General features: G+C 39.3%; 3 pseudogenes; 2 read left to right on the forward strand and 1 right to left on the reverse strand.

Annotated features, from left to right (window-relative positions):
- Positions 1-13,277: 13,277 nt before the first annotated feature.
- LOC125754395 (olfactory receptor 2W1-like) lies at positions 13,278-21,324 on the reverse strand (annotated as a pseudogene).
- An 18,013-nt stretch (positions 21,325-39,337) lies between these two features.
- On the forward strand, positions 39,338-40,566 carry LOC112674471 (olfactory receptor 2J3-like; annotated as a pseudogene).
- Positions 40,567-47,983: 7,417 nt separating this feature from the next.
- Positions 47,984-72,089, forward strand: part of LOC112674444 (sal-like protein 4) — a 26,915-nt pseudogene continuing 2,809 nt past the window's right edge.

Raw genomic sequence — 72,089 nt, forward strand, 5'->3', positions numbered from 1 at the left:
TTTTTTTCTTTCTTTTTTTTTTTTTTTGTTTTGCTTTTTGATTTGTTTCCTTCCCCCACCCCCCCTTTTTTCTCCTTTCTTTTCTTTCTCTTTTTCTTCTTTTTTTTGGTTTTTTCTTCCTTTTTTCTCTTTCTCTTTTCTTTCCTTCTTTCTCTCTCCTCTCTTTTTCTCCTTTTCCCAATATAACTTGCTTTTGGCCACTCTGCACTGAGCAAACTGACTAGAAGGAAAACCTCACCTCAAAAGAAAGAATCAGAAACAGTCCTCTCTCCCACAGAGTTACAAAATCTGGATTACAATTCAATGTCAGAAAGCCAATTCAGAAGCACTATTATACAGCTACTGGTGGCTCTAGAAAAAAGCATAAAGGACTCAAGAGACTTCATGACTGCAGAATTTAGAGCTAATCAGGCAGAAATTAAAAATCAATTGAATGAGATGCAATCCAAACTAGAAGTCCTAACGACGAGGGTTAACGAGGTGGAAGAACCAGTGAGTGACATAGAAGACAAGTTGATGCCAAAGAGGGAAACTGAGGAAAAAAGAGACAAACAATTAAAAGACCATGAAGATAGATTAAGGGAAATAAACAACAGCCTGAGGAAGAAAACGTACGTTTAATTGGTGTTCCCGAGGGCGCCGAAAGGGACAGAGGGCCAGAATATGTATTTGAACAAATTCTAGCTGAAAACTTTCCTAATCTGGGAAGGGAAACAGGCATTCAGATCCAGGAAATAGAGACATCCCCCCCCTAAAATCAATAAAAACCGTTCAACACCTCGACATTTAATAGTGAAGCTTGCAAATTCCAAAGATAAAGAGAAGATCCTTAAAGCAGCAAGAGACAAGAAATCCCTGACCTTTATGGGGAGGAGGATTAGGGTAACAGCAGACCTCTCCACAGAGACCTGGCAGGCCAGAAAGGGCTGGCAGGATATATTCAGGGTCATAAATGAGAAGAACATGCAACCAAGAATACTTTATCCAGCAAGGCTCTCATTCAAAATGGAAGGAGAAATAAAGAGCTTCCAAGACAGGCAGCAACTAAAATAATATGTGACCTCCAATCCAGCTCTGCAAGAAATTTTAAGGGGGACTCTTAAAATTCCCCTTTAAGAAGAAGTTCAGTGGAACATTCCACAAAAACAAGGACTGAATAGTTATCATGATGACACTAAATTCATATCTCTCAATAGTAACTCTGAATGTGAATGGGCTTAATGACCCCATCAAAAGGTGCAGGGTTTCAGACTGGATAAAAAAGCAGGACCCATCTATTTTCTGTCTACAAGAGACTCATTTTAGACAGAAGGACACCTACAGCCTGAAAATAAAAGGTTGGAGAACCATTTACCATTCGAATGGTCCTCAAAAGAAAGCAGGGGTAGCCATCCTTATATCAGATAAACTAAAATTTACCCCAAAGACTTAGTGAGAGATGAAGAGGGACACTATATCATACTTAAAGGATCTATCCAACAAGAGGACTTAACAATCCTCAATATATATGCCCCGAATGTGGGAGCTGCCAAATATATAAATCAATTATTAACCAAAGTGAAGAAATACTTAGATAATAATACACTTATACTTGGTGACTTCAATCTAGCTCTTTCTATACTCAATAGGTCTTCTAAGCACATCTCCAAAGAAACGAGAGCTTTAAATGATACACTGGACCAGATGGATTTCACAGATATCTACAGAACTTTACATCCAAACTCAACTGAATACACATTCTTCTCAAGTGCACATGGAACTTTCTCCAGAATAGACCACATATTGGGTCACAAATCGGGTTTGAACCGATACCAAAAGATTGGGATCGTCCCCTGCATATTCTCAGACCATAATGCCTTGAAATTAGAACTAAATCACAACAAGAAGTTTGGAAGGACCTCAAACACGTGGAGGTTAAGGACCATCCTGCTAAAAGATGAAAGGGTCAACGAGGAAATTAAGGAAGAATTAAAACAATTCATGGAAACTAATGAGAATGAAGATACAACCATCTAAAATCTTTGGGATGCAGCAAAAGCAGTCCTAAGGGGGAAATACATCGCAATACAAGCATCCATTCAAAAACTGGAAAGAACTCAAATACAAAAGCTAACCTTACACATAAAGGAGCTAGAGAAAAAACAGCAAATAGATCCTACACCCAAGAGAAGAAGGGAGTTAATAAAGATTCGAGCAGAACTCAACTAAATCGAGACCAGAAGAACTGTGGAACAGTTCAACAGAACCAGGAGTTTGTTCTTTGAAAGAATTAATAAGATAGATAAACCATTAGCCAGCCTTATAAAAAAGAAGAGAGAGAAGACTCAAATTAATAAAATCATGAATGAGAAAGGAGAGATCACTACCAACACCAAGGAAATACAAACGATTTTAAAAACATATTATGAACAGCTATACGCCAATAAATTAGGCAATCTAGAAGAAATGGACGCATTCCTGGAAAGCCACAAACTACCAAAACTGGAACAGGAAGAAATAGAAAACCTGAACAGGCCAATAACCAGGGAGGAAATTGAAGCAGTCATCAAAAACATCCCAAGACACAAGAGTCCAGGGCCAGATGGCTTCCCAGGGGAATTCTATCAAACGTTTAAAGAAGAAACCATACCTATCCTACTAAAGCTGTTTGGAAAGATAGAAAGAGATGGAGTACTTCCAAATTCGTTCTATGAGGCCAGCATCACCTTAATTCCAAAACCAGACAAAGACCCCATCAAAAAGGAGAATTACAGACCAATATCCCTGATGAACATGGATGCAAAAATTCTCAACAAGATACTGGCCAATAGGATCCAACAGTACATTAAGAAAATTATTCACCATGACCAAGTAGGATTTATCCCTGGGACACAAGGCTGGTTCAACACTCGTAAAACAATCAATGTGATGCATCATATCAGCAAGAGAAAAACCAGGAACCATATGATCCTCTCATTAGATGCAGAGAAAGCATTTGACAAAATACAGCATCCATTCCTGATCAAAACTCTTCAGAGTGTAGGGATAGAGGGAACATTCCTCGACATCTTAAAAGCCATCTATGAAAAGCCCACAGCAAATCTCATTCTCAATGGGGAAGCACTGGGAGCCTTTCCCCTAAGATCAGGAACAAGACAGGGATGTCCACTCTCACCCACTGCTGTTCAACATAGTACTGGAAGTCCTAGCCTCAGCAATCAGACAACAAAAAGACATTAAAAGGCATTCAAATTGGCAAAGAAGAAGTCAAACTCTCCTCTTCGCCGATGACATGATACTCTACATAGAAAACCCAAAAGTCCTCCACCCCAAGATTGCTAGAGCTCATACAGCAATTCGGTAGCGTGGCAGGATACAAAATCAATGCCCAGAAGTCAGTGGCATTTCTATACACCTAACAATGAGACTGAATAAAGAGAAATTAAGGAGTCAATCCCATTTACAATTGCACCCAAAAGCATAAGATACCTAGGAATAAACCTCACCAAAGATGTAAAGGATCTATACCCTCAAAACTATAGAACACTTCTGAAAGAAATTGAGGAAGACACAAAGAGATGGAAAAATATTCCATGCTCATGGATTGGCAGAATTAATATTGTGAAAATGTCAATGTTAGCCAGGGCAATATACACGTTTAATGCAATCCCTATCAAAATACCATGGACTTCTTCAGAGAGTTAGAACAAATTATTTTAAGATTTGTGTGGAATCAGAAAAGACCCCGAATAGCCAGGGGAATTTTAAAAAGAAAACATATCTGGGGGCATCACAATGCCAGATTTCAGGTTGTAACTACAAAGCTGTGGTCATCAAGACAGTGTGGTACTGGCACAAAACAGACACATAGATCAGTGGAACAGAATAGAGAATCCAGAAGTGGACCCTGAACTTTATGGTCAACTAATATTCGATAAATGAGGAAAGACTATCCATTGGAAGAAAGTACAGTCTCTTCAATAAATGGTGCTGGGAAAATTGGACATCCACATGCAGAAGAATGAAACTAGACCACTCTCTTTCACCATACACAAATGATAAACTCAAAATGGATGAAAGATCTAATGTGAGACAAGATTCCATCAAAATCCTAGAGAAGAATACAGGCAACACCCTTTTTGAACTCGGCCATAGTAACTTCTTGCAAGATACATCCACGAAGGCAAAAGAAACAAAAGCAAAATGAACTATTGGGACTTCATCAAGATAAGAAGCTTTTGCACAGCAAAGGATACAGTCAACAAAACTCAAAGACAACCTACAGAATGGGAGAAGATATTTGCAAATGACATATCAGATAAAGGGCTAGTTTCCAAGATCTATAAAGAACTTCTTAAACTCAACACAAAGAAACAAACAATCCAATCATGAAATGGGGCAAAAGACATGAACAGAAATCTCACAGAGGAAGACAAGACATGGCCAACATACATATGAGAAAATGCTCTGCATCACTTGCCATCAGGGAAATACAAATCAAAACCACAATGAGATACCACACTCAACCCCGGTGAGAATGGGGCAAATTAACAAGGCAGGAAACAACAAATGTTGGAAGGGATGTGGAGAAAAAGGGAACCCTCTTACACTGTTGGTGGGAATGTGAACTGGTGCAGCCACTCTGGAAAACTGTGTGGATGTTCCTCAAACAGTTAAAAATATACCTGCCCTACGACCCAGCAATTGCACTGTTGGGGATTTACCCCAAAGATACCAATGCAATGAAACGCCGGACACCTGCATCCCGATGTTTATAGCAGCAATGGCCATGATAGCCAAACTGTGGAAGGAGCCTCGGTGTCCAACGAAAGATGAATGGATAAAGAAGATGTGGTTATGTATACAATGGAATATTACTCAGCTATTAGAAATGACAGATACCCACCATTTGCTTCAACGTGGATGGAACTGGAGGGTATTATGCTGAGTGAAGTAAGTCAGTCGGAGAAGGACAACATTATATGTTCTCATTCATTTGGGGAATATAAATAATAGTGAAAGGGAATATAAGGGAAGGGAGAAGAAATTTGTGGGAAATATCAGAAAGGGAGACAGAAGGTAAAGACTAGCTAACTCTGGGAAATGAACTAGGGTGGTAGAAGGGGAGGAGGGCGGGGGTGGGAGTGAATGGGTGACGGGCACTGGGTATTATTCTGTATGTTAGGCAATTGAACACCAATTAAAAATAAATCAAAAAAAAGAAAAGAAAAAAAGAAATCTCACAGAGGAAGACATAGACATGGCCAACACGCACATGAGGAAATGCTCTGCATCACTTGCCATCAGGGAAATACAAATCAAACCACAATGAGATACCACCTCACACCAGTGAGAATGGGGAAAATTAACAAGGCAGGAAACAACAAATGTTGGAGAGGATGCGGAGAAAAGGGAACCCTCTTACACTGTTGGTGGGAATGTGAACTGGTGCAGCCACTCTGGAAAACTGTGTGGAGGTTCCTCAAACAGTTAAAAATAGACCTGCCCTACGACCCAGCAATTGCACTGTTGGGGATTTACCCCAAAGATACAAATGCAATGAAACGCCGGGACACCTGCAACCCGATGTTTATAGCAGCAATGGCCACGATAGCCAAACTGTGGAAGGAGCCTCGGTGTCCAACGAAAGATGAATGGATAAAGAAGATGTGGTTTATGTATACAATGGAATATTACTCAGCTATTAGAAATGACAAATACCCACCATTTGCTTCAACGTGGATGGAACTGGAGGGTATTATGCTGAGTGAAGTAAGTCAGTCGGAGAAGGACAAACATTATATGTTCTCATTCATTTGGGGAATATAAATAATAGTGAAAGGGAATATAAGGGAAGGGAGAAGAAATGTGGGAAATATCAGAAAGGGAGACAGAACGTAAAGACTGCTAACTCTGGGAAATGAACTAGGGGTGGTAGAAGGGGAGAAGGGCGGGTGGTGGGAGTGAATGGGTGACGGGCACTGGGTGTTATTCTGTATGTTAGTAAATTGAACACCAATAAAAAATAAATTAAAAAAAAGAAAACCAAGAACCATAAGAACCTCTCATTAGATTCAGAGAAAGCATTTCACAAAATACAGCATCCATTCCTGATCAAAACTCTTCAGAGTGTAGGGATAGAGGAACATTCCTAAACATCTTAAAAGCCATCTACGAAAAGCCCACAGCAAATATCATTCTCAATGGGGAAGCACTGGGAGCCTTTCCCTAAAATCAAGAACAAGACAGGGATGTTCACTCTCACCACTGCTATTCAACATAATACTAGAAGTACTAGCCTCAGCAAACAGACAAGAAAAAGACATTAAAGGCATTCAAATTGGCAAAGAAGAAGTCAAACTCTCCCTCTTTGCCGATAAATGATACTACAGAAAACCCAAAAGCCTCCACCCCAAGATTGCTAGAACTCATTCAGCAGTTCGGCAGTGTGGCAGGATACAAGATCAATGCCCAGAAATCAGTGGCATTTCTATACACTAACAATGAGGCTGAAGAAAGAGAAATTAAGGAGTCAATCCCATTTACAATTGCACCCAAAAGCGTAAGATACCTAGGAATAAACCTAACCAAAGAGGTAAAGGATCTATACCCTCAAAACTATAGAACACTTCTGAAAGAAATTGAGGAAGACACAAAGAGATGGAAAAATATTCCATGCTCATGGATTGGCAGAATTAATATTGTGAAAATGTCAATGTTACCCAGGGCAATTTACACGTTTAATGCAATCCCTATCAAAATACCATGGACTTTCTTCAGAGAGATAGAACAAATTATTTTAAGATTTGTATGGAATCAGAATAGACCCTGAATAGCCAGCGGAATTTTAAAAATAAAACCCTACCTGGGGGCATCACAATGCCAGATTTCAGGTTGTACTACAAAGCTGTGGTCATCAAGACAGTGTGGTACTGGCACAAAAACAGACACATAGATCAATGGAACAGAATACACAACCAGAAGTGGACTCTGAACTTTATGGTCAACTAATATTCAATAAAGGAGGAAAGACTATCCATTGGAAGAAAGACAGTCTCTTCAATAAATGGTGCTGGGAAAATTGGACATCCACATGCAGAAGAATGAAACTAGACCACTCTCTTTCACCATACACAAAGATAAACTCAAAATGGATGAAAGATCTAAATGTGAGACAAGAGTCCATCAAAATCCTAGAGGAGAACACAGGCAACACCCTTTTGAACTCGGCCACAGTAACTTCTTGCAAGATACATCTACAAAGGCAAAAGAAACAAAAGCAAAAATGAACTATTGGGACTTCATCAAGATAAGCTTTTGCACAGCAAAGGATACAGTCAACAAAACTAAAAGACAACCTACAGAATGGGAGAAGATATTTGCAAATGACGTATCAGATAAAGGGCTAGTTTCCAAGATCTATAAAGAATTATTAAGCACTGGGTGTTATTCCGTATGTTGGCAAATTGTTATTTCTTAAAATCGCCTGTAATTGAAATCATATGGCATTTGTTTTCTATCTAACTTGAACACTTGCTTGGATAATACTCTCTAGCTCCATCCATGTCATTTCAAATATATACACCACATCTTTATCCATTCATCAGTCAATGGACATTTGGGCTGTTTCCATAATTTAGCTATCATTGATAATGCTGCTATAAACATTGAGGTGCATGTATTCCTTCAAATTAGTATTTTTGTATCCTTCACATAAATACAATGTTAAAATAAGAAGAAACAACTCACAACTATAGTGTCAATTAATCTCAACAAAACAGAAGAGAATATACAATGGGAACAAGAGAGTGTCTTCAACAATTGGTTTGGGAAACTGGACAGCATCATGCAAAGAATGAAACTGGATCACTTTCTTACACAGACACAAAGTAAATTCAATATGGATCAAAGACCTAAATGTGAGTTAGGAAACCACTAAAATCTTGGAGGAGAACACAGCCATTTACCTCTTGACATCAGCCATAGCATCTTAGTAGATATATCTCCTGTGGCAAGGGAACAAAAGTAAAAATTATTATTATGATTCCATCAAAATAAAAAGCTTTTGCATGGTGCAGGAAATGATAATTAAATTAAAAGGCAACCTATGACACGAGAGAAGATATTTGCAAACGACATATCTGATAGGGTAATATCCAAAATACATAGAGAACTTATAAAACTCAATACCTAAACACAAATAATCCAGTAAAAAAGTGGAGAAAACCATGCATAGACATTTTGCCCTAGCGACATCCAGATGGCTATCAGACACAGGAAAAGATTCTCATCATCACTTATCATTAGAAAACCAAAATTACAATTAGATACCTCACAGTGGTCAGTATTTCTAAAATTAACATACAGAAACAGCAGAGTTGGCAGGATTTGGAGAATGGAAAAGCCTCTGACACTGTTGGTGGGAATGCAAACTACAGCCACTCTGGAAAACAGTGTGGAGGCTCCTGAAAAAGTTAAAAATGGAACTACCATATGATTCAGCAATTACGCTAGGCAGTGTTTACCCAAAGGATACAGAAACACTAACTTGAAGAGATACATATCCTGATATTTATAGCAGGATTATCAACAATACCTTATCATTAAAAGAGCCAAATGTCCATCAGTTGATGAATGGATATGGAAAATATGTTTTGTGTGTGTGTTTTGTGTGTGTGTCATATAATGGAATATATATAATGGAATATTATAAATATATAATGCACATTATATGTGTTGGAATATTACTCAGCCATAAAAAGGATTAAGTTTTGCCATTTGCAACAACATGGATGGAGCTAGAGAGTATTATGCTAAGCAAAATAAGTCAGCCAGAGAAAGAGAATACTATATGATTTCACTCATATATGGAATTTAGAAAACAAAACAAATGAATTCAACAGGGGTGAAGAGGTGGGGTAAAGAGAGGAAAACCAGGAAACTGACTCTCTATAAAGAGCAAATTGTTAGTTACTACAGAGGAGGTGGGTGGGATGTGAGAAATGAGTAAAGGGATTTAGAGTGAACTTGTGAGAACCAAGTGGTGTATGGAAGTTTTGAATATTTAAGTTGAAACTAATATTGCACTATATTTGTACAACTAAATTTAAATAAAAACTTGAACAATGAAAAAGAACCAATTATAATCATGTACTCTTTCTAAAGTTTTTTTTAACAGCCCCTTATGGCAGTCTGTAAACTTTAAAGAAAGTGGGTCTGGTATCCATTTCTGCACTCGATCCATGACACCTAAAGCATTTCCCCCAATACCTATCTTTCCATGTATCTGTGTATCTATGTATCCATCTAGCTGTGTACTTGCCTATCATCTCATCTATCCTCTACCTTATCCTCTCTATTTATACGTAATTTTGAATAAAAGAAAAAGTCATAGTATGAATAATGGTGAAAAATCACTTAGGGTTTTAGGAATTTTAAAATAATCTTTTACATTGAAGCTTACGCTAGTGTTTTTGAAGTTCGCGGATGGGATGATAAAAGGTTCAGACCAATGGAAAATATCTGTGATTAAATCTATATAGTAACAAGATTTATTAAGTTTGATGAAAAGTAATTTAAGACATTGGTTTCTATTCTAAGGAATAATTATTTTAGCCTTATTAGTAGGTGATACACATAGAGTTCCTACAGACATGCATAAGAACATCAGAACTGCCCAAATTTTTAACGATTGAACAGATTGTCAGTAGTCCTCTATAGTTTCCTCTCACTAAGTATAAAATGACAACTTTTACCACCTGAAGCCAAAGTAACATCCAGAAAGCTCCTATTAAAAATAACTAAGAGAAAATACATGATTGAAAAATGACAGTTAATATCATGTCGGTGAATCTCTCTCTAGTTCTCTCTCTCTGTGTAGATATAGTACAAAATGTTATGCTTTTTGATGTTATGCCATTTCAATTATGTTTCTTGGACATTATGAGAAATTACTTCAAACTGGCTGTGATTCAAAAGTAGCTTGTGAAGACCAACTACATATACTGGTTAAAATAGTTGTTTTGAGAGAGTCATTTGTTGATTTCCTCAGAGCTACTTTTAAAGATTTACAATTTGAGCCTAGATTCTGCCGTTGACCAATATGCATAAAGAAAAGTAAACACTCTGACTATCGTTACACATGTCACACACCAGTAGAGGTATGTAATATTTGGGCAGGGGGCTGAATACATACTTAATATTTATTTATTGACAGACAAATTGATGTGTATAATAAATAGTACCTTCTCATTAAGTCAAATTTCAGTTAAAATTATATGAAAACAAAAATGAAATTCCTTTAAAATTAAAGTCAGTGTCATGTTGTTAATTACTTAACTATTCCATCATCATTACACCTTCAAAAGATTAATTCAGGAAGGAAAAATAATCCTTTATGGCTATTAAAAGCCTGACATGGGAAGTCTACAAATAATTTTTCATGCACATTATGAGATGTAGAGACAGACCAAAATATCTGATTCCTTCCCAGCTCCAGTCTCATGAATAAAATATTGTATTTTAGTTCTTCGTTTCAATTTAATCTACATTTACCTCTCATATTTCTGCTGGATCAAAATGGAATAACAAATCAAGAAACGAGTTCATGTTCTCCTCTCATAATGAAAAGTATATTTAATCTTTCACATTAAAGATAAAAATACTTTCTCTGCAGAGATTTACAATATATCTTTATACCAAGTATTCTAGAAGAAAGCCAGAAGAATCAGTCTATAAAGTCTAAGTTTTTTCTTTCTTTCTACAAGAATTTTCACCAACCCAGGCACACTTTTTCCAAGAGATTTAAAGATTAACATTACTGTAATCCAGAAGTTTCCTCATATATCCTTGAGTAGTGAGGAGCCCACAACGTGTGGAAAAGTCAAGTATTTGCATTCAGAATATAGCTACTTTTCATCTTCCCAGCAATGCACCAGGGACTTTTCTGTTCCCAAGGAGCTCAAGGAACTGATTCTGGACAGGAATCCTCATTGTGACCGTTTGACTTCACATAAGTGGATGGAACCTGTCACAGATTCTTACGGTGTTCTGACTTTTTTGTTTATTTTTGCATATTTTTAATTCGAGTTCGATTTGCCAACATATAGTTTAACACCCAGTGCTCATCCCGATCAAGTGCCCCCTAAGTGCCCATCACCCAGTCACCCCAGCCACCAGCACACCTCCCCTTCCACCACCCCTTGTTCATTTCCAGAGTTACTAGTCTTTCATGTTCTGTCACCCTCACTGATTTTCCCACTCATATTCTTTCCTTCCCCTATAATCCCTTTCACTATTTTATATTCCCTGTATGAGTGAAATCATATACGTCCTTCTCTGATTGACTTACTTCACTCAGCATAATACCCTCCACTTCAATCCATGTCGAAGCAAATGGTGGGTATTCATCCTTTCTAATGGCTGAGTAATATTCCATTGTATACATAAACCACATCTTCTTTATCCATTCATCTTTTGATGGACACCGAGGCTCCTTCCACAGTTTGGCTATTGTGGACATTGCTGCTATGAACAGTGGGTGCAGCTGTCGACTTTCACTACATCTCTATCTTTGGGGTAAATACACAGTAGTACAGTTGCTGGGTTGTAGGGTAGCTCTTAACTCTTTGAGAGAAACTCCACACAGTTTTCAGAGTGGCTGCACCAGTTCACATTCCCACCAACAGTTTAGAAGGTTCCTTTTCTCCACATCCTTTCCAACATTTGGGTTTCCTGCCTTGTTAATTTTCCCATTCACTGGTGTGAGGTGGTATCACATTGTGGTTTTGATTTGTATTTCCCTGATGGCAAGTGATGCAGAGCATTTTCTCATGTGCATGTTGGCCATGTCTATGTCTTCCTTTGTGAGATTTCTCTTCATGTCTTTTGCCCATTTCATGATTGGATTGTTTGTTTCAATCCAATTGAATTTAAGTTGAGTTTAAGAAGTTCTTTATAGATCTTGGAAACTAGCCTTTATCTGATACGTCATTTGCAAATATTTTTCTCCCATTCTGTAGGTTGTCTTTTAGTTTTGTTGACTGTATCCTTTGCTGTGCAAAAGCTTCTTATCTTGATGAAGTCCCAATAGTTCATTTTTGCTTTTGTTTCTTTTGCTTTCGTGGATGTATCTTGCAAGAGTTACTGTGCCCAAGTTCAAAAGGGTGTTGCCTGTGTTCTCCTCTGAGATTTTGATGGAATCTTGTCTCACATTAAGATCTTTCATCCATTTTGAGTTTATCTTTGGTGTATGATGTAAGAGAATGGTCTATTTTATTCTTCTGCATGTGGATGTCCAATTTTCCCAGCACCATTTACTGAAGAGCTGTCTTTCTTCCAGTGGATAGTCTCTCCTTTGTCAAATATTAGTTGATATAAGTTGAGGGTCCGCTTCTGGGTTCTCTATTCTGTTCCATTGATCTATGTGTCTGTTTTGTGCCAGTACCACACCGTCTTGATGAACAGCTTTGTAGTACAACCTGAAATCTGGCATTGTGATGCCCCCAGCTAGGGTTTCTTTTTAAAATTCCCCTGGCTATTCGGGGTCTTTTCTGATTCCACACAAATCTTAAAATAATTTGTTCCGACTCTCTGAAGAAAGTCCATGGTATTTTGATAGGGATTGCATTAAACGTGTAAATTTCCCTGGGTAACATTGACATTTTCACAATATTAATTCTCTCAATCCTGAGCATGGAATATTTTTCCATCTCTTTGTGTCTTCCTCAATTTCTTTCAGAAGTGTTCTATAGGTTTTAGGGTATAGATCCTTCACCTCTTTAGTCAGGTTATTCCTAGGTATCTTATGCTTTTGGGTGCAGTTGTAAATGGGATTGACTCCTTAATTTCTCTTTCTTCAGTCTCATTGTTAGTGTATATACATGCCACTGATTTCTGGGCATTGATTTTGTATCCTGCCACACTGCCGAACTGATGAATGAGTTCTAGCAATCTCAGTGTGGTCTTTGGGTTTTTTATGTAGAGTATCATGTCATCAGCGAAGAGGGAGAGTTTGACTTCTTCTTTGCCAATTTAAATGCCTTTAATGTCTTTTTCTTGTCTGTTTGCTGAGGCTAGGACTTCTAGTACTTGGAATACCAGTATGAGTAGACATCCCTGTCTTGTTCCGATCTTGGGAAAGGCTCCCAGTGCTTCCCATTGAGAATGATATTTGTGGCCTTAGATGGCTTTTAAGATCTAAACCACATGAAATTTTGTGAAAACTGTTCTTCTATGCTATTGTTCGGCTTCATACCCTGGGTTCCTGAGCATCGCCATTGTTTCCTCCTCTTCCTGCTCTAAACACCCTTCTTCTTTCCTCTTGTTCCCTCTGTAGTTTTCTTTAACTCTGTAATTTCACTTTGGTCATGAAACTTAGTTCTAGTCTCACATATTGTTGGTAGCATGCCATCACTGGAGGATCCTATTTCACTTCTCAGTCAGGATTAAGACCTTTAGCTTAGCTCACAGTGTGAATACTCATTTTTGGGTGTATGTGTGCACACATGTGCCTTTGCATATATTTCCAGTTGCATGCTATTTGTTTATTTATATATAAGCTGTTAGCATAAATAAATGAATAAGAATATTTTGTTCTTCCCATAATCATAATGCAATTTATGTTTAATTTTTCACCCAAAATTGATATTTTAAAGTTATTATTTTTATAATAAATTCATTTTTTATTGGTGTTCAATTGCCAACTTACAGAATAACACCCAGTGCTCATCCTGTCAAGTGCTCCCCTCAGTGCCCGTCACCCATTCACACGCCCCACGCCCTCCTCCCTTCCACCACCCTAGTTCATTTCCCAGAGTTAGGAGTCTTTATGTTCTGTCTCCTTTCTGATACTTCCCACACTTCTTCTCCCTTCCCTTATATACCCTTTCACTATTTTTATATTCGCCAAATGAATGAGACCATAATATGTTGTCCTTCTCGATTGACTTATTTCACTCACATAATACCCTCCAGTTCCATCCATGTTGAAGCAAATGGTGGGTGTTTGTCATTTCTAATGGCTGAGTAATATTCCATTGTATACATGAACCACATCTTCTTTATCCATTCATCTTTCGATGGACACTGAGGCTCCTTCCACATTGGCTATGGTGGACATTGCTGCTAGAAACATCGGGGTGGAGTAGGAGGGGCAAGATGGAGGAAGAGTAGGGTCCCCAAATCACCTGTCACCAAAATTACTGGGTAACCTTCAATTATCCTGAAAATCTATGAATTCGGCCTGAGATTTAAAGAGAACAGCTGGAATGCTAAAGTGAGAAGAGTTCGAGCTTCTATCAAGGTAGGAAGAGCGGGTGGGGGTTGAAGAGAAGCAAAGGCATCCAAGGGGAGGGGCCCTGCAGGAGGCTGGGCTGAGGCCGGGTGAGTGCCCAGGAGACAGGAGAGCCCCGTCCCGGAGAAGCAGGAGCTTCACCAAGGTTCCCGGACGGAAGGCGCCCGCCAGGGAGTGGAGCAGGACCCAGGAGGGCAGGGATGCCCTCGGGCTTCGGGGGACACTAACAGGCACCTGCGCCCGGGAGAGTGGGAGCTCCCTAAGGGCTGCAGCGCGGGCGGGGACCAGGAGCATCAGGAGGGCTCAGGAGCGGCTCCACGGAGGGCTGCGGGGCAGGAGCCGATCAAAGCGCAGGCTCGAGCACTGGGCGCCGGACACAGCCGGATCCGCCTCCCGGGACAGAGGAGGCCGGGGGGGGACAGCAAGGATGCTCCTGCCCCAGCTGAGTAGATCAGGCCCGCCCGGCCTCCAGGCCCTGCAGGGGAGACCTCCGGGGTTCCTCCGGGGGCTGAATCCAGTGTTAGAGCTGCCCGCCAAAGGGCTGTTGCTCCTGGGCCTCACAGGGTAAACACCCGCACTGAGCCCTGCACCAGGCAGGGCTGGCAGCTCCCAACTGCTAACACCTGAAAATCAGCACAACAGGCCCCTCCCCAGAACACCAGCTGAGCTGACTGACACTTCCAGGGGAAGCCAAGGAACTAAAGTACACAAAATCAGAAGATACTCCCGGTGGTTCTTTTTTTCTTTTCTTTCTTTTTTTTTTTTGTTTTGTCTTGATTTGTTTCTTCCCCACCCCCTTTTTCTCTTTCTTTTTCTTTCTCTTTTCTTCTTTTTGGTTTTTCTTCCTTTTTTCTCTTTCTCTTTTCTTTCCTTCTTTCTCTCCTCTCTTTTTCTCCTTTTCCCAATATAACTTGCTTGCCACTCTGCATGAGCAAACTGACTAGAAGGAAAACCTCACCTCAAAAGAAAGAATCAGAAACAGTCCTCTCCCACAGAGTTACAAAATCTGGATTACAATTCAGTCAGAAGCCAATTCAGAAGCACTATTATCAGCTACTGGTGGCTCTAGAAAAGCATAAAGGACTCAAGAGACTTCATGACTGCAGAATTTAGAGCTAATCAGGCAGAAATTAAAATCAATTGAATGAGATGCAATCAACAGAAGTCCTAACGCGAGGGTTAACGAGGTGGAAGAACCAGTGAGTGACATAGAAGACAAGTTGAGCCAAAGAGGACTGAGGAAAAAGAGACAAACAATTAAAAGATATATGAGATAGATTGGAAATAAACAACAGCCTGAGGAAGAAAAACGTGCGTTTAATTGGTGTTCCCGAGGCGAAAGGGACAGAGGGCCAGAATATGTATTTGAACAAATTCTAGCTGAAAACTTTCCTAATCTGGAAGGGAACAGGCATTCAGATCCAGGAAATAGAGACATCCCCCTAAAATCAATAAAAACCGTTCAACACCTCGACATTTAATAGTGAAGCTTGCAATTCAAAGATAAAGAGAAGATCCTTAAAGCAGCAAGAGACAAGAAATCCCTGACCTTTATGGGAGGAGGATTAGGGTAACAACAGACCTCTCCACAGAGACCTGGCAGGCCAGAAAGGGCTGGCAGGAATATATTCAGGGTCATAAATGGAAGAACATGCAACCAAGAATACTTTATCACAAGGCTCTCATTCAAAATGGAAGGAGAAATAAAGAGCTTCCAAGACAGGCAGCAACTAAAATAATATGTGACCTCCAATCCAGCTCTGCAAGAAATTTTAAGGGGACTCTTAAAATTCCCCTTTAAGAAGAAGTTCAGTGGAACATTCCACAAAAACAAGGACTGAATAGTTATCATGATGACACTAAATTCATATCTCTCAATAGTAACTCTGAATGTGAATGGGCTTAATAGCCCATCAAAAGGTGCAGGGTTTCAGACTGGATAAAAAAGCAGGATCTATTTTCTTCTACAGAGAGACTCATTTTAGACAGAAGGACACCTACAGCCTGAAAGGTTGGAGAACCATTTACCATTCGAATGGTCCTCAAAAGAAAGCAGGGGTAGCCATCCTTATATCAGATATACAAAATTACCCCAAAGACTTAGTGAGAGATGAAGAGGGACACTATATCATACTTAAAGGATCTATCCAACAAGAGGACTTAACAATCCTCAATATATATGCCCCGAATGTGGAGCTGCAAATATATAAATCAATTATTAACCAAAGTGAAGAAATACTTAGATAATAATACACTTATACTTGTGACTTCAATCTAGCTCTTTCTATACTCAATAGGTCTTCTAAGCACATCTCCAAAGAAAGCAGAGCTTTAAATGATACACTGGACCAGATGGATTTCACAGATATCTACAGAACTTTACATCCAAACTCAACTGAATACATTCTTCTCAAGTGCACATGGAACTTTCTCCAGAATAGACCACATATTGGGTCACAAATCGGGTTTGAACCGATACCAAAGATTGGGATCGTCCCCTGCTATTCTCAGACCATAATGCCTTGAAATTAGAACTAAATCACAACAAGAAGTTTGGAAGGACCTCAAAACACGTGGAGGTTAAGGACCATCCTGCTAAAAGATGAAAGGGTCAACGAGGAAATTAAGGAAAAGAATTAAAACAATTCATGGAAACTAATGAGAATGAAGATACAACCATCTAAAATCTTTGGGATGCAGCAAAAGCAGTCCTAAGGGAAATACATCGCAATACAAGCATCCATTCAAAAACTGGAAAGAACTCAAATACAAAAGCAACCTTCACATAAAGGAGCTAGAGAAAAAACAGCAAATAGATCCTACACCCAAGAGAAAGAAGGAGTTAATAAAGATTCGAGCAGAACTCAACTAAATCGAGACCAGAAGAACTGTGGAACAGTTCAACAGAACCAGGAGTTTGTTCTTTGAAAGAATTAATAAGATAGATAAACCATTAGCCAGCCTTATAAAAAGAAGAGAGAGAAGACTCAAATTAATAAAATCATGAATGAGAAAGGAGAGATCACTACCACACCAAGGAAATACAACGATTTTAAATATTATGAACAGCTATCGCCAATAAATTAGGCAATCTAGAAGAAATGGACGCATTCCTGGAAAGCCACAAACTACCAAAACTGGAACAGGAAGAAATAGAAAACCTGAACAGGCCAATAACCAGGGAGGAAATTGAAGCAGTCATCAAAACATCCCAAGACACAAGAGTCCAGGGCCAGATGGCTTCCCAGGGGAATTCTATCAAGCGTTTAAAGAAGAAACCATACCTATCCTACTAAAGCTGTTTGGAAAGATAGAAAGAGATGGAGTACTTCCAAATTCGTTCTATGACCAGCATCACCTTAATTCCAAAACCAGACAAAGACCCCATCAAAAGGAGAATTACAGACCAATATCCTGATGAACATGGATGCAAAAATTCTCAACAAGATACTGGCCAATAGGATCCAACAGTATTCAAAAAAATTATTCACACTGACCAAGTAGGATTTATCCCTGGGACAAGGCTGGTTCTCATATAAAACAATCAATGTGATGCATCATATCAGCAAGAGAAAAACCAGGAACCATATGATCCTCTCATTAGATGCAGAGAAAGCATTTGACAAATATGCATCCATTCTGATCAAAACTCTTCAGAGTGTAGGGATAGAGGGAACATTCCTCGACATCTTAAAAGCCATCTATGAAAACCCCACAGCAAATCTCATTCTCAATGGGGAAGCACTGGGAGCCTTTCCCCTAAGATCAGGAACAAGACAGGGATGTCCACTCTCACCACTGCTGTTCAACATAGTACTGGAAGTCCTAGCCTCAAGAATCAGACACAAAGATTAAAAGCATTCAATTGGCAAAGAAGAAGTCAAACTCTCCCTCTTGGATGACATGATACTCTACATAGAAAACCCAAAGCCTCCACCCAAGATTGCTAGAGCTCTACAGCAATTCGGTAGCGTGGCAGGATACAAAATCAATGCCCAGAAGTCAGTGGCATTTCTATACATAACAATGAGACTGAAGAAAGAGAATTAAAGGTAGTCCCATTTACAATTGCACCCAAAAGCATAAGATACCTAGGAATAAACCTAACCAAAGATGTAAAGGATCTATACCCTCAAAACTATAGACACTTCTGAAAGAAATTGAGGAAGACACCAAGAGATGGAAAAATATTCCATGCTCTTGGATTGGCAGAATTAATATTGTGAAAATGTCAATGTTAGTAGAGCCTTGTTAATGCAATCCCTATCAAAATACCATGGACTTTCTTCAGAGAGTTAGACAAATTATTTTAAGATTTGTGTGGAATCAGAAAAGACCCCGAATAGCCAGGGAATTTTAAAAGAAAACCATATCTGGGGGCATCACAATGCCAGATTTCAGGTTGTACTACAAAGCTGTGTCATCAAGACAGTGTGGTACTGGCACAAAAACAGACACATAGATCAATGGAACAGAATAGAAACCCAGAAGTGGACCCTCTACTTTATGGCCAACTAATATTCGATAAAGGAGGAAAGACTATCCATTGGAAGAAAGACAGTCTCTTCAATAAATGGTGCTGGGAAAATTGGACATCCACATGCAGAAGAATGAAACTAGACCACTCTCTTTCACCATACACAATGATAAACTCAAAATGGATGAAAGATCTTAATGTGAGACAAGATTCCATCAAAATCCTAGAAGACAGGCAACACCCTTTTTGAACTCGGCCATAGTAACTTCTTGCAAGATACATCCACGAAGGCAAAAGAAACAAAAGCAAAAATGAACTATTGGACTTCATCAAGATAAAACTTTTGCACAGCAAAGGATACAGTCAACAAAACTCAAAGACAACCTACAGAATGGGAGAAGATATTTGCAAATGACATATCAGATAAAGGGCTAGTTTCCAAGATCTATAAAGAACTTCTTAAACTCAACACCAAAGAAAAACAATCCAATCATGAAATGGGCAAAAGACATGAACAGAAATCTCACAGAGGAAGACATAGACATGGCCAACATACATATGAGAAAATGCTCTGCATCACTTGCCATCAGAAATACAAATCAAAACCACAATGAGATACCACCTCACCCCGGTGAGAATGGGGCAAATTAACAAGGGGAAACAACAAATGTTGGAAGGGATGTGGAGAAAAGGGAACCCTCTTACACTGTTGGTGGAATGTGAACCGGTGCAGCCACTCTGGAAAACTGTGTGGAGGTTCCTCAAACAGTTAAAAATATACCTGCCCTACGACCCAGCAATTGCACTGTTGGGGATTTACCCAAAGATACAAATGCAATGAAAGCGGGACACCTGCATCCCGATGTTTATAGCAGCAATGGCCATGATAGCCAAACTGTGGAAAGGAGCCTCGTGTCAACGAAAGATGAATGGATAAAGAAGATGTGGTTTATGTACAATGGAATATTACTCAGCTATTAGAAATGACAGATACCCACCATTTGCTTCAACGTGGATGGAACTGGAGGTATTATGCTGAGTGAAGTAAGTCACTGTATGTTTTTGCAGCCCTTACTTATAATAGTCAAGATATGGAAACAACCCAAGTGACCACTGATAGATGAATAGATTAAAAAACCATGATGTATATATATAATATATATTATGATTTATATTTATAATATATATTATATATACATCTATGTATATAATATATATATATAATGAAATATTACTCAGCCAAAAGAAGAACAAAATATTGCCATTGAACACAACATGGATAGATCTAGGTTATAATGCTGAGTGAACTAAGTCAGTCAGGAAGAAAAATACCATGATTTCACACCACTTTGTGGAATTTAGGAAACAAAACAAATGAACAATCCAAAAAAAAATCCCTAGAGAACAAACTAGTGGTTGCCAGAGGGAAGGTGGGTGGGTTGATGGATGAGATAAAGGGGATTAAAGAGTACACTTATCAAAAAAGTACACTTATCGTGTTGAACATTGATAAATGTATACAGTTGTTGAATCATTCTATTGTGCACATGAAACTAATGTAACACGTGTGTTAATTACACTCGAATGAAAAAAAGACAATTAGAAAACATATTTCATTACTTATCCAGGGTAATATTTTTCTGTGATATCTGGTTCCTCTCTCAATTTTGTAGATTCATGTCAACTCTTACCAGCTTCCTCAATGCATTCTTCATGTCCTTATTCCGTAGGGTATAAATGAGAGGATTCAGACTTGGAGTGATGATCGTTGTAAGAGGGTGAGAACTTGCCCTGGTCTAAAGAGGCACTGTTACCTGGTTGTAGGTACATGTAGATTATAGTTCCATAAGAAGATGGACACAACAGTGAGATGAGATCCACAAGTATTCATGATTTTTCGGCCTGCTTTTGACTTTATTCTCAGCACAGCTTTGGCAATGTAGCCACCTAGGATAGAAGAATAAGGCTGAGGGGTGTAAGGACAAAGACAATGCCTAAAGCAAAACAGACATTTCAACTGTTGTAGTGTCTATAACAAGCTATTTTGACTATAGCTGCAACTCTAGGAAATGTTAGAAAGTTGTTTCCAGACAAATTCAGATTTGGTGTTTACACAATGCTACCGAATGGCCAAACTAATGCTCCAGACTGTGATTATTATCTTGAGACAGAAATGTGGGTTCATGATTATCAAATAATGCAAAGGCTTACAGATAGCTGTGAAGCGATCATAAGGACATAACACAGCTCAGGAGGCATTGGTGGAACCCAGCCACATATAAATATAGAGTTGAATGACACAGCCTATATAGCTAATGGTCTTGTCAGGTCCCCACAAGTTAACCAGCATCTGAGGGATGATGCTGGTTGTGCATAGATCCAGGAAAGATAAATTCCTGAGGAAAAAAATACATTGGTGTATGGAGACAGGAATCAGGAGAGATGCAATGATGATGGCTGTGTTACCACCCATGTAATGAAGTAAGAACAGTGACAACTCTGATAGCACATCTCCAGTTTGGGATAAGTCAGAATTAAACAAACAGTGTAGAGAAGTATAATTGTTTTGGTCCATAGTCCACCAATGCTCAAATCCTAGAATGAGAAGAGCAGGAGGTGAAGGAATCGGGGAGAAGACAATGGGGAGAGGAGCAGAAAGACAAGAAGAGAGGAAAGAAGAGAGAATCTGTCAATACAGACTATATAATTTAAATACAAATTTTAAAAAAAAGGATATATTATATATCATTTAAAAATAATGGGCAAGAATTACAGTGGAAATATTTGGTATTTGTTGTATCTTTTATAGTGATGAGTTTCATATATATTTATCTAAGTGAGTTTGGTGAGTTTACTCTTAAACTCAAGGTCTGAAATTTCTACACATAGTTTGGAAGTTTGGAATAGACCTGGTTCTAAAATGATGCGACCCTTTGATTCTCTACAAATCTTCCAGGCTTGATATAGTGAAAAGACTCTTTTACTTGGTCATTAATTCACCTAAAAGAATGTAATTATTTTGCTAATGTCAGAATGAGTAAAAGGATGTTCCTCTTTTTCATATCTTTGTGATTAGCACTGTTGACATCCCAGTTTCTTATGTAGAAGATACTGACATTTATCCTTATCACCTTTATCTATCTCTCTCATTCCAATACCTAACTTATCACAAACTGGTAAATTTGAATGCCAATTATGTTTTAACTATCCTCTCTACTTTTCAAAAGTCCACAATCTCTACCCAAAATCCAAACCACTCTCTTGCTAGATTTGGGCAACTGTCTTCAATCCTTATGCTGACTTCATTCATTCTTCAAAATTTTTTCATTGTTTAAAAAATATAGTTAGCTAATATACAGTTTAATATTAGCATGTGTAAATTAGTGATTTATTATTCCATAAAACACCCAGTGCTCATCACAAGTGAGCTACTTAATCCCCATCACTCATCAATTCATTCTCCTGTCACCACCCTTCCGGTAACCATCAGTTGTTCTCTCTAGTTAAGAGTCTGTTTCTTGGTTTGCCTCTGGTAGTTTTCCTAATGTTCATTTGTTATTCTTAAAATCCATATATGAGTGAAATCATATGGCATTTGTTTCTATCCCTGACTTACTTTGCTTAGGATAATACTCTCTAGCTCCATCCATGTCATTTAAATATATACACCACATCTTTATCCATTCATCAGTCAATGGACATTTGGGCTGTTCCATAATTTAGCTATCATTGATAATGCTGCTATAAACATTGAGGTGCATGTATTCCTTCAAATTAGTATTTTTGTATCCTTCACATAAATACTTAGTAATGCAAATAGAAAACCCCGAGAACAACTCACAACTATAGTGTCAATTAATCTCAACAAAACAGAAGAGAATATACAATGGAACAGAGATTCTTACAACAATTGGTTTGGGAAACTGGACAGCATCATGCAAGAATGAAACTGGATAACTTTCTTACACCAGACACAAAGTAAATTCAATATGGATCAAAGCCTAAATGTGAGTTAGGAAACCACTAAAATCTTGGAGGAGAACACAGTTTACCTCTTTGACATCAGCCATAGCATCTTAGTAGATATATCTCCTGTGGCAGGGAATAAAAGTAAAATTATTATTATGATTCCATCAAAATAAAAAGCTTTTGCATGGTGCAGAAATGATAATTAGAATTAAAAGGCAACCTATGACACGAGAGATATTTGCAAACGACATATCTGATAAGGGTAATATCCAAAATACATAGAGAACTTATAAAACTCAATACCTAAAACACAAATAATCCAGTAAAAAAGTGGAGAAACCATGCATAGACATTTTGCCCTAGACGACATCCGATGGCTACAGACACAGGAAAAGATTCTCATCATCACTTATCATTAGAGAAAACCAAAATTACAATTAGATACCTCACAGTGGTCAGTATTTCTAAAATTAACATACAGGAAACAGAAGTTGGCAAGGATTTGGAGAATGGAAAAGCCTCTGACACTGTTAGGGAAAATGCAACTAGCACAGCCACTCTGGAAAACAGTGTGGAGGCTCCTGAAAAAGTTAAAATGGAACTACCATATGATTCAGCAATTACGCTAGGCAGTATTTACCCAAAGGATACAGAAACACTAACTTGAAGATACATATCACCTGATATTTATAGCAGGATTATCAACAATAGCCTTATCATTAAAAGAGCAAATGTCCATCAGTTGATGAATGGATATGGAAAATGTTTTGTTGTGTGTGTTTTTGTGTGTGTGCATATAATGGAATATATATAATGGAATATTATAAATATATAATGCACATTATATGTAATGGAATATTACTCAGCCATAAAAAGGATTAAGTTTTGCCATTTGCAACAACATGGATGGAGCTAGAGAGTATTATGCTAAGCAAAATAAGTCAGCCAGAAGAAAGAGAATACTATATGATTTCACTCATATATGGAATTTAAAAACAAAACAAATGAATTCAACAGGGGTGAAGAGGTGGGGTGAGAGGAAAACCAGGAAACTGACTCTTAACTATAAAGAGCAAATTGTTAGTTACTACAGAGGAGGTGGGTGGGATGTGAGAAATGAGTAAAGGGGATTTAGAGTGAACTTGTGAGAACCAAGTGGTGTATGGAAGTTTTGAATATTTAAGTTGAAACTAATATTGCACTATATGTTAACTAACTGAAATTTAAATAAAAACTTGAACAATGAAAAAAACCAATTATAATCATGTACTCTTTCGTAAAAGTTTTTTTTTTTAACAGCCCCTTATGGCAGTCTGTAAACTTTAAGAAAGTGGGTCTGGTATCCATTGCTCCTGCACTCGATCCATGACACCTAAAGCATTTCCCCCAATACCTATCTTTCCATGTATCTGTGTATCTATGTATCCATCTAGCTGTGTACTTGCCTATCATCTCATCTATCCTCTACCTTATCCTCTCTATTTATACGTAATTTTGAATAAAAGAAAAAAGTCATAGTATGAATAATGGTGAAAAATCACTTAGGGTTTTAGGAATTTTAAAATAATCTTTTATACATTAAAGAGCTGCGCTAGTGTTTTTGAAGTTTCACGGATGGGATGATAAAAGGTTCAGACCAATGGAAAATATCTGTGATTAAATCTATATAGTAACAAGATTTATTAGTTTGATGAAAAGTAATTTAAGACATTGGTTTCTATTCTAAGGAATATATTTTAGCCTTATTCAGTAGGGTGATACACATAGAGTTCCTACAGACATGCATAAGAACATCAGAACTGCCCAAATTTTTAACGATTGAACAGATTGTCAGTAGTCCTCTATAGTTTCCTCTCACTAAGTATAAAATGACAACTTTTACCACCTGAAGCCAAAGTAACATCCAGAAAGCTCCTATTAAAAATAACTAAGAGAAAATACATGATTGAAAAATGGACAGTTAAATATCGAACTGGTGAATCTCTCTCTAGTTCTCTCTTTCTCTGTGTAGATATAGTACAAAATGTTATGCTTTTTGATGTTATGCCATTTCAATTATGTTTCTTGGACATTATGAGAAATTACTTCAAACTGGCTGTGATTCAAAAGTAGACTGTGTAGAAGACCAACTACATATACTGGTTAAAATAGTTGTTTTGAGAGTCATTTGTTGATTTCCTCAGAGCTAGCTTTTAAAGATTTACAATTTGAGCCTAGATTCTGCCGTTGACCAATATGCATAAAAGAAAAGTAAACACTCGACTATCGAATTACACACTGTCACACACCAGTAGAGGTATGTAATATTTGGGCAGGGGGGGCTGAATACATACTTAATATTTATTTATTGACAGACAAATTGATGTGTATAATAGTACCTTCTCATTAAGTCAAATTTCAGTTAAAATTATATGAAAACAAAAATGAAAATTCCTTTAAAATTAAGTCAGTGTCATGTTGTTAATTACTTAACTATTCCATCATCATTACAGCCTTCAAAGATTAATTCAGGAAGGAAAAATAATCCTTCTTATGGCTATTAAAAGCCTGACATGGGAAGTCTACAAATAATTTTTCATGCACATTATGAGATTTAGAGACAGACCAAAAATATCTGATTCCTTCCCAGCTCCAGTCTCATGAATAAAATATTGTATTTTAGTTCTTCGTTTCCAATTTAATCTACATTTACCCTCTCATATTTCTGCTGGATCAAAATGTCTGGAATAACAAATCAAGAAACAGGTTCATGTTCTCCTCTCATAATGAAAAGTATATTTAATCTTTCACATTAAAGATAAAAATACTTTTCTCTGCAGAGATTTACAATATATCTTTATGCCAAGTATTCTAGAAGAAAGCCAGAAGAATCAGTCTATAAAGTCTAAGTTTTTTTTTCTTTTGCTTCCTACAAGAATTTTCACCAACCCAGGCACACTTTTTTCCAAGAGATATTAAAGATTAACATTACTGTAATCCAGAGAGATTTCCTCTGATATACTGCTTCTTGAGTAGTGAGGAGCCCACAACGTGTGGAAAAGTCAAGTATTTGCATTCAGAAATGTAGCTACTTTTCATCTTCCCAGCAATGCACCAGAGACTTTTCTGTTCCCAAGGAGCTCAAGGAAACTGATTCTGGACAGGAATCCTCATTCGTGACCGTTTGACTTCACATAAGTGGATGGAACCTGTCACAGATTCTTACTAGGTGTTCTGACTTTATTTGTTTATTTTTGCATATTTTTAATTCGAGTTCGATTTGCCAACATATAGTTTAACACCCAGTGCTCATCCCGATCAAGTGCCCCCCTAAGTGCCCATCACCCAGTCACCCCAGCCACCAGCACACCTCCCCTTCCACCACCCCTTGTTCATTTCCAGAGTTACTAGGTCTTTCATGTTCTGTCACCCTCACTGATTTTTCCCACTCATATTCTTTCCTTCCCCTATAATCCCTTTCACTATTTTTATATTCCCTGTATGAGTGAAATCATATACGTCCTTCTCTGATTGACTTACTTCACTCAGCATAATACCCTCCACTTCAATCCATGTCGTAGCAAATGGTGGGTATTCATCCTTTCTAATGGCTGAGTAATATTCCATTGTATACATAAACCACATCTTCTTTATCCATTCATCTTTTGATGGACACCGAGGCTCCTTCCACAGTTTGGCTATTGTGGACATTGCTGCTATGAACAGTGGGGTGCAGCTGTCCCGGCTTTTCACTACATCTCTATCTTTGGGGTAAATACACAGTAGTACAGTTGCTGGGTTGTAGGGTAGCTCTATTTTTAACTCTTTGAGGAAACTCCACACAGTTTTTCCAGAGTGGCTGCACCAGTTCACATTCCCACCAACAGTTTAAGAAGGTTCCTTTTCTCCACATCCTTTCCAACATTTGTGGTTTCCTGCCTTGTTAATTTTCCCCATTCTCACTGGTGTGAGGTGGTATCGCATTGTGGTTTTGATTTGTATTTCCCTGATGGCAAGTGATGCAGAGCATTTTCTCATGTGCATGTTGGTCATGTCTATGTCTTCCTTTGTGAGATTTCTCTTCATGTCTTTTGCCCATTTCATGATTGGATTGTTTGTTTCAATCCAATTTGAGTTTAAGAAGTTCTTTATAGATCTTGGAAACTAGCCCTTTATCTGATACGTCATTTGCAAATATTTTCTCCCATTCTGTAGGTTGTCTTTTAGTTTTGTTGACTGTATCCTTTGCTGTGCAAAAGCTTCTTATCTTGATGAAGTCCCAATAGTTCATTTTTGCTTTTGTTTCTTTTGCTTTCGTGGATGTATCTTGCAAGAAGTTACTGTGGCCAAGTTCAAAAAGTGTGTTGCCTGTGTTCTCCTGTAGGATTTTGATGGAATCTTGTCTCACATTAAGATCTTTAATCCATTTTGAGTTTATCTTTGTGTATGATGTAAGAGAATGGTCTATTTTCATTCTTCTGCATGTGGATGTCCAATTTTCCCAGCACCATTTACTGAAGAGGCTGTCTTTCTTCCAGTGGATAGTCTTTCCTCCTTTGTCAAATATTAGTTGACCATAAAGTTGAGGGTCCGCTTCTGGGTTCTCTATTCTGTTCCATTGATCTATGTGTCTGTTTTTGTGCCAGTACCACACCGTCTTGATGACCACAGCTTTGTAGTACAACCTGAAATCTGGCATTGTGATGCCCCCAGCTAGGGTTTTCTTTTTTAAAATTCCCCTGGCTATTCGGGGTCTTTTCTGATTCCACACAAATCTTAAAATAATTTGTTCCGACTCTCTGAAGAAAGTCCATGGTATTTTGATAGGGATTGCATTAAACGTGTAAATTTCCCTGGGTAACATTGACATTTTCACAATATTAATTCTCTCAATCCGTGAGCATGGAATATTTTTCCATCTCTTTGTGTCTTCCTCAATTTCTTTCAGAAGTGTTCTATAGGTTTTAGGGTATAGATCCTTCACCTCTTTAGTCAGGTTTATTCCTAGGTATCTTATGCTTTTGGGTTGCAGTTGTAAATGGGATTGACTCCTTAATTTCTCTTTCTTCAGTCTCATTGTTAGTGTATATACATGCCACTGATTTCTGGGCATTGATTTTGTATCCTGCCACACTGCCGAACTGATGAATGAGTTCTAGCAATCTCAGTGTGGAGTCTTTTGGGTTTTTTATGTAGAGTATCATGTCATCAGCGAAGAGGGAGAGTTTGACTTCTTCTTTGCCAATTTGAATGCCTTTAATGTCTTTTTCTTGTCTGTTTGCTGAGGCTAGGACTTCTAGTACTATGTTGAATACCAGTATTGAGAGTAGACATCCCTGTCTTGTTCCTGATCTTAGGGGAAAGGCTCCCAGTGCTTCCCCATTGAGAATGATATTTTGTGGCCTTTTCATAGATGGCTTTTAAGATCTAAACCACATGAAATTTTGTGAAAACTGTTCTTCTATGCTATTGTTCAGGCTTCATACCCTGGAGTTCCTGAGCATCGCCATTGGTTCCTGTCCTCTCTCCTGCTCTAAACACCCTTCTTCTTTCCTCTTGTTCCCTCTGTAGTTTTCTTTAACTCTGTAATTTCACTTTGGTCATGCAAACTTAGTTCTAGTCTCACATATTGTTGGTAGCATGCCATCACTGGAGGATCCTATTTCACTTCTCAGTCAGGATTAAGACCTTTAGCTTAGCTCACAGTGTGAATACTCATTTTTGGGTGTATGTGTGCACACATGTGCCTTTGCATATATTTCCAGTTGCATGCTATTTGTTTATTTATATATAAGCTGTTAGCATAAATAAATGAATAAGAATATTTTGTTCTTCCCATAATCATAATGCAATTTATGTTTAATTTTTTCACCCAAAATTGATATTTTAAAGTTATTATTTTTTATAATAAATTCATTTTTTATTGGTGTTCAATTTGCCAACTTACAGAATAACACCCAGTGCTCATCCTGTCAAGTGCTCCCCTCAGTGCCCGTCACCCATTCACCCCGACCCCCCGCCCTCCTCCCCTTCCACCACCCCTAGTTCATTTCCCAGAGTTAGGAGTCTTATGTTCTGTCTCCCTTTCTGATACTTCCCACACACTTCTTCTCCCTTCCCTTATATACCCTTTCACTATTTTTATATTCGCCAAATGAATGAGACCATATAATGTTTGTCCTTCTCCGATTGACTTATTTCACTCAGCATAATACCCTCCAGTTCCATCCATGTTGAAGCAAATGGTGGGTGTTTGTCATTTCTAATGGCTGAGTAATATTCCATTGTATACATGAACCACATCTTCTTTATCCATTCATCTTTCGATGGACACTGAGGCTCCTTCCACAGTTTGGCTATGGTGGACATTGCTGCTAGAAACATCGGGGTGGAGTAGGAGGGGCAAGATGGAGGAAGAGTAGGGTCCCCAAATCACCTGTCCACACCAAATTACCTAGGTAACCTTCAAATTATCCTGAAAATCTATGAATTCGGCCTGAGATTTAAAGAGAGAACAGCTGGAATGCTAAAGTGAGAAGAGTTCGAGCTTCTATCAAGGTAGGAAGACGGGTGGGGGGTTGAAATAAAGAACAAAGGCATCCAAGGGGGAGGGGCCCTGCAAGGAGCTGGGCTGAGGCCGGGGTGAGTGCCCAGAGGACAGGAGAGCCCCGTCCCGGAGAAGCAGGAGCTTCACCAAGGTTCCCGGACGGAAAGGCGCCCGCAGGGAGGTGGAGCAGGACCCAGGAGGGCAGGGATGCCCTCGGGCTTCCGGGGACACTAACAGGCACCTGCGCCCCGGGAGAGTGCGCCGAGCTCCCTAAGGGCTGCAGCGCGGGCGGGGGGACCCGGAGCAGCTCAGAGGGGCTCAGGAGCGGCTCCACGGAGGGGGCTGCGGGGCAGGAGCGCGAATCCAAAAGCGCAGGCTCCGGAGCACTGGGCGCCGGGACACAGCCCAGGATCCAGCCTCCCCCCGGGACAGGCAGAGGCCGGGAGGGCCCAGGACAGCAAGGATGCTCCTGCCCCAGCTGAGTAGATCAGCGGCCCCGCCCCGGAGCCTCCAGGCCCTGCAGACGGAGACCTCCGGGGTTCCTGCGGGGGCTGAATCCAGGTTTCCAGAGCTGCCCCGCCACTAGGGCTGTTGCTCCTGGGGCCTCACAGGGTAAACAACCCGCACTGAGCCCTGCACCAGGCAGGGGCACGGCAGCTCCCCCAACTGCTAACACCTGAAAATCAGCACAACAGGCCCCTCCCCCAGAAGACCAGCTAGACTGACTGACAACTTCCAGGGGAAGTCAAGGGACTAAAAGTACACAAAATCAGAAGATACTCCCCGGTGGTTCTTTTTTTTTCTTTTTTTTCTTTTCTTTTTTTTTTTTTTTTGTTTTGCTTTTGATTTGTTTCCTTCCCCCACCCCCCCTTTTTTCTCCTTTCTTTTTCTTTCTCTTTTTCTTCTTTTTTTTGGTTTTTTTCTTCCTTTTTTCTCTTTCTCTTTTCTTTCCTTCTTTCTCTCCTCTCTTTTTCTCCTTTTCCCAATATAACTTGCTTTTGGCCACTCTGCACTGAGCAAACTGACTAGAAGGAAAACCTCACCTCAAAAGAAAGAATCAGAAACAGTCCTCTCTCCCACAGAGTTACAAAATCTGGATTACAATTCAATGTCAGAAAGCCAATTCAGAAGCACTATTATACAGCTACTGGTGGCTCTAGAAAAAAGCATAAAGGACTCAAGAGACTTCATGACTGCAGAATTTAGAGCTAATCAGGCAGAAATTAAAAATCAATTGAATGAGATGCAATCCAAACTAGAAGTCCTAACGACGAGGGTTAACGAGGTGGAAGAACCAGTGAGTGACATAGAAGACAAGTTGATGCCAAAGAGGGAAACTGAGGAAAAAAGAGACAAACAATTAAAAGACCATGAATATAGATTAAGGGAAATAAACGACATCCTGAGGAAGAAAAACGTACGTTTAATTGGTGTTCCTGAGGGCGCCGAAAGGGACAGAGGGCCAGAATATGTATTTGAACAAATTCTAGCTGAAAACTTTCCTAATCTGGGAAGGGAAACAGGCATTCAGATCCAGGAAATAGAGACATCCCCCCCTAAAATCAATAAAAACCATTCAACACCTCGACATTTAATAGTGAAGCTTGCAAATTCCAAAGATAAAGAGAAGATCCTTAAAGCAGCAAGAGACAAGAAATCCCTGACCTTTATGGGGAGGAGGATTAGGGTAACAGCAGACCTCTCCACAGAGACCTGGCAGGCCAGAAAGGGCTGGCAGGATATATTCAGGGTCCTAAATGAGAAGAACATGCAACCAAGAATACTTTATCCAGCAAGGCTTTCATTCAAAATGGAAGGAGAAATAAAGAGCTTCCAAGACAGGCAGCAACTAAAATAATATGTGACCTCCAATCCAGCTCTGCAAGAAATTTTAAGGGGGACTCTTAAAATTCCCCTTTAAGAAGAAGTTCAGTGGAACATTCCACAAAAACAAGGACTGAATAGTTATCATGATGACACTAAATTCATATCTCTCAATAGTAACTCTGAATGTGAATGGGCTTAATGACCCCATCAAAAGGTGCAGGGTTTCAGACTGGATAAAAAAGCAGGACCCATCTATTTTCTGTCTACAAGAGACTCATTTTAGACAGAAGGACACCTACAGCCTGAAAATAAAAGGTTGGAGAACCATTTACCATTCGAATGGTCCTCAAAAGAAAGCAGGGGTAGCCATCCTTATATCAGATAAACTAAAATTTACCCCAAAGACTTAGTGAGAGATGAAGAGGGACACTATCTCATACTTAAAGGATCTATCCAACAAGAGGACTTAACAATCCTCAATATATATGCCCCGAATGTGGGAGCTGGCAAATATATAAATCAATTATTAACCAAAGTGAAGAAATACTTAGATAATAATACACTTATACTTGGTGACTTCAATCTAGCTCTTTCTATACTCGATAGGTCTTCTAAGCACATCTCCAAAGAAACGAGAGCTTTAAATGATACACTGGACCAGATGGATTTCACAGTTATCTACAGAACTTTACATCCAAACTCAACTGAATACACATTCTTCTCAAGTGCACATGGAACTTTCTCCAGAATAGACCACATATTGGGTCACAAATCGGGTTTGAACCGATACCAAAAGATTGGGATCGTCCCCTGCATATTCTCAGACCATAATGCCTTGAAATTAGAACTAAATCACAACAAGAAGTTTGGGAGGACCTCAAACACGTGGAGGTTAAGGACCATCCTGCTAAAAGATGAAAGGGTCAACGAGGAAATTAAGGAAGAATTAAAACAATTCATGGAAACTAATGAGAATGAAGATACAACCATCTAAAATCTTTGGGATGCAGCAAAAGCAGTCCTAAGGGGGAAATACATCGCAATACAAGCATCCATTCAAAAACTGGAAAGAACTCAAATACAAAAGCTAACCTTACACATAAAGGAGCTAGAGAAAAAACAGCAAATAGATCCTACACCCAAGAGAAGAAGGGAGTTAATAAAGATTCGAGCAGAACTCAACGAAATCGAGACCAGAAGAACTGTGGAACAGTTCAACAGAACCAGGAGTTTGTTCTTTGAAAGAATTAATAAGATAGATAAACCATTAGCCAGCCTTATAAAAAAGAAGAGAGAGAAGACTCAAATTAATAAAATCATGAATGAGAAAGGAGAGATCACTACCAACACCAAGGAAATACAAACGATTTTAAAAACATATTATGAACAGCTATACGCCAATAAATTAGGCAATCTAGAAGAAATGGACGCATTCCTGGAAAGCCACAAACTACCAAAACTGGAACAGGAAGAAATAGAAAACCTGAACAGGCCAATAACCAGGGAGGAAACTGAAGCAGTCATCAAAAACATCCCAAGACACAAGAGTCCAGGGCCAGATGGCTTCCCAGGGGAATTCTATCAAACGTTTAAAGAAGAAACCATACCTATCCTACTAAAGCTGTTTGGAAAGATAGAAAGAGATGGAGTACTTCCAAATTCGTTCTATGAGGCCAGCATCACCTTAATTCCAAAACCAGACAAAGACCCCATCAAAAAGGAGAATTACAGACCAATATCCCTGATGAACATGGATGCAAAAATTCTCAACAAGATACTGGCCAATAGGATCCAACAGTACATTAAGAAAATTATTCACCATGACCAAGTAGGATTTATCCCTGGGACACAAGGCTGGTTCAACACTCGTAAAACAATCAATGTGATGCATCATATCAGCAAGAGAAAAACCAGGAACCATATGATCCTCTCATTAGATGCAGAGAAAGCATTTGACAAAATACAGCATCCATTCCTGATCAAAACTCTTCAGAGTGTAGGGATAGAGGGAACATTCCTCGACATCTTAAAAGCCATCTATGAAAAGCCCACAGCAAATCTCATTCTCAATGGGGAAGCACTGGGAGCCTTTCCCCTAAGATCAGGAACAAGACAGGGATGTCCACTCTCACCACTGCTGTTCAACATAGTACTGGAAGTCCTAGCCTCAGCAATCAGACAACAAAAAGACATTAAAGGCATTCAAATTGGCAAAGAAGAAGTCAAACTCTCCCTCTTCGCCGATGACATGATACTCTACATAGAAAACCCAAAAGCCTCCACCCGAAGATTGCTAGAGCTCATACAGCAATTCGGTAGCGTGGCAGGATACAAAATCAATGCCCAGAAGTCAGTGGCATTTCTATACACTAACAATGAGACTGAAGAAAGAGAAATTAAGGAGTCAATCCCATTTACAATTGCACCCAAAAGCATAAGATACCTAGGAATAAACCTAACCAAAGATGTAAAGGATCTATACCCTCAAAACTATAGAACACTTCTGAAAGAAATTGAGGAAGACACCAAGAGATGGAAAAATATTCCATGCTCATGGATTGGCAGAATTAATATTGTGAAAATGTCAATGTTACCCAGGGCAATATACACGTTTAATGCAATCCCTATCAAAATACCATGGACTTTCTTCAGAGAGTTAGAACAAATTATTTTAAGATTTGTGTGGAATCAGAAAAGACCCCGAATAGCCAGGGGAATTTTAAAAAAGAAAACCATATCTGGGGGCATCACAATGCCAGATTTCAGGTTGTACTACAAAGCTGTGGTCATCAAGACAGTGTGGTACTGGCACAAAAACAGACACATAGATCAATGGAACAGAATAGAGAACCCAGAAGTGGACCCTCAACTTTATGGTCAACTAATATTCGATAAATGAGGAAAGACTATCCATTGGAAGAAAGATAGTCTCTTCAATAAATGGTGCTGGGAAAATTGGACATCCACATGCAGAAGAATGAAACTAGACCACTCTCTTTCACCATACACAATGATAAACTCAAAATGGATGAAAGATCTTAATGTGAGACAAGATTCCATCAAAATCCTAGAGAAGAATACAGGCAACACCCTTTTTGAACTTGGCCATAGTAACTTCTTGCAAGATACATCCACGAAGGCAAAAGAAACAAAAGCAAAAATGAACTATTGGGACTTCATCAGGATAAGAAGCTTTTGCACAGCAAAGGATACAGTCAACAAAACTCAAAGACAACCTACAGAATGGGAGAAGATATTTGCAAATGACATATCAGATAAAGGGCTAGTTTCCAAGATCTATAAAGAACTTCTTAAACTCAACACCAAAGAAACAAACAATCCAATCATGAAATGGGCAAAAGACATGAACAGAAATCTCACAGAGGAAGACATAGACATGGCCAACATACATATGAGAAAATGCTCTGCATCACTTGCCATCAGGGAAATACAAATCAAAACCACAATGAGATACCACCTCACCCCGGTGAGAATGGGGCAAATTAACAAGGCAGGAAACAACAAATGTTGGAAGGGATGTGGAGAAAAGGGAACCCTCTTACACTGTTGGTGAGAATGTGAACTGGTGCAGCCACTCTGGAAAACTGTGTGGAGGTTCCTCAAACAGTTAAAAATATACCTGCCCTACGACCCAGCAATTGCACTGTTGGGGATTTACCCCAAAGATACAAATGCAATGAAAAGCCGGGACACCTGCATCCCGATGTTTATAGCAGCAATGGCCATGATAGCCAAACTGTGGAAGGAGCCTCGGTGTCCAACGAAAGATGAATGGATAAAGAAGATGTGGTTTATGTATACAATGGAATATTACTCAGCTATTAGAAATGACAGATACCCACCATTTGCTTCAACGTGGATGGAACTGGAGGGTATTATGCTGAGTGAAGTAAGTCAGTCGGAGAAGGACAAACATTATATGTTCTCATTCATTTGGGGAATATAAATAATAGTGAAAGGGAATATAAGGGAAGGGAGAAGAAATGTGTGGGAAATATCAGAAAGGGAGACAGAAGGTAAAGACTGCTAACTCTGGGAAACGAACTAGGGGTGGTAGAAGGGGAGGAGGGCGGGGGTGGGAGTGAATGGGTGACGGGCACTGGGGGTTATTCTGTATGTTAGCAAATTGAACACCAATAAAAAATAAATCAAAAAAAAAAAAGAAAAAAAAAGAAATCTCACAGAGGAAGACATAGACATGGCCAACACGCACATGAGGAAATGCTCTGCATCACTTGACATCAGGGAAATACAAATCAAACCACAATGAGATACCACCTCACACCAGTGAGAATGGGGAAAATTAACAAGGCAGGAAACAACAAATGTTGGAGAGGATGCGGAGAAAAGGGAACCCTGTTACACTGTTGGTGGGAATGTGAACTGGTGCAGCCACTCTGGAAAACTGTGTGGAGGTTCCTCAAACAGTTAAAAATAGACCTGCCCTACGACCCAGCAATTGCACTGTTGGGGGTTTACCCCAAAGATACAAATGCAATGAAACGCCGGGACACCTGCAACCCGATGTTTATAGCAGCAATGGCCACGATAGCCAAACTGTGGAAGGAGCCTCGGTGTCCAACGGAAGATGAATGGATAAAGAAGATGTGGTTTATGTATACAATGGAATATTACTCAGCTATTAGGAATGACAAATACCCACCATTTGCTTCAACGTGGATGGAACTGGAGGGTATTATGCTGAGTGAAGTAAGTCAGTCGGAGAAGGACAAACATTATATGTTCTCATTCATTTGGGGAATATAAATAATAGTGAAAGGGAATATAAGGGAAGGGAGAAGAAATGTGTGGGAAATATCAGAAAGGGAGACAGAACGTAAAGACTGCTAACTCTGGGAAATGAACTAGGGGTGGTAGAAGGGGAGAAGGGCGGGTGGTGGGAGTGAATGGGTGACGGGCACTGGGTGTTATTCTGTATGTTAGTAAATTGAACACCAATAAAAAATAAATTAAAAAAAAAGAAAACCAAGAACCATAAGAACCTCTCATTAGATTCAGAGAAAGCATTTCACAAAATACAGCATCCATTCCTGATCAAAACTCTTCAGAGTGTAGGGATAGAGGGAACATTCCTAAACATCTTAAAAGCCATCTACGAAAAGCCCACAGCAAATATCATTCTCAATGGGGAAGCACTGGGAGCCTTTCCCCTAAAATCAAGAACAAGACAGGGATGTTCACTCTCACCACTGCTATTCAACATAATACTAGAAGTACTAGCCTCAGCAAACAGACAAGAAAAAGACATTAAAGGCATTCAAATTGGCAAAGAAGAAGTCAAACTCTCCCTCTTTGCCGATAAATGATACTACACAGAAAACCCAAAAGCCTCCCTCCACCCCAAGATTGCTAGAACTCATTCAGCAGTTCGGCAGTGTGGCAGGATACAAGATCAATGCCCAGAAATCAGTGGCATTTTTATCACTAACAATGAGGCTGAAGAAAGAGAAATTAAGGAGTCAATCCCATTTACAATTGCACCCAAAAGCGTAAGATACCTAGGAATAAACCTAACCAAAGAGGTAAAGGATCTATACCCTCAAAACTATAGAACACTTCTGAAAGAAATTGAGGAAGACACAAAGAGATGGAAAAATATTCCATGCTCATGGATTGGCAGAATTAATATTGTGAAAATGTCAATGTTACCCAGGGCAATATACACGTTTAATGCAATCCCTATCAAAATACCGTGGACTTTCTTCAGAGAGATAGAACAAATTATTTTAAGATTTGTATGGAATCAGAATAGACCCTGAATATCCAGCGGAATTTTTAAAAATAAAACCCTACCTGGGGGCATCACAATGCCAGATTTCAGGTTGTACTACAAAGCTGTGGTCATCAAGACAGTGTGGTACTGGCACAAAAACAGACACATAGATCAATGGAACAGAATACACAACCCAGAAGTGGACTCTGAACTTTATGGTCAACTAATATTCAATAAAGGAGGAAAGACTATCCATTGGAAGAAAGACAGTCTCTTCAATAAATGGTGTTGGGAAAATTGGACATCCACATGCAGAAGAATGAAACTAGACCACTCTCTCTCACCATACACAAAGATAAATTCAAAATGGATGAAAGATCTAAATGTGAGACAAGAGTCCATCAAAATCCTAGAGGAGAACACAGGCAACACCCTTTTTGAACTCGGCCGCAGTAACTTCTTGCAAGATACATCTACAAAGGCAAAAGAAACAAAAGCAAAAATGAACTATTGGGACTTCATCAAGATAAGAAGCTTTTGCAGAGCAAAGGATACAGTCAACAAAACTAAAAGACAACCTACAGAATGGGAGAAGATATTTGCAAATGACGTATCAGATAAAGGGCTAGTTTCCAAGATCTATAAAGAATGTATTGAGCACTGGGTGTTATTCTGTATGTTGGCAAATTGAACACCAATAAAAAATAAATTTATTATTAAAAAAAGAACGGGGATCCCTGGGTGGCGCAGCAGTTTAGCGCCTGCCTTTGGCCCAGGGCGCGATCTGGAGACCCGGGTCGAATCCCACATCGGGTTTCCGGTGCATGGAACCTGCTTCTCCCTCTGCCTGTGTCTCTGCCCCCGCCCCCCTCTCTCTCTGTGACTATCATAAATAAATAAATAAATAATTTAAAAAAGAACGTTTTAAACTCAACAGCAAAGAACAAACAATCAAATCATGAAATGGGCAAAAGACATGAACAGAAATCTCACAGAGGAAGACACAGACATGGCCAGCAAACATGAGAAAATGCTCCACATCACTTGCCATCAGGGAAATACAAATCAAAACCACAATGAGATACCACCTCACACCAGTGAGAATGGGGAAAATTAACAAGATAGGAAACAACAAATGTTGGAGAGGATGCGGAGAAAAGGGAACCCTCTTACACTGTTGGAGGGAATGTGAACTGGTGCAGCCACTCTGGAAAACTGTGTGGAGGTTCCTCAAAGAGTTCAAAATAGACCTACCCTATGACCCAGCAATTGCAATGTTGGGATTTACCCCAAAGATACAGAAGCAATGAAACGCCAGGACACCTGCACTCCAATGTTTCTAGCAGCAATGTCCACAATAGCCAAACTGTGGAAGGAGCCTCGGTATCCATCGAAAGATGAATGGATAAAGAAGATGTGGTTTATGTATACAATGGAATATTACTCAGCCATTAGAAACGACAAATACCCATTTGCTTCAACATGGATGGAACTGGAGGGTATTATGCTGAGTGAAGTAAGTCAATCGGAGAAGGACAAACAGTGTATGTTCTCATTCATTTGGGGAATATAAATAATAGTGAAAGGGAATATAAGGGAAGGGAGAAGAAATGTGTGGGAATCATCAGAAAGGGAGACAGAACATAAAGACTCCTAACTCTCAGAAATGAACTAGGGGTGATGGAACAGTAGGAGGGTGGGGTGTGGGGGTGAATGGGAGAAGGGCACTGAGGGGGACACTTGACGGGATGAGCACTGGGTGTTATTCTTATGTTGTAAATTGAACACCAATAAAAAATTAATTTATTATTAAAAAAAAAAACTCCTAACTCTGGGAAACAAACATGGGGTGGTGGAAGGGGAGCAGGGCGGGGGGTGGGGGTGAATGGGTGATGGGCACTGAGCGGGGCTCTTGACGGATGAGCACTGGGGTGTTATTCTGTATGTTGGTAAATTGAACACCAATAAAAAATAAATTTATTTAAAAAAATAAACATCGGGGTGCAGGTGTCCCAGCGTTTCATTGCATCTGTATCTTGGGGTAAATCCCCAACAGTGCAATTGCTGGGTCGTAGGGCAGGTCTATTTTTAACTCTTTGAGGAACCTCCGCACAGTTTTCCAGAGTGGCTGCACCAGTTCACATTCCCACCAACAGTGTAAGAGGGTTCCCTTTTTTCCGCATCCTCTGCAACATTTGTGGTTTCCTGCCTTGTTCCCTTTTAAAGTTGTTTATTGAGTTGTTTTTCATCTCATAGTAAACTCTCATTTATATGTAAGATTATTGAGGCTAGAGATACTCTTTCTCTGTAACCAGAAAACTGAAATAACCCGAAATATGTAACATAGGAATAAATTGAAAGATTTGTTTTTTGTAAAAATAAAACGGTTATTTTTCATGAAAATTGTCTTGGCTATGGAATGTAATCTTCAATATTTATCCAAATACCAACTTGGGGATGCATGAAAAGAACTCATTTTCTTGAGAAGTTATTGATTTGTATTCACAGCAGGAAAAATATTTGAATGAAACATAAAAATAAAAGTATAAAAATGTTACTATCATAAGAGCAGTATTTGGAAATGTTGTAAGTCTTTCCCAGTCTACTGGTCAGGGATTTGGAAATGAGTGGGCACCCTTTGAGTTTATGACTCTTCCTTCAGGTACAGGGGGAAAAAAAGAATGATGAGGGGAAAAAATGCAAGTCTGAAAGCTACTTCGTTCTACTGGGTTTTTCCAACTGGCCTCATCTGGAAGTAGTTCTCCTTGTGGTTATCTTGATGTTCTACTTGATGACATTGATAGGCTGCCTGTTTATCATTATCTTGTCATCCCTGGATGTCCATCTCCTACACTCCTATGTACTTCTTCCTCGCAAACATCTCTTTTCTGGATCTCTGCTACACCACCAGCTTCATCCCTCAGTTGCTGATCAACCTCTGGGGCCCAAAAAAGACCATCTCTTACACTGGTTGCATGATTCAACTTTACTTTGTCTTTGCCCTGGGAACCACAGAGTGCGTCCTCCCAGTGGTGATGTCCTATGACTGTTATGCAGCTGTCTGTAGACCCCTGCATTATGCTGTCCTCATGAACCCTGATTTCTGCCACATATTGGCTGTGGCTTCCTGAGTCAGTTGTTGGTAAACAACTCTGCATTTCATTCTTCCTTTACTTTCTGGGTACCCCTATGTGGACATAACCAAGTAGACCATTTCTTCTGTGAAGTTCCAGCACTGCTGCAATTATCATGTGTTGATACCCATGCAGATGAGCTTACCCTCCTGATCACAAGCTGCATTTTTGTTCTCATACAACTCATCCTCATTCTCAGCTCATATGGTGCCATTGCTCAGGCTGTACTGAGGATGCAGTCAACAACCAGACTTCAGAAGGTCTTTGGAATATGTGAAGCCCATCTTATGGTTGTCTCCCTCTTTTTAAACTCCAGCCATGTGCATATATCTGCAGCCACCATTGGGAGATTCTCAAGATCAAGGCAAGTTCATTGCCCTCGTTTATACTGTTGTCACACCTAGCCTCAACCCTCTCAGCTGCACTCTGAGAAACAAATATGTAAGAGGAGCAGTAAGAAGACTAGTGGAGCAGAAGAATCCCTTGCATTCATGATCTTCATGAGACAGTGGAGCCCCTCTTCAGCAGGCGCTTCTCTATATCCATCCATCAGCCACTCTCCTGTTTACTCGCTGTGTCAGCACCAGTGGAGCATGTGTCTTGCAAGGCCACAGAGCTCTCGCTCATAGATATAAATTAAGCAGTTTGTCTAAATATCAATTACTCTCCAATGAAGAAAACAGCCATGTAAAATCAAAATTGAACATCAATATTAAATTTTTTCAGAGCATAATAAATAAAAGTATCCTCTTAATTGAAAATTAAGAAATGAAATTCCAATAGAAAGATGATGTACTTAGTTTTTAAAAAGCTAGACTGTGATCTTCTAATTTCTCACTTTTATGGCAGAATTTGCCATAAAATTAGTTTTCTATTTTTGGTTTAGCTAAAGACATGTTGAAATCCCTTGAATCTTTTCTGCATCACTGTTAGTCTTTATTGAGTAGTGGTTTTGATAGAGAGGAATTTTGTTCTGTATTTTCATTATCAATAGTAAGAAAATAAATTGTATGAATTATAGGAAGAATATCCCTGAAGTAATGAACAAACATAAGCATCCTGTATTTCTCTCTTTCTTGAGGCAGTGGAAAGTGTATAGGAGGCATAAATCACTTATAGAGGTGTGGAATCATTAGAAATAAGGGCTTGGTAGGGTGCCTGGGTGACTCAGTTGGTTGAACATCTGACTATTGGTTTCAGCTCAGGTCATGCTCTCAGGGTCATGAGTTTGAGTTCCATCAAGCTCTGCTCACTGCAGAGTTGGCTTAAGATTCTTTCTGCCTCACTTTTCCTCTAAACTTAACCATGCTCCTGTGTATGTACTCTCTTTATTTCTAAAATAAAATCTTAAAAAAAGAAGTAATTAGGAGCCTGAGCTGGGAAAATATCCGAAGAGAAGCTTCTCAACCTGATGGAGTCTCAAAGTCCATTTTTTTTTGTTTCCCTTGCCTTTGAGACATGTCTAGCAAGAAATTGCTGCAGCAAAGGTCAAAGACGTTTCTGCCTGTGTTCTCCTTTAGCATTTTAATGGATTCTTGTATCATATTTAAGTTGGTCATCCATTTTGAGTCAATTTTTGTATATTCTGTAAAAAAATGGTCTAGTTTACTCTTCTATAGGTGGCTGTCCAATTTTCCCAGCACCAGTTGTTGAAGAGACTGCCTTCTGTCCATTGGATATTCCTTCCTGCTTTTTCAAAGATTAGTTGACTGAGGACTTGAGGGTCCATTTTGGGCTCTCTATTATCTTCCATTGATCTATGTGTCTGTTTTTGTGCCAGTACTGTACGGTTGGTGGGAATGGGAACTGGTGCTGCCACTCTGGAAAACTGTGTGGAGGTTCCTCAAAGAGTTAAAAATAGATCTGCCCTACGACCCAGCAATTGCACTGTTGGGGATTTACCCCAAAGATAGAGATGCAGTGAAACGCCAGGACACCTGCACCCCGATGTTTCTAGCAGCAATGGCCACAAGAGCCAAACTGTGGAAGGAGCCTCGGTGTCCATCGAAAGATGAATGGATAAAGACGATGTGGTTTATGTATACAATGGAATATTCCTCAGCCATTAGAAATGACAAATACCCACCATTTGCTTCAACGTGGATGGAACTGGAGGGTATTATGCTGAGTGAAGTAAGTCAATCGGAGAAGGACAAACAGTGTATGTTCTCATTCATTTGGGGAATATGAATAATAGTGAAAGGGAATATAGGGGAAGGGAGAGGATATGTGTGGGAAATATCAGAAAGGGAGACAGATTGAACACCAATAAAAATTATTTTATTAAAAAAAAAGGGGAGACAGAACATAAAGACTCCTAACTCTGGGAAACGACCTGGGGGTGGTGGAAGAGGAGGAGGGGGGGTGGGGGTGAGTGGGTGACGGGCACTGAGGGGGACACTTGACGGGATGAGCACTGGGTGTTATTCTGTATGTTGGTAAATTGAACACCAATAAAAATTATTTTATTAAAAAAAAAGAAGATGTGGTTAATGTATAACAATGGAATATTACTCAGCCATTAGAAATGACAAATGCCCACCATTTGCTTCGACGTGGATGGAACTGGAGGGTATTATGCTGAGTGAAGTAAGTCAATCGGAGAAGGACAAACAGTGTATGTTCTCATTCATTTGGGGAATATAAATAATAGTGAAAGGGAATATAGGGGAAGGGAGAAGAAATGTGTGGGAATTATCAGAAAGGGAGACAGAACATAAAGACTCCTAACTCTGGGAAACGAACTAGGGGTGGTGGAAGGGGAGGAGGACGGGGGGTGGGGGTGAGTGGGTGACGGGCACTGAGGGAGACACTTGACGGGATGGGCACTGGGTGTTATTCTGTATGTTGGTAAATTGAACACCAATAAAAAATTAATTTATTAAAAAAAAGAAATAAGTCAATCGGAGAAGGACAAACATTATATAGTCTCATTCATTTGAGGAATATAAATAATAGTGAAGGGAATATAAGGGAAGGGAGACGAAATGGGTAGGAAATATCAGAAAGCGATATAGAACATGGAAGACTCCTAACTCTGGGAAACGAACTAGGGGTGGTGGAAGGGGAGGAGGGTGGGGGGTGGAGGTGAATGGGTGACGGGCACTGAGGGGGGTACTTGACGGGATGAGCACTGGGTGTTATTCTGTATGTTGGTAAATTGAACACCAATAAAAAATAAATTTATTATTAAAAAATCGGAGAAGGACAAGCATTATATGGTCTCATTCATTTGGAGAATATAAAAAATAGTGAAAGGGAATAAAGGGGAAAGGAGAAAAATGTGTGGGAAATATCAGAGAGGGAGACAGAACATGAGAGACTCCTAAATCTGGGAAACGAACTAGGGGTGGTGGAAGGGGAGGTGGGCGGGGGGGGTGGGGGTGACTGGGTGACGGGCACTGAGGGAGGCACTTGATGGGTTGAGCCCTGGGTGTTATGCTATATGTTGGCAAATTGAACTCCAAAAAAATAAAATTAAATTAAGGAAAGGGTTTATGAAAAGCATTTAAAAAATGGATGAAAGTTATAAATGTGAGGCAAGATCCCATCAAAATCCTACAGGAGAACACAGGCAACACACTTTTTGAACTTGGCCACAGTAACTTCTTGCAAGGTACATCCACGAAGGCAAGAGAAACAAAAGCAAAAATGAACTATTGGGACTTCATCAAGATAAGAAGCTTATGCACAGCAAAGGATACAGTCAACAAAACTTAAAGACAACCTACAGAATGGGAGAAGATATTTGCAAATGACGTATCAGATAAAGGGCTAGTTTCCAAGATCTATAAAGAACTTCTTAAACTCAACACCAAAGAAACAAACAATCCAATCATGAAACAGGCAAAAGACATGAACAGAAATCTCACTGAGGAAGATATAGACATGACCAACAAACACATGAGAAAATGCTCTGCATCACTTGCCATCAGGGAAATACATATCAAAACCACAATGAGATCCCACCTCACACCAGTGAAACTGGGGAAAATTAACAAGACAGGAAACAACACATGTTGGAGAGGATGTGGAGAAAGGGGAACCCTCTTGCACTGTTGGTGGGAATGTGAACTGGTGCAGCCACTCTGGAAAACTTGTGGAGGTTCCTCAAAGAGTTAAAAGTAGATCTGCCCTACGACCCAGCAGTTGCACTACTGGGAATTTACCCCAAAGATACAGATGCAGTGAAATGGCAGGACACCTGCACCCCAATGTTTATCGCAGCAATGTCCACAATAGCCAACTGTGTAAGGAGCCTCGGTGTCCATCGACAGATGAATGGATGAAGAAGATGTGGTTTATGTATACAATGGAATATTCCTCAGCCATTAGAAATGACAAATACCCACCATTTGCTTCGATGTGGATGGAACTGGAGGGTATTATGCTGAGTGAAGTAAGTCAATCAGAGAAGGACAAACATTATATGTTCTCATTTATTTGGGGAATATAATAATAGTGAAAGGGAATAAAGGGGAAAGGAGAAAAAATGAGTGGGAAATATCAGAAAGGGAGACAGAACATGAGAGACTCCTAACTCTGGGAAACGAACTAGGGGTGGTGGAAGGGGAGGTGGGCGGGGGGTGGGGGTGACTGCATGATGGGCACTGAGGGGGGCACTTGACAGGATGAGCACTGGGTGATATTCTATATGTTGGCAAATTGAACACCAATAAAAAATAAATTTATTTTTTAAAAAACTAAATATTTCCTTTTCCTAAATGAAGTCCTTACAAGCAGGTATGATTTTGTTGGTGACCAGTAAAACTAAAATTGTTAATAGAAAATTGAATTAAAATAGAAATTGAATTGTTAATAAAGAAATACCTTTTACTAGAGAAACTGAAATCTGAACTTATTTTTTTATTTTATTTTTTTGAAGTCTGAATTTATCTTACATAAAATATATCATATACTTTTTAAAAATATTTATTTATTTATTTATTTATTTATTTATTTATTTAAGAGCACAAACAGGGGGAGCAGCAGAGGGAGAGGGAGAAGCAGGATCCTCACTGAGCAGGAAGTCCAATGTGGCACTTGATCTCAGGACCCTGAGATCATGACCTGAGCCAAAGGCAGACACTTAACTGACTGAGCCACCCAGGTGCTCCAAACATACATTTTATACCTGTTTCCCCCTCTGGAATGCACTGACTCTATAAGATCCAGTTAAACTAAGATGGCAATTAATTACTTTCCACTGAGGCAATTCCTTGGGGGACAGATCCACCAAGCCCCATGCTCTGAACTCAGTGTTTCCTGATACCCCAACCACCCTGAAGAGACTTGCTCCCTCGTGCCTGGGAAGCACTGGCTGCATTTGGGGGTGTTGTAGGCTTTGTGGGAGGTTAAAATGTCCCTGTACCTGTGCCCCCTGTTCAACCTTGTATGAACATAGCTCAGTTCTTTCCTTGCCTGAAAATTTCCAAGCTACCAGCTCGACTCTGAAACAAAAATGCTCAATCTTCGGATTAATGAGATTTGCTCCTACTAAGAGCAGCTCTGGTGAGTGACACTTGTCCATATTTTATGAAATTTATAGACATCCTACTGAGGAGAGTAGTCTATGATTTCCTCTCATAACTCATTCATTTTTTGAACAACGTTCATCATGTTTCTATACCTATGAATCCTCCTGAATAGCTCCAGCAAGTCTACAAATGACCAACAAAATGGTAAATTCAATGTGTTTTGCTGTTATTTTAATTTTCCTTTCTTAAATATATGACACTACTGTACAGTTTTTCTTCTAAAATATCTCTCTTCTGCTGAATCTGATACCACTCGTCCCTGCTGGTTTTCTCCTTCCTCCTCTATGAATATTCTTCTTCTGTCTCCTTGGCTGGCTCCTCTTATGCATGTCTTTTGAAATTTGACAGTATCTAAATGTCATCCTCAGTCCTCTTTTCTTTTTTTTTCCCCTAAAAATATTCTTGTAAGTGCCCCTTCAAGGAGCCAATTTAACTGCTTCTCTAGATGATTTGTACACTTTTACTGAATTGGTGCTGTTTTAGGTACCACCTGACTTTCAGATCTTCATAAACAACCTCAAGATCAGCACACCATCACCTCAGACTGGGTCTCTCTCATCAGAGTCATCTCTCTCAACTGCCTTCCTGTCTCTGTTATCTATCTTCCTCTCTGCACATCTATCAGCCATCAGGATATTGTCTGCTGTTTTCTCTCATAATTGTTACCTCTTGTCACACTTATTGATTAGTTCAAACCTTCATCATCTCTGGCAATATTTAATCCTTCAGTTTTATTTTCTTCCAATCCAATGTCCATGCTGTTGCCAGATGCTTCCTAAAAATTAGTTTCAGTGAGTTTTCAAAATAAAGGACAAATATTTTATGGTCTCATTCATTTGGGGAAATATAAAAAATAGTGAAAGGGAATAAAGGGGAAAGGAGAAAAAAATGAGTGGGAAATATCAGAAAGGGAGACAGAACATGAGAGACTCCTAACTCTAGGAAACGAACAAGGAGTGGTGGAAAGGGAGGTGGGGGGGGGTGGGGGTGACTGGGTAACAGGCACTGAGGGGGGCACTTGATGGGATGAGCACTGGGTGTTATATATATGTTGGCAAATTGAACACCAATAAAAAATAAATTTATTAAAACAACTAAATAAATAAAATTAAAATAAAAAAATAAATTACAGTAAAACAAAAAGATACTAGCTCAGTGATTTTCAACTCCTTTCCATTGGTTAGGGATTAATCAACAGAATAAACTAAAGCATCTGACAGAGTAATTCAGGTACCTTAATAGTACTGTATAGAATTGAAATCACTCGCGAATATATCCAGTTAAGTAAATATTTACTTAGTGCTGCTATGTTAGGTACCATTGCCAAGCATGGAGAAATGGACAGTGAAGAAATTGCCTCATGGTGAAGAAACTCAGTGAAAATGGACTGATCTTTCAACAAATCCACAGATTTCTTTAAAAAAGAAATAGAAATCAGTAGAATGATTCTGACACCCAGAATGATTTTATCATTCTACGTTATCTCATTTAACATAAAGACTGACACTAGCCAACCCTCCCCAACAATTATGTTACATATGATGTTAAAGTTTTGTTTGTTTGGTTGGTTGATTATTTTAGGAAATGGGCACTAATATATTTCAAGTCCTTGAGAAAAAGAATAAATGTTAATTCTTATTGAAGAAGTCACACTAAAGATAATACTGGAAAGGCATATACTCCACCATTTAGCATTCTGCCTACAACATAGTAAGAACTAAATACATTTTAGAAAACCTCATTATTTGTTCAAATGAACTTGATTAGACATATCTGAATCCAAATCATCCTAAGGTTTTAACAATTAAAAGGAAAAGGTATCATCAGAGATCTATCAAGTTCCAAACCTCGGGACTCAGTGGCATCTGCATGTTACAATTTTAAAGTTGATTTCACTGTTCAAGTTTGCCCTTGGAATTTCATTCCAACCAAATTTCATTATTTTAAAAATGTTGAGAGTCTTTCAGAGGCAAGGAATATGATTGTCCTTAGAATGAACATCTCCCTTAAGTCTGGACTGTTCCTAGATCCATTTACAAGATGGTACCAACAACTTCATTTTAGATGGTTAATGAAGGAAATTTTACTACCTCATTGTAATCCTAAGGTATTGTATATAAGATGTAATAATACTAATATATCAGTGCAATCCTAAATGACTTTGTTGAGTGGAAAGACTTAATTGTCTCCATCAGTTTTTCACCTTTGACAATCCAAACTCTGCTCCAGAAAATTCTGATGACTTTTTTTTTTTACCTATGTGAAGCTATTGATCACATTTAGGTGTTCTATTTCTGAATAATAGGTAAAGATTTTTCTAAGTTAAATGTTACCTACTCACTATGGGGATAAATTTGTCTTGATTTCCGTACCTCTAGGCTGAGTGCACCATTCCTTGACATACAGATATACTAAATATGATACATTCTTTACAACTGTTGTTTGGCTTCTTTGGCAGAGTCATACTTTCTACCTTCAGTGTGACCATGGCCAACTTGACCTCCATGAGTGGATTCCTCCTCATGGGGTTTTCTGATCATCGTGAGCTTCAGATTTTACATGCATTGCTTTTTTTGGTGACATACCTGTTGGCCTTGACAGGCAACCTCCTCATTATCACTGTAACCAGCTTGGACCATCACCTACAGTCCCCCATGTATTACTTCTTGAAGCACCTCTCTCTTCTGGACCTCTGCTTCATCTCTGTCACAGTCCCCCAGTCCATCACAAATTCACTTATGAACAATGGTTACATTTCCTATGTCCAGTGCATTCTTCAGGTGTTCTTCTTCATAGCTCTGGCCTCATCAGAAGTGGCCATCCTCACAGTGATGTCTTATGACCGCTATGTCTCCATCTGTCGGCCCCTGCAGTATGAGACCATTATGAACCCCTGCATTTGTAGGTATGCAGTGACAGCTGTGTGGCTGGCTGGGGGCCTCTCTGGGCTCATGCATACAGGCTGTGAACTTCTCCATACCTCTCTGTGGGGAGAGAGTCATTCACCAATTCTTCTGTGATGTTCCTCAGATGCTGAAACTAGCTTGTTCTCATGAATTCATCAATGAGATTGCAGTGGCTGCCTTCACAACCTCAGCAGCATTCATCTGCTTGGTCTCCATCGTGCTCTCCTATGTTCATATCTTTTCTACCGTGCTGAGGATCCCATCAGCCGAGGGCCGGACCAAAGTCTTTGCCACCTGCCTACCACACCTGTTTGTAGTCACCTTCTTCCTCTCCACTGCAGGCTTTGAGTTTCTGCAGCCCCCTTCTGACTCCCAATCAGCTATGGACATCATGTTATCCATATTCTATACGGTGATACCACCAACACTCAATCCAGTTATATACAGTTTACGGAATGAAGCCATTAAGGCTGCTCTGAAGAAGGTGCTGTCAAAAGGAGAATTTGCTCAGAGAAAAATGTATTTAAAAACCATTTTAAATTCTAAAAATCCATACAAATAAAAGGTACTCCCAATATATTTCACATTGTAAGAGGGGAGGTCTGATTTCCTTCAGAACTCCATTCCAACTTTTCTTTTTTTTTCTTTACATCATGTTTTTATTTTTATTTTTTTAGTCTGCATGCCCTTTATTTTATTTTATTTTATTTATTTTTATAATAAATTTATTTTTATTGGTGTTCAATTTACCAACATACAGAATAACACCCAGTACTCATCCCGTCAAGTGCCCGTCACCCACTCACCCCCACCCCCCGCCCTCCTCCCCTTCCACTACCCCTACTTCGTTTCCCAGAGTTAGGAGTCTTTATGTTCTGTCTCCCTTTCTGATATTTCCCACACATTTCTTCTCCCTTACTTATATTCCCTTTCACTATTATTTATATTCCCCAAATGAATGAGAACATACACTGTTTGTCCTTCTCCGATTGACTTACTTCACTCAGCATAATACCCTCCAGTTCCATCCACGTTGAAGCAAATGGTGGGTATTTGTCGTTTCTAATGGCTGAGGAATATTCCATTGTATACATAAACCACATCTTCTTCATCCATTCATCTTTCGATGGACACCGAGGCTCCTTCCACAGTTTGGCTATTGTGGACATTGCTGCTAGAAACATCGGGGTGCAGGTGTCCCGGCATTTCATTGCATCTGAATCTTTGGGGTAAATCCCCAACAGTGCAATTGCTGGGTCGTAGGGCAGATCTATTTTTAACTCTTTGAGGAACCTCCACACAGTTTTCCAGAGTGGCTGCACCAGTTCACATTCCCACAAACAGTGTAAGAGGGTTCCCTTTTCTCCGCATCCTCTCCAACATTTGTTGTTTCCTGCCTTGTTAATTTTCCCCATTCTCACAGGTGTGAGGTGGTATCTCATTGTGGTTTTGATTTGTATTTCCCTGATGGCAAGTGATGCAGAGCATTTTCTCATGTGCATGTTGGCCATGTCTATGTCTTCCTCTGGTGATATTTCTCTTCATGTCTTTTGCCCATTTCATGATTGGATTGTTTGTTTCTTTGGTGTTGAGTTTAAGGAGTTCTTTATAGATCTTGGAAACTAGCCCTTTATCTCATACATCATTTGCAAATATCTTCTCCCATTCTGTAGGTTGTCTTTGAGTTTTGTTGACTGTATCCTTTGCTGTGCAAATTTCCTTATCTTGATGAAGTCCCAATAGTTCATTTTTGCTTTTGTTTCTTTTGCTTTCGTGGATGTATCTTGCAAGAAGTTACTGTCACGAAGTTCAAAAAGGGTGTTGCCTGTGTTCTCCTGTAGGATTTTGATGGAATCTTGTCTCACATTTAGATCTTTCATACATTTTGAGTTTATCTTTTTGTATGGTGAAAGAGAGTGGTCTAGTTTCATTCTTCTGCATGTGGATGTCCAATTTTCCCAGCACCATTTATTGAAGAGACTATCTTTCTTCCAATGGATAGTCTTTCCTCATTTATCGAATATTAGTTGACCATAAAGTTGAGGGTCCACTTCTGGGTTCTCTATTCTGTTCCATTGATCTATGTGTCTGTTTTTGTGCCAGTACCACACTGTCTTGATGACCACAGCTTTGTAGTACAACCTGAAATCTGGCATTGTGATGCCCCCAGCTAGGGTTTTCTTTTTTAAAATTCCCCTGGCTATTCGGGGTCTTCTCTGATTCTACACAAATCTTAAAATAATTTGTTCTAACTCTCTGACTTTTATCAAACGTTTAAAGAAGAAACCATACCTATTCTACTAAAGCTGTTCGGAAAGATAGAAAGAGATGGAGTACTTCCAAATTCATTCTAGGAGGCCAGCATCATCCTTAATTCCAAAACCAGACAAAGACCCCACCAAGAAGGAGAATTACAGACCAATATCCCTGATGAACATGGATGCAAAAATTCTCAACAAGATACTAGCCAGTAGGATCCAACAGTACATTAAGAGAATTATTCACCATGACCAAGTAGGATTTGTCCCCGGACACAAGGCTGGTTCAACACTCGTAAAGCAATCAATGTGATTCATCATATCAGCAAGAGAAAAACCAAGAGCCATATGATCCTCTCATTAGATGCAGAGAAAGCATTTGACAAAATACAGCGTCCATTCCTGATCAAAACTCTTCAGAGTTTAGGGATAGAGGGGACATTCCTCGACATCTTAAAATCCATCTACAAAAATCCCACAGCAAATATCATTCTCAATGGGGAAGCACTGGGAGCCTTTCCCCTAAGATCAGGAACAAGACAGGGATGTCCACTCTCACCACTGCTATTCAACATAGTACTGGAAGTCCTAGCCTCAGCAATCAGACAAGAAAAAGATATTAAAGGCATTCAAATTGGCAAAGAAGAAGTCAAACAATCCCTCTTCGCCGATGACATGATACTCTACATAGAAAACCCAAAAGCCTCCACCCCAAGATTGCTAGAACACATACAGCAATTTGGTAGCGTGGCAGGATACAAAATCAATGCCCAGAAATCAGTGGCATTTCTATACACTAACAATGAGGCTGAAGAAAGAGAAATTAAGGAGACAATCCCATTTATAATTGCACCCAAAAGCATAAGATACCTAGGAATAAACCTCACCAAAGGGGTTAAGGATCTATACCCTAAACACTACAGAACACTTCTGAAAGAAATTGAGGAAGACACAAAGAGATGGAAAAATATTCCATGCTCATGGATTGGCAGAATTAATATTGTGAAAATGTCAATGTTAACCAGATCAAGCAGAATGAACTATTTATAAAGAATGTGCCCATTTGGGTCTCATTCATTTGGGGAATATAAAAATTAGTGAAAGGTAATTAAGGGAAAAGGAGAGAAAATGAGTGAAAATATCAGTGAGGGTGACAAAATATGAGAGACACCTAACTCTGGGAAATGAACAAGGGGTAGTGGAAAGGGAAGTGGGCAGGGGGTTGGGGTGACTGGGTGATGGGCACTGAGGAGGGCACTTGGCGGGATGAGCACGGGGTATTATGCTATATATATATATGCTATATGGCAAATTGAACTCCAATAAAAATTAATTATTTAATAATTTTAAAAAAGAATGTGCCCATTTAAATGAGAAAAGTCATCAGAGATTACCAATCAAGAAGGAAGGAATTGGTTGCAGTTAATTGACGTTAAATATTATTGACATTATGATAAGGTTAATCTTAGAACCCACACTCATCAATAATCAGGTTATCACTGACAGTTTCTCCTATTTACTTTTGTTCACTTAATCCTTTGTTTATTCCTATTTTTTCATCTCCATAAATAACTCCTGCCCACCTCATTGTTCAAATCAGATTATGGAATACTCCCTTTTACTCAGCCCTGGTCTTCAACCAAAATGCTACTGATGTCTGCTGACATCTTTTTGGTCCAGGCAACATTATCCTGGAGAAGACTTGTAATGATTCCCACAAATCTTCTGTTTTGATTACAATACAATACAAGTTCTCTTTTGAATACAATACACTATGATTTTTTTCTTTTTTACATGTTTATTAACTTTGTGATAAAATTTATATGAAGGGCCTTATGTACACTTAAAGTGTATAAATCATTGAACATTGACAACATCCACAATCAAGATAGAGAATATGTCCAGGATCCCAAAAAGATTCTTTTTTAAAAATATTTTATTTATTTATTCATGATAGACATAGAGAGAGAGAGGCAGACACAGGCAGAGGGAGAAGCAGGCTCCACGCTGGGAGCCAGACGTGGGACTCAATCCCAGGACTCCAGGATCGTGCTCTGGGCCAAAGGCAGACACTAAACCACTGAGCCACCCAGGGAAGCCCCCAAAAAGATTCTTGATTACCCTACAGACCTTTCTCCCCCATCCTCTACTTCAAGAAACCACTAATCTGCTTTTTGCCATTAAACATTTGTTTGCATTTTCTAGAATTAGTATAACACCCAGTGCTCATCCCATCAAATGCCCTCCTCAATGCCTGTCACCTGGTTACCCCAACCCCCTGCCCACCTCCTCTTTCACAATCCTTTGTTCATTTTCCAGAGTTAGGAGTCTCTCATGGTTTGTCTCCCTCTCTAATTTTTCCCACTCAGTTCCCCTCCTTTCCTTTATCATCCCTTTCATTATTTCTTATATTCCCCATGAGTGAAACCATGATTGTCCACTCGGCATCTGCACTCTTGGATATCAAGCTTCTTTTGCTGAGCATAATGCTTTTGTGATTTAACCATGTAACTGAGTTCTGGGTTGTATTCCATGAAATAGATATGCTACTATTCTGTTTTTATTCATGAACAATTCATGAACAATTCATGAACAAGTGGGTTGTTTGCATTTTGGGGGTATCTTAACTAAAGCCTTCATAAATATTCATCTACAAGTCTTTTTATGGTCATGTTTTGATTTATTTTGACTGAATACTTGACACTGAAAAGGCTGGATTCATAATGTAGGCATTTGATTAATTTTTAAAAAATTGTCACATTGATTTCCAAAGTAGCTGTTCTGTATTATGTTGTCTAGATAAAATATGCCAGTGATGTATGAGAGATCCAGTTGCTCTTCATTCACACCAACATTAGTTATTGTCACTGTCTTTAATTTTTTAGCTTTTAAAATATGCATTTAATGGCATATCAATATGTTTTGGGTTTCCCTATAACTAATGAGGTTGAGCATCTTTTCATGAGCTTCTTAACCACTTATGTATCTTAAAATTGGAAGTTTTTGCTCAGATCTTTTGCTCATTTTTAAGTGGGTGGTTGGCTTTATTATTATTGAGATATACATGCATGTATGTATATCATATATCTGTATTATAATCTTGTTCAATTTCTTACCTCTAGTTGTTCACTCAATGTTTTTAAGAGCCATTTTAAGAGCAAGGTCCACATCTAGCACCTTGTCTCTAACCACCGCATAGTTTTCAATGGTTTACAGCCTCCGTATGTTGCATAGTCACTTTCCCATTGATGAACATCTGGATCATTTCCAATTACCCATCATTACAAATAATGCTGAAATGTACATCTTCAAATAAGTGTCTTTATTGGTTTTTAAGGGCATATTTGGGAAATACACCTGGGAGCATTATTGTCCACAATCATGCACATTTGTGTGACTCCTCTGGTAGGCAACTGGCTTATTCGGATTTTCCTCAAATGCTTTTTCCTTTTGTTGATTTTAATTTGATAAATTGTTAGTACTTTTTTTGGATACAAATATGCACACACACATCACATCACATTCTATACCTCTGTTTTTATTTTATTGAAACATAATTGGTAGACAAAAAGTGCACACATCTTAATGAGTCTGACCTTATGCCTATATATGTGAGGATCTCTTGTGGGTCCTCTCTTCTATTTATTACCTATCTCTCCCTGTACTAATAAAACATTATCTTAATTACTATACATTATAGATCCTGCTACCCAGTGGGATGAGTTTCCCCCATTTTGTTCTTCTTCAAATGTTTCTTGGTTTCCTCTTCTACTTCTGGATAAATTTCAGAATCAGAGTCAGAACATCAAATTCTAAAAACAAAAAAAAGTAAATAAAAGCAAACCTAAAAAAAAAAAAAAGAAAACCTAGAATTGCACTAAATCTACATATTAACAAAGAAACTATTAACTATTAAGGATTACTAAAGATATCATCTCAGAACAAGGTAAATGTCCATATTTATGTAGCTCTTCTTTATGTCTTTCAGTAAAGTTCCATAGTACCTTGTGCAATGTTCTTCCTGTGCTTTACTAGATTTATTTCTGGACATTTTAATTTGACAATTACCAGCAATTATATTTCTTAAGTTACATTTTTCCTCTTTATTACATATGTGTAGAAAAAACTGATATTGGGCCAAGAAAGTTGTTGAGTCATCTTATTTTTCTGTTGTTTTAACTATAGATTCTTGGACATTTTCTTTTTTTTTTTTTTTTTTTTTTTTTTTTTTTTTTTAATTTTTATTTATTTATGATAGTCACAGAGACAGAGAGAGAGAGAGGCAGAGACACAGGCAGAGGGAGAAGCAGGCTCCACGCACCGGGAGCCCGACGTGGGATTCGATCCCGGGTCTCCAGGATCGCGCCCTGGGCCAAAGGCAGGCGCCAAACCGCTGCGCCACACAGGGATCCCTCTTGGACATTTTCTATGTAGGCAGATATGTCTTCTGTGTAGGCTGAGGTGGCCATTCTCACAGTAATGTCTTATGGCCAATATGCATCATGTTCTTCCCCTGCACTCAGAGGTCATGTCATCATGGATCCAGAACCTGGAAAGGGCTATGATGGCTGTGTGTCTGCAATCTTGTATACAGCCGACATATTATCATATTCTGTAGGGCCAAGACAACTCACCGTTCTTCTGCAATGCCCTCTAGTGCCCAAGCTCTACTACTCCAATCTTGGAATGATGGGGTGGCAGTCTTCATGTCGGTAATGGCATCCAACTGCTCCATTTCCGCTGTCTTCTCCAAGGCCTCCTCCACCTGCCTCTATTGTGTCATTTTTTTTCTCAACACAGGCATTTTGAATTGCTAAAGCCAACTTCAAATTCTCCCCTACTTTTGTCCTTGTGTTATCTATCTTTTACACAGTAATGCCCCCAACACTCCACCCTGTTATCTGCAGCCTGCAGAATGAATATGAGGGGAGCTTTAGGAATGATATCGTTGGGTGGGCAGTCCACCAGGAAAACAACACTTCTGTACTTCTGTTGTTGATGTCTGTACAGTTACACACAAGAGCTTTAATGATGGGAATGTATTCCATATATAATATTGGGGAAAAGCAGTAAGTCTTTTTTCCAGTAAATAAAATATATAACCATTGGATATGGAAACACTTCATGTGATTTCTTCACCTTTTTTGTCATTAAAACCATTTTTTTTCACTGAGGGGGGCACTTGAAGGGATGAGCACTGGGTGTTATTCTGTATGTTGGCAAATTGAACACCAATAAAAAATAAATTTATTATTTAAAAAAACCATTTTTTTGTTTTTGTTTCTTTGAATTTAGAAAAAATAAATAGTTATAGCCATTTAATACAGTCTCACTACTTCCTTTTTTCCACAAATGAACCAAGTATTATAGAACACACACACACACACACACACACACACACACACCAACAAACAAGCACATTTTAAAAACACCCTGTATAGATGCAGTGAAACACTGGGACACCTGCACCCAATGTATGTGCAACTTTATATATTATTATGTACATCTACATAGTTTTACTATTATAATTAACTCAATGCACAGTGTTTAGTGGAATTCATAACATAATATCATTCAATCACTAATCTATTTTATGTGAATGTTTTTTTTCCAACTTTACACTATGATAAGTAATGCTAAACATTGAAGTTCTGTTTTTCATAATTACAAGGAATGGCATCACTGATTCAAAGTGTATAAAATGTTCAACTCCCTGGAATATATAACTATATTGCTTTCCAAAAGCATTAAATGATTTAACATGGCTATTAGCAATGTGTAGTCATGACACTGTTCCTTCATTCTCACATGATTTTAAGAATTCATGTGGGAAGTATCCACAGAGATCCTATCAGGTGATTGAAACCATACCAGGTCTCTGGATCACAAAACTGCATAAAATATACACAGAGTAGGATATTGTGTGGATTGTTAATTTTTTCAATTTTTATAGCAGTAATATTTTACCTCTTATTTCTTTGCTTTTTAAAAAAAATTTTTTATTGGAGTTCAATTTGCCAACATATACCATAACATCCAATGCTCACCCCACCAAATGCCCCCCTCAGTGCCCATCACCCAGTCACCCCAATCCCACCCACTTCCCCTTCAACGACCCCTTGTTCATTTCCCAGAGTTAGGTGTCTCTCATGTTTTGTCACCCTCACTGATATTTCCCACTCATTTTCTCTCCTTTCCCTTTATTACCTTTCACTAATTTTTATATTCCCCAAATGAATGAGACCATATAATGTTTGTCCTTCTCTGACTGACTTATTTCACTCAGCATAATACCCTCCAGGTCCATCCACGTCGAAGCAAATAAGGGGTATTTGTCGTTTCTAATGGCTGAGTAATATTCCATTGTATACATAAACCACATCTTCCTTATCCATTCATCTTTTGATGGACACTGAGGCTCCTTCCACAGTTTGGCTGTTGTGGACATTGCTGCGATAAACATTGGGTGCAGGTGTCCTGCCATTTCACTGCATCTGTATCTTTGGGGTAAATCCCCAGCAGTGCAATTGCTGGGTCATAGGGCAGATCTATTTTAATTGTTTGAGGAACCCCCACACAGTTTTCCAGAGTGGCTGCACCAGTTCACATTCCCACCAACAGTGTAAGAGGGTTCCCCTTTCTCCACATCCTTTCCAACATTTGTTGTTTCCTGCCTTGTTAATTTTCCCCATTCTCACTGGTGTGAGGTGGTATCTCATTGTGGTTTTGATTTGTATTTCCCTGATGGCAAGTGATGCAGCATTCTCTCACGTGCTTGTTGGTCATGTCTATGTCTTCCTCTGTGAGATTTCTGTTCATGTCTTTTGCCCATTTCATGATTGGATTGTTTCTTTGCCGTTGAATTTAATAAGTTCCTTATATATCTTGGATACTAGCCCTTTATCTGATAGGTCATTTGCAGATATCTTCTCCCATTCTATAGGTTGTCTTTTAGTTTTGTTGACTGTTTCTTTTCTTTTTTTTTAATTTTTATTTATTTATTTATGATAGTCACAGAGAGAGAGAGAGGCAGAGACACAGGCAGAGGGAGAAGCAGGCTCCATGCACCGGGAGCCCAATGTGGGATTCGATCCCAGGTCTCCAGGATCGTGCCCTGGGCCAAAGGCAGGCGCTAAACCGCTGAGCCACCCAGGGATCCCATTGTTGACTGTTTCTTTTGCTGTGCAGAAGCTTTTTACCTTGATGAAGTCCCAATAATTCATTTTTGCTTTTGTTTCTCTTGCCTTCATAGATGTATCGTGCAAGAAGCTGCTGTGGCTAAATTTCAAAAGGCTGTTGCCTGTGTTCTCCTCTAGGATTTTGATGGATTCTTATCTGACATTTAGATCTTTCAACCATTTTGAGTTTATATTTGTGTATGGTGTAAGAGAATGGTCTAGTTTCATTCCTCTGCATGTGGCTGTCCTATTGGCTAGTATCTTGGTGAGAATTTTTGCATCATGTTCATCAGGGATATTGGTCTGTAATTGTTCTTTTTGATGGAGTCTTTGTCTGGTTTTGGGATCAAGGTAATGCTGTCCCCATAGAGTGAGTTTGGAAGTTTTCCTTCCATTTCTATCTTTTTTTTAAAAAATGATTTTGTTTATTTATTCATGAGAGACACAGAGAGAGAGGTAGAGACTTAGAGGGAGAAGCAGGTTCTCTGTGAGGAACCCAATGTGGGGTTTCATCCCAGGACCCATGGATCATGACCCAAGCCAAAGGCAGATGCTCAACCACTGACCATCCAGGTGCCCCCATTTCTATCTTTTGAAATGGCATCAGTAGAATAGATATTAATTTTTCTTTATGTGTTTGGTAGAATTCCCTTGGGAAGGCATCTGGCCCTAGGTTCTTGTTTCTTGGGAGGTTTTTGATGACTGCTTCAATTTCCTTGTTGGTTCACGTTTTCTATTCCTTATTGGTTCAGTTTTGGTAGTTTAGAAATTTCTAAGCATGCATCCATTTTTCCAGACTGCCTAATTTGTTGGCATATTTGCTCATAATACATTTTTAAAAATGTTTCTATTTCCTTTGTGTTGCTCAGGATCACTCCTCTTTCATTAATGATTTTATAATTTTGGTCCTTTCTCTTTTTAAAAAAAATATGGCTAGGGTTTTATTTATCTTATTATTTCTTTCAAAGAACCTTTTTTTAATTTATAAATTTATTTTTTATTGGTGGTCAATTTGCCAACATATAAGAATAACACCCAGTGCTCATCCCATCAAGAACCAGTTCGTAATTTTTAAAATCTTTTCTGTTTTTCTGCTCTGTATTTCATTGAATTCTGCTCTAATCTTTATTATTTCTCATCTCCTGCTGGGTTTAGGCTTTATTTGCTGTTCTTTCTCCGGTTACTTTAGGTGTCAGGTTAGCTTGTGTATTTGAAATTTTTCTAATTTTTTGAGAGTCTTGTATTGAAATGTACTTCCCTCTTAGGACCCCCTATGTTATTTCCCAAAGGTTTTGAACAGTTGTGCTTTCATTTTCATTAGTTTGCATGAATCTTTTTCATTTTTCTTTAATTTCCTGATTGACCCATTCATTCTTTAGTAGGATGCTTTTCAACCTCCAAGTGTTTGAGTTCTTTCCAAATTTTCTCTTGTGATTGAGTTCTAATTTCAAGGTACTGTAGTCTGAAAATATGCAGGGAATAATCTCAGTCTTTTGGTATCTGCTGAGATCTGATTTGTGACCCATTACGTGGTCTATTCTGAAGAAAGTTCCATGTACAGTTGAGAAGAATGTGTATTCTGCAGCATCAGGATGTAATGTTCTGTATATATCTACGAAGTTCATCTGGTCCAGTGTGTGATTCAAAGCTTCCATTTCATTGGTGATCTTCTGCTAAAATGAACTGTCCTTTGCTGTGAGTGGAGTATTAAAGTATTATTATCTACATATTTCTTTAATTTTGTTATTAATTGGATGACATAATTGGCTGCTCCCATGTTAGGAGCATAAATATTTATAATTGTCAAACTTCTTGTTAGCTAGATCCTTTAAGTATGTTGTAGTCTCCCTCTTCATCTCTTACTACAGTCTTTTGTTTAAAATCTAATTTATGTGATATGGGGATTGCTACCTCAGCTTTCTTTTGAGGTCCATTTGCCAGGTCAATTGTTCTCTACCCCCTAATTTTCAACTTAAAGGTGTCTTTAGGTCTAACATAAGTCTTTTGTAGACATCATATGGATGGTCACGCTTTTTTATCCAATCTGATACCCCGTATCTCTTGACTGGAGCATTTAGACCATTGATGTTCAGAGTAACTATTGAAAGATGAATTTAGAAATGCCTGGGTGGCTCAGCAGCTAAGCATCTGCCTTCCACTCAGGGTATGATCCTGGAGTTCTGGGATCGAATCCCACATCATCTCTCTGAACGGAGCCTGCTTCTCTCTCTGCCTATGTTTCTGCCTTCTCTCTGTGTCTTTCATGAATAAGTAAATAAAATCTTTTTAAAAAAGAAAGATGAATTTAGTGTCATTTTATCTGTACAGTTCCTGTTTTTTCAGATTGTCTCTGTGTTTTTTTCTGGTCTGTGTTACTCTTGGGCTCCCTCTTCACTTACAGAATCCCCTTTAATATTTCTTGCAGGGCTGGTTTGGTGGTCACATATTCTTTCAGTCTCTGTCTGTCCTGGGAGCTCTTTATCTCAGCATCCATTCTGAAGACCTATCAAGTGTAGAAAGCGCTAGATTGAAGTCACCAAGTATAAGTGTATTATTATCTAAGTATGTCTTAATTTTGGTTTTCAATTGATTGATATATTTGGCAGCTCCCACATTCGGGGCATATATATTAATGATTGTTAAGTCCTCTTGATGGATAGTCCTCTTTAGTATGAGATAGTGTCCCTCTTCATCTCTCACTACAGTCTTCGGGGTAAATTTTAGTTTATCTGATATAAGGATGGCTACCCCTGCTTTCTTTTGAGGACCATTCGAATGGTAAATGGTTCTCCAACCTTTTATTTTCAGGCTGGGTGTCCTTCTGTCTAAAATGAGTCTCTTGTAGACAGCAAATAGATGGGTCCTGCTTTTTTATCCAGTCTGAAACCCTGCACCTTTTGATGGGGTCATTAAGCCCGTTCACGTTCAGAGTTACTATCGACAGATATGAGTTTAGTGTCATCATGACATCTATTCAGTCCTTGTTTTTGTGGATTGTTCCACTGAACTTCTTCTTAAAGGGGAATTTTAAGAGTCCCCCTTAAAATTTCTTGTAGAGCTGGTTTGGAGGTCACATATTCTTTCAGTTCCTGCCTGTCTTGGAAGCTCTTTATCTCTCCTTCCATTTTGAATGAGAGCCTTGTTGGATAAAGTATTCTTGGTTGCATGTTCTTCTCATTTAGGACCCTGAATATATCCTGCCAGCCCTTTCTGGCCTGCCAGGTCTCTGTGGAGAGGTCTGCTCTTACCCTAATACTCCTCCCCATAAAAGTCAGGGATTTCTTGTCTCTTGCTGCTTTAAGGATCTTCTCTTTATCTTTGGAATTCTCAAGCTTCACTATTAGATGTCGAGGTGTTGAATGGTTTTTATTGATTTTAGGGGAGGATCTCTCTATTTCCTGGATCTGAATGCCTGTTTCCCTTCCCAGATTAGGAAAGTTTTCAGCTAGGATTTGTTCAAATACATATTCTGGCCCTCTGGCCCTTTCGGCGCCCTCGGGAACCCCAATTAAACGTAGGTTTTTCTTCCTCAGGCTGTCGTTTATTTCCCTTCATCTGTCTTCACGGTCTTTTAATTGTCTGTCTCTTTTTTCCTCAGTTTCCCTCTTTGCCATCAACTTGTCTTCTATGTCACTCACTCGTTTTTCCACCTCGTTAACCCTCGTCATTAGGACTTCTAGTTTGGATCGCATCTCCTTCAATTGATTTTTAATTTTTGCCTGATTAGATCTAAATTCTGCAGTCATGAAGTCTCTTGAGTCCTTTATGCTTTTTTCTAGAGCCACCAGTAGCTGTATGATAGTGCTTCTGAATTGGCTTTCTGACATTGAATTGTAAACCAGATTTTGTAACTCTGTGGGAGAGAGGACTGTTTCTGATTCTTTCTTTTGAGGTGAGGTTTTCCTTCTAGTCATTTTGCTCAGTGCAGAGTGGCCAAAAACAAGTTGTATTGGGAAAAGGAGAAAAAGAGGGAAGAGAAAGAAGGAAAGAAAAAGAAAGAAAGAAAAAAGAAAAAAGGAAGAAAAAGAGAAAAAAAAAAGGAAAGAAAAAAAAGGGGGGGAAGCAAACAGAAATCAAAAAGAAAAAAAAACCCACGGGGGAGTATCCTCTGATTCTATGTACTGGAAGTCCCTTGACTTCCCCTGGAACTTTCCAGTGCTGCTTGGTCAATAATTTGTTTTTCCCCTGTCCGTCCAGCTGGTCTTCTGGGGGAGGGGCCTGTTGTGCTGATTTTCAGGTGTGAGCACTTGGGGGAGCTGCTCTGCAGGGGTTGTTTACCCTGTGAGGCCCCAGGAGGAACAACCCCAGTGGCGGCGGCAGCTCTGGAGCCCTGGATTCAGCCCCCGCAGGAACTCCGGAGCTCTCCGTCTGCAGGGCCTGGAGGCTCTGGGGCGGGGCCGCTGATCTGCTCAGCTGGCAGGAGCGTCCTCGCTGCCCTGGGCCCTCCCGGCCTCTGCCTGTCCCGGGGAGGCCGGACCCTGGGCTGTGTCCCTGGTGTCCTGTGCTCCCAGGCCTGCGCTGTTGGATTAGCGTTCCCAGCCACGCGCCCCCTCCGCGGAGCCGATGCCTGAGCCCCTCCGAGCTGCTCCCGGGCCCGCGCAGTCCTTCCCACGCAGAGCCTCTGCTGGAGCCGCCTCCGAGCTGCTCCGGGTCCCCCGTGCGCGCTGCAGCCCTTAGGGAGCTCGGCGCACTCTCCCGGGGCGCAGGTGCCTGTTAGTGTCCCCGGGAGCCCGAGGGCATCCCCGCCCTCCTGGGTCCTGCTCCACCTCCCTGCGAGCCCCTTTCCGCCCGGGAAGGTCGGTGCAGCTCCTGCTCCTCCGGGACGGGGCTCTCCTGTCCTGGGGACACTCGCCCTGGCCTTAGCCCAGCTCCTCGCGGGGCCCCTCCCCCTTGGAGGCCTTTTGTTTCTTTATTTCTTTTTTCCTCCGTCTTCCTACCTTGATAGAAGTGTGAACTCTTCTCACTGTAGCATTCCAGCTCTTCTCTCTTTAGATCTCAGGCTGAATTCCTAGATTTTCAGGATGATTTGAAGGTTATCTATGAGTCAATCGGAGAAGGACAAACATTATATGTTCTCATTCATTTGGGGAATATAAATAATAGTGAAAGGGAATAGAAGGGAAGGGAGAAGAAATGGGTAGGAAATATCAGAAAGGGAGACTGAACATAAAGACTCCTAACTCTGGGAAACAAACTAGGAGTGGTGGAAGGTGGCGGGGGGTGGGGGTGAATGGGTGACGGGCACTGAGGGAGGCACTTGACGGGATGAGCACTGGGTGTTATTCTGTATGTTGGCAAATTGAACACCAATAAAAAATAAATTTATTATTTAAAAAAATGAAGGTTATCTAGGTAATTTGGTGGGGACAGGTGACTTGGGGACCCTACTCTTCCACCATCTTGCCTCTCCTCAAGATCGCAAATGACATATTAGATAAAGGGCTAGTATCCAAGATCTATGAAGAATGGAATATTACTCAGCCATTAGAAATGACAAATACCCACCATTTGCTTCAACGTGGATGGAACTGGAGGGTATTATGCTGAGTGAAATAAGTCAATCGGAGAAGGACAAACATTATATGGTCTCATTCATTTGGGGAATATAAAAAATTGTGAAAAGGAATAAAGGGGAAAGGAGAAAAAATAAGTGGGAAATATCAGAAAGGGAGACAGAACATGAAAGACTCCTAACTCTGGGAAATGAGCTACGGGTGGTGGAAGGGGGTAGGCAGGGGGTGGGGTGACTGGGTGACAGGCACTGAGGTGGGCACTTGACGGGATGAGCACTGGATGTTATTCTCTATGTTGGCACATTGAACACCAATAAAAAATAAATTTATTAAAAAAAAGAAGTTATCAAACTCAACACCCAAAAAAACAAACAATACAGTCAAGAGATAGGCAGAAGACATGAACAGACATATCTCCAAAGAAGATCTACAAACAGCCAACAGCCACATGAAAAAACACTCCATATCCCTTGACATAATGGCATCACTACAAATCAATACCACAATGAGATACCACCTCACACCAATGAGAATGGTGAAATTAACAAGACAGGAAACAGCAAATGTTGGAGAGGATGTGGAGAAAGGGGAACCCTCTTGCACTGTGGGTGGGAACGGGAACTGGTGCAGAGACTGGAAAACTGTGTGGAGGTTCCTCAAAGATTTAAAAATAGAACTACCCTATCACCCAGCGATTGAACAGCTGGGTATTTACCCCAAAGATACAAAAGTAGGGAAACAATGGAATACTTCCACTCCAATGCTCACCATGCCCATGCCCATAATAGATGAACTATGGAAGGAACTCAGATGTCTGTCCATTGACAGATGAATGGATAAAGTGTGTGTGTGTGTATACACACACACATACACACACAAACACACAATTGTATTCAGCCTTCAGAAAGGATGGATGAATATCTCACATTTACATCGATTTGGATGGAACTGCAGGGTATTATGCCAAGCAAAATAAGTCACTCAGAGTAAAACAATTATCATATGGTTTAACTTCTAGGAGGAATATAAGAAACTGCACAGAGAATCATAGGAGAAAGGAGGAAAACTCAATGGGAAGTCATCAGAGATGAAGGGAAACCATTAGAGACTCTTAACTAGAGGAAGCAAACAGAGGATCACTGGAGGGTGGTAAGTGCGGAGATTTTGTAACTGTTTGATGCACATTAAGGAGGGAAGGTGATGTGATTGATGAGCAATGGGTATTCATTATACACAACTGATGAATTGTTGAATCTACATCTGAAACTAATGGAGTACTATACATGTGCTAATTAAATTTAAATTTTAAAAGTAGGGCTTTTGTGGAGAAATCCTGACATGGATATCCTGTGGCTTAAAAAAGCCACTACAAGAGGAAGCTGGCCAATATGTTGGCACAGTTTTATCCTCCAAGTAAAGATATGACAGCCAAAAATGTAAGTAAAAGTTGTATGTTGACAAGACAGTGTTGATCACTCACATCTGATGTAATGAAGTAGAAGAGTATTAATAGGAAGAGCATTTAACAGTCAGGCTGTGTCCATTCTTGCTGCCTCCACCATCCTACAGAAACTTTCCTGTTCAAGGCCGGTAATCATTTCTCTGCATTTTGCAAAGTATTGTGGTTGAATCTGATTTCTCAGTAATGATTGAAATACTTGTTCTTGATGACCCTGAGGTAAAAGAGTTTTTGGAAGAGTGGTTGGAAGTAGGAACATGGTGTGAACTGAGTCTAATGGGGCATGTTCCCTCTGTGGTGGTAGGTGAGGTCACTCCTGAGAGAGAGCAGTATGGGAATGAAGGGGCAATGAGTCCTGTGATGATTCCTGAAGGGAGTAGGGGCAACAGGGACCACTGAGCATGATTTTTATAATTTTATAAACACACCAGAGTGCATGCCTACAGAATTTTCTCCTGATTTTCTAGACTCCAATAAGAAGATACCTTGGGCTGCTTTCAGTGTTGGTGGGAGTACGACAGGAGGTAAGCATGCTGGGGGCTGGAAGTCAGAGGAAAGGGCCAACTTTGTCTCCTCCCACTGTCCTCTCTGATCCTATACCACCATGGGTCCAGCTTCATGGGGGCAGCAATGTGGTCTGGGGAGGCCTGAATGCTCAGATAAAGTGGAGATTAAGCAATTGAGGGTAGCTTTGAAGCCAAGAAATGAAAAAGAAGTCACAGGAAAGGTTACTGTGATTCCATTTTTACAGTTAATTATAGGATTACTTTCTCACAAAGGTTGAACTATAAGGAAAGGAACAGATCTGTGGTTATGAAGGCTGGCTGCGGGAGAGAGCTCACTAGGAAAGTACATGGGACAGGTTTGGAGGTGATGGAAACATTCTATGGCTTGGCCATGGCTGGTTACAGATCAATAAAACATATAGTGAGAGGGTGAAATAATACTGTGTGTAAATTATACATTAATAAAAATTTTGGAGAAGCATTAGGAGAAAGGAAACAGGTAATTGTATGAACTTAGCCAAGATCAAGCACAGAGCCGTGAAGGGAGGATATAGATGTGGATAGAAGTTCAGGTTTGGTACATGATGAACTCATAAAACCCTTTAATCATCTACTTTGGAAAGTCTCTCCAGAGCCCTTCTTTTGTTCTTGTGACACTTTTCAGATGAACTGTTACACTTCCTACATTTTATTCTGATTACCTTCTAGATACATCTGTTCCTGTCCTTATATGATGGATTATTAGAGGATGAGAGTGAAGACTTGACTTCATAGTTGTGTTTCTGGATGTCCAGGAGGTACCACAATGCCTCACACTAAGTTGGTGATTGACAGCAATTCCAAGAGGAATAATACATTAATGAGGTCAAGAAGGTCTGAAGTTAATGTGGAAGCTGGACCATCTACCTGGATATTGACTGGGCCAGTGTGACAGCCAGTGTGGATGCTCAATTATCTGCATGGACATCCTGGAAATGGCCAGAGTAGATGCTGGGAGGAAGCATGGGTACAAGTGCTCAAGGCTCTGTGAGAGTAGTAGCATGCCTGGAAAGTATGTAGGTGAGGAAAACAAGATGCAAGCGTCAAAGTAAAAGAAATTTTTATGTGGTGGGGAACAAGTAGCGATCAGGAAAAAAAGAATTTAGAGAACAAATACTGTGAAATAAAGGAGCAACTCTGAACTGAAGAATGATAAGGGAAACAGTATGTGAGTGAAAAACTGACCATTGAGGCACAGAAAAATCACCATGAAAAGGAAGTGAGTGTATTAGGAAATATGTTCATAATACCGCTAGGGTTCTAAGGAAGTGTATTAGTGATTCAAAGGGAAGCATCTCAAAACAGAATAAGAATGATCATATAGGCTATGGAAGGTGAGGTGACTGCAGGTGAAGAAAAACTGTCATATTGCGTGGTTTTACTTTTCTCCATGTAGAACTTCCACAAATTAAAATACTTAATTGCCTTCCAAATAATACAGTTTGTTCTCAGAGAAGAAAGATGCTTTTTGAAAGATGCAGTAATCTTTTGGGTCAAATATAAGCAAATAACAACTCCTTACTCATAAAGCAGACTGGTAGACATTAAAATTTTCAGAATCATTTTGGTAAGTAAAAAGAACATAAAATTTCACCTTGGTTTGCATAAACAGTCACTGGGAAATCATTATATAAATTATTTATATGCCAACTCATGGGTGCCATGCACTATAGTTAATACTATTTGTCAAAACAGCTCATTTGTAAAAACCATTTCATAAAATGAAAAGGTAGAACATTTTATATTAGATGCTTACTGCAGATAAGAAAGAGAAAATAGAATCCATTTCCCCTAATATATGTTTCACATAACCATAAAAATAATTTTCACATGACAAGTACTATATGGTGATCCCTGAAAGGATCAAACAAAGTATAGGTCACTCGAACTTGTCCTGCATATTTATGTAATTATTCCAAAATGAGGATTAATCTGAGGTTTCTTGGAAAAATATTTGAGCATACAAGAGAGAAACATTATGGTTGCATGAACTGGTGTTTCAAATATCTTCTCTCAAATTCCATTTGATTCTATTTTCTGCAGTACTGTTCTGCATAACATTGTTTGAAAATGCACAGGAGTCATAGATCCAGATTCATGGTCCCTGCAGTCATGATGCATGTTTCTACCTGATAGGTGGTCTCATTTTATATGAATTTGCAGTTGGATCTGAGTGAGGTTGAAATGAGACAGTCACAGGAATAGTTCTGAGATGTGAGTCTGAAGACAAAAATTATGTTTTTCTCTAAGTAAAAAAAAAAAAAAAAAAAAAAGTTTCCAAATCAGCCTTAAAGCAGGATTTAACCATTAGTCATATCATTTTTGTGTGTGTATATAAAAACTTACTCAAGTATGTTAATAAAAGTAAATTGGTGGTTTAATTAGAGCTTTGAATCTGGAAGATCATTGTCACAAGGGTCTAGTTTATTATAATAACTAATTGAATGAAATAAGAGAATAAGTGAGTGAATGTTTCTGTGGATACACAGAGTTGATATTAACAAGGATACAGCTTTCATTCATTCTGGATGTAGAAGCTCTTAGAGAAAAATAAACACTCAAAGGTTCTTACAGCATCTTCCTTTCCAATAGTAACGACATTTCCTACTTCTCAGTGGAGGGAGGTTTTGGTGTAATTACCCATCTCTGTTTCCCTGAGGAGACCTTAAACTTTGAGAAAAGTGCATGCCAATGTTGCCGGTTAAGTGGCCTTCCCCAGAGACCTCTTCTAGTTCAACTGTGAAGTTGATAAAACTAGGAGAAAAACTGAGGAAGCGCACCAACTGCTGAACAAAGTGGCCTCCTCTGGAGATTACCCTGGATGTGGTTGGTTTGAATGCCATGATAAGGCATCTTGCTCTTCAGAGATAATAGTTTTGAGGTGTTTAAACAATTATGTACTTACTTTGTGAAAATATTTATACCATTTTAATGATATAATTTTCTGTAAGCTTTCTAATGAGCCCTCAAGTGACCTCAGTAAAACAAGACTGTGCTTGGCAAAAGCAATTTCCAAGGAGACCATTTTTAATTGCTTAAAATTTCAAACTGATGGTGTTAGCAGCTGCTTGCTGGAATGGGTAGGCTCCTCCCTCATACAAGTCCTGATGAGCACATTTATTTAATACAGTAACAGTTGCCATAAGCTGGAGTCTGAGAGAGGTTAAATGCTGTAGGGGTCTCCAGAGTTATTTGGTTACCTATTCTGTATCAGGCAAAGGAATTCACACTCCAGAAATTCAAATCCTTCTTTGCTTTGTTAAGTGATGGAATAATCTGATGAAATACTTCAAATACAGTGATCCAATCCTTAATTTTTTAACCTATTTCATGAAACTGCTACTAATTCTCAATGTAGTATATACATCAGTTAGGAACACAGCTTGAAGACATGAACAGACATATCTCCAGAAAAAAAATCTACAAATGGCCAACAGACAGATGAAAAAAATGCCCCATATCACTTGGCATTGAGATACCACCTCACACCAGTTAGAATAGCTAAAATTAGCAAGTCAGGAAACAACAAATATTGGCAAGGATGTGGAGAAAGGGGAACCCTCTTACACTGTTGGTGGGAATGCAAACTGGTACAGCCACTCTGGGAAACAGTGTGGAGGTTCCCCAAGAAGCTAAAAATAGAGTTACATTATGATCCAGCAATTGCACTACTAGGTGTTTACCCCAAAGATACAGATGTAGTTATTTGAAGGGGCACCTCCACTCCAATGTTTATAAAAGCAATGTCCACAATAGCCAAACTGTGGAAGGAGCACATCCAACAGATGAATGGATAAAGAAGATAATATATATATAAATACACACATATATATAATGGAATATTAGCCATCAGCAATGATGAATACCTATCATTTACATTGACGTGGATGGAACTGGGTGGTACTATGTGGAGCAAAATAAATCAATCAGAGAAAGACAATTATAATATGGTTTCACTCTTATGTGTAATATAAGAAATAGCACAAAGGATCATAGAGGAAGGGAGAGAAAACTGAATGGGAAGTCACCAGAGAGGTAGACAAACCATGAGAGACTCTGAACTATAGAAAACAAACTGAGGGTTGTTGGAGGGGAGTGGAGAGTTGGGGTAACTGAGTGATGGGCATGAAGGAGGGCACAGGATGTGATGAGCACTGGGTGTTATATGCAACTAATGAATTTTTGAACACTACATTTGAAAATGATGTACTAGATATTCAATAATTTAATTTAAATTTTAAAAAGGAAAAAATAAAATAATTTTGGATTCTTTGAGTTTGAACAATAACCAACCCATCTTTAGTGGAAGGGGAATTGGGCAGGGGGTTGGGGTGACTGGGTGATGGGCACTGAGGGGGAGCACTTGGCGGGATGAGCACTGGGTGTTATGCTATATGTTGGCAAATTGAACTCCAATAAAAATGAAAAAAATAACCAACCTGTCTTAGATATATGACCTTAGAAAGTTTCTTAGCAATTCTGTGACTCCATTGCTTATCTGTAAAATGGTATAGGAATAGTATTTCTCTCGGAGGTTCTCCACGTGGCCCAATGCCTACACCCTGTCGAGGCACAAACAGAGGTAACCCCAGCACATCAACCTGGAGGAGGGCAAGGGCGAGTAGCCACTTCAGCAGCCAGCCCCAGTTTGCAGATGCAGCTGTAGCAGCATCAGTGGGTGGTGGGGGAGCAGAGCCGGATGCTCCAATGAACCACCCAGGGAACAGCAGTGAAGCCAACAGGAATGGAATAACAGCAAAGAGGACTCCTCAGGAGGAGACTCACATCTGTGAGAAATGCTGTGCAGAGTTCTTCAGCTTCTCAGAGTTCTTAGAACATAAGAAAAATTGCACTAAAAATCCATCTGTGCTCATCATGAATAACAACGAGGGTCCGATGCCTGCGGGAGACTTCTCCAGGACTGCGCTCAGCCACCCGCCACACAGTCCAAGGCAGTAAGGATGGTCACAGGGATCAGAGAGATGTAAAAATATTCCATGATTATGGATTGGAAGAATTAATCTTGGAAAAGTGTCTATGCTACCCAGGGCAATTTACACATTCAATGAAATCCTTATCTAAAAACCATGGACTTTCTTCAGAGACTTGGAACAAATCATCTTAAGATTTATGTGGAATCAGAAAAGACCCTGAATAGCCAGGGAAATATAGAAAAAGAAAACCAGAGCTAGAGGCATCACAAAGTCAGATTTCAAGTTGTATTACAAAGCTGTGATCATCCATAGATCAATGGAACAGAATAGAGAACCCAAAAAATGGGCCCTCAACTCTATGGTCAACTAATATTTGACAAAGTAGGAAAGACTATCCACTGGAAAAAAGACAGCCTCTTCAATAAATGGTGCTGGGAAAATTGGACATCCACATGCAGAAGAATGAAACTAGACCACTTGCTTACACCATACACAAAGATAAACTCAAGATGGATCAAAGATCTAAATGTGAGACAAGATTCCATGAAAATCCTAGAGGAGAACACAGGCAACACCCTTTTTGAACTTGGACACATCAACTTCTTGCAAGATACATCTATGAAGACAAGGGAAACAAAAGCAAAAATGAACTATTGGGACTTCATCAAGATAAAAAGTTTCTGCACAGCAAAAGAAACAGTCAACAAAACTAAAAGACAACCTGCAGAATGGGAGAAGATATTTGCAAATAACCTATCAGATAAAGGGCTAGTATCTAAGATCTATAAAGATCTTATTAAACTCAACAGAAAAGAAACAAACAATCCAATCATGAAATGGGCAAAATACATGAACAGAAATTTCACCAAAGAAGACATAGACATGGCCGACAAGCACACGAGAAAACGCTCCGCATCACTGGCCATCAGGGAAATACGAATCAAAACCACAATGAGATACCACCTCCCACCAGTGAGAATGGTGAACATTAACAAGACAGGAAACAACAAATGTTAAAGAGGATGTGGATAAAGGGAACCCTCTTGCACTGTTGGTGGGAGACTGGTACAGCCACTCTGGAAAACTATGTAGAGGTTCCTCAAATAGTTAAAAATATAGCTACCCTATGACCCAGCAATGGCACTGCTGGGGATTTACCCCAAAGATACAGATGCAGTGAAATGGCAGGACACCTGCACCCCAATGTTTATAGCAGTAATGTCCACATAGCAAAACTATGGAAGGAGCCTCAGTGTCCATCAAAAGATGAATGGATAAAGAAGATGTGATATATATATAGAAAAAGAAAACCAGAGCTAGGGGCATCACAAAGTCAGATTTCAAGTTGTATTACAAAGCTGTGATCATCCATTGATCTATGGAACAGAATAGAGAACCCAAAAAATGGGCCCTCAACTCTATGGTCAACTAATATTTGACCATATATATATGGTCAACTAATATTTGACTAATATATATATATATATATATATATATATATATATATATATCACACTGGAATATTACTCAACCATTAGAAATGACGAATACCCACCATTTGCTTCAACATGGATGGAACTGGAGGGTATTCTGCTGAGTGAAGTAAGTCAATAGGAGAAGTACAATAATTATAAGGTTTCACTCATATGGGGAATATAAAAAAAAGTGAAAGGGAGAGAAAATGAGTGGGAAAAATCAGAGAGGGTGACAAAACATGAGAGACTCCTAACTCTGGGAAACGAACAAGGGGTAGTGGAAGGGCAAGTAGGCGAGGGGTTGGGATAACTGGGTGATGGGAA

The sequence above is a fragment of the Canis lupus genome, chromosome 35 (assembly GCF_003254725.2).
Source record: "Canis lupus dingo isolate Sandy chromosome 35, ASM325472v2, whole genome shotgun sequence".
In the NCBI taxonomy this organism is placed as follows: domain Eukaryota; kingdom Metazoa; phylum Chordata; class Mammalia; order Carnivora; family Canidae; genus Canis; species Canis lupus.